The sequence below is a fragment of the Prionailurus bengalensis genome, chromosome C2 (assembly GCF_016509475.1).
Source record: "Prionailurus bengalensis isolate Pbe53 chromosome C2, Fcat_Pben_1.1_paternal_pri, whole genome shotgun sequence".
Lineage (NCBI taxonomy): Eukaryota > Metazoa > Chordata > Mammalia > Carnivora > Felidae > Prionailurus > Prionailurus bengalensis.
Window position 1 is genome coordinate 95,001,606 of NC_057350.1, and position 60,948 is coordinate 95,062,553.

Here is a 60,948-nt window from a genome sequence, read left to right on the forward strand (position 1 = left end):
TTTGGAGTAGAAACTTCTGCTGACTCTCTTCTGACATAAAAGTGCCTTAGCCTTAGTTTTGTTTTGAAACAGACAAAAGATGTGCCAGGAAGCTGTTCTCTCGTCATAGCTGCAGTCATTGCTCGGCAGATGCCATTAACTCCTGAGAGGATCCCAAAGCAGGGTGACAAGCAGGAGAAAAATGACAGAAGCTTCTAAGTCTGGAGTCCTCATTCTGTTGTTTATGGGGGCAGACCTGAGGTCTCCAGAAGAGGCATGGTAAGGTAAATCAAGGGAATCAACGCTTAGTCCCAGGCAGCACTCACCAGGCACCCAGCCACTAGAGCTCACACAGAGGCAGAAATCCAGGAACCGAGTTACGAGGCCACAGATGGACAAACAAGGACAGTTTGATGTGGAGTCCCAGTATTGGTGCCAGCCCTTAGATTCTTCTTGCCTTGATTCGGGTCTCTAAATTGGTGTTAAGGGCCCGGGCAGTTCTGTCTGAGTATGGAGTTGAGAGCAGCGTCCACCATATTGAGGGCCATTAATGCCATTACAGTACAACAATTTGAACATAAAAGTACCTAGCCAGGGCGAAGCCTTGCTCAGAGCCTCTACTCACCAAGCCATGTGCCCCACACAGCCTGTGGGGGCTCACGAGCAGCACTTGTTTATAAGTCCCCCCAAAAGGCTCTCTACATGCTGGGGTGATTCTGGCAGGAGACTCACTGGCCTAGCATTCATAATCAGGCAGGTCCTAAAATGTGCACTTCTGGATATGCCCCTGAAAGATGTTACACCTACAGGTATAGAGACACCGGGGACTGAAAGCAGAAGAATGACTCGTCATTCAACTTAAACCTGTGTCTGTTACAAAACATCCTATTGTGAGTGAGGAGACATTTGTGTAAATCAGGAAAAGATCTCGTACCGCTCCAGCAAGCATGGGTTGATGATCAGAGAGTGAGTCAACTTTAATCCCTGCTCTTCCCTTTGGCCAGCATGTACCCTTGTGGCTCTGCCTATATGTCACTTAAAAAAAATTTTTTTTTAATTTTTAATTTGAGAGAGAGAGAGAGAGAGAGAGAGACAGAGGGACAGAGGGAGAGAGAGAGAGAAAAAGAGAGAGAATCTCAAGCAGGTGCCACGCTCAGTGCAGAGCCTGATGTGGGCTTCAATTCCATGACCCTGAGATCATGACCTGACTGAGATCAGAAGTCAGACGCTCAACTACCTGAGCCACCCAGGTGCCCCTATGTCACCTTTAATAATAGATCTAGAAACTGTTTTGTAAATGGCAAAAGTATATATATTTTGTTTAAAAGTGTCAATTGTTTTAACAATTAATATATTCCACAAGTTGTGTAGCTAAATTCTAACACACCTTCATTTTAAATATATCAGGATTTTCACAAAATGGAAGTGGCTTGGGTCTGTCTCTCTTTCTCTCTGGCCTCTGAGAAGCCCCAGACAAGGGACAGGAGGGAGGGAGGCAGGAGCTGGAGTGAGGGAGGCCCGACACCTTCCACTGCAGGGAACTGAGGCTGCCTGTCAACTCTAATCATTTTCCTGCAGGAAATGTCATTGCATCATTGCATTGCAAGAAAGTGATGTCATAGTATGGGGCCCTGATCTACTTCCTGACTTTTAACCTGAGTCTTGTAACCTTTTTCAGCTGTACAGCACCCAGAGAAAATGAAACACATTGAAATGTAAAGGCCAGCGTGTCTCATAAAGGCCTGTGAGGCCCCAAGATGGGATTCACTTCTGGACATATATTAATGATCAAAAAACAGTTTTGTTTGGTTACCACATCCTGGACATGACATGGTCCTAGTACCTAGGAAAGTCAACGGAAAAGAAATAGTCTTCAGGATGTGTCTGAAATTTCTGGACAGGAACCCTTCCGTTTCCTCATATTGGGTTTAATTAGTGGGGACAATGCTAAATTTAATTAGGATGCATGGCTTAGTTTTTGTTGTGGCGGTGTTTTGTTGTTAAACTCTCTGTGAAAATGAATAATGGTCCCTGAACCGATATTTTAAATCTTACATATGGCATTTGTGTCTCCATGTCTTAGGATTGGTTACAACCCCAGCCTAAATGACATTATTAAGCTATTTCCTGGAATGTCAAGGGCTGAAATTGCCCTGTCAAGAACGACTCTGTTCTTTCAGGGATTGCAGAAAGCAAGGGCTCAGATTGCATTCTTGCTCTGTTATTATAAGTTTTTGCCTGGCAGGAAACCACTGGGTCTCAGATAATTTGCATATATCCAATGAGAGTGATCCACTGTTCTATGGAGGTTTTCAAGATTGCATGACAACACTGTGGAAGAATCTCATATGGGGAAAGGGGATTTTTTCCCCCCTTTCCCTAAGCCCCATTTTAAATAGTTTCCTTCCCACAAGCTGATGTGTCCACATTCAAAGAGTTATAAGTAACCCAGCCTATTTTCTTGCCTTGGCCTCTGTCACTAGTCCAGTAATATTATCAGCCACACAAAACTGGAAACAGGCTGTTTTAAAGTAAAGGTGCCTTATTCCTTCCGGAAGGCCTGTAAAGCAGCCTTTTTTTGGCATGTGATGGTGAGCATGAACCAAAAATTTAGTTCTCCCAGGCAAGGGCATAGTAAAATGTCTGCTCATTTCTTTGTGAAAGCAAGGGCAAGAAATAACCCCCACATATTTCTTGAGAACTGAATATAATTTTTAACACATTCTACATGGGATTCCAGTCAGCCTAAAGCACTTGGTATTAGACTCTTTCACTTGTGTATCAGTTTGGGATCTTTAGAACTGTGTTTGGGATCTTTGGTGCTGAGCACCAAAGTTCCAGGAAGCAATCACTGGACCTCACTGGCCCCACGGTTGGTGCCATAGCAGCTGAAACTTTAATTCTTGATAAAATGACCAAAAGTCACCTTAAACCCTTTCAAAACAGAGACGGATGCAAATAAGAAAGTAGAATGGAAGTAAATAAATAAATAGCCAGGGCACTCAGTCCTGGCTCAAAATGTTCAAATAATATTAAAATTAATTCAGGCTCTATACGGATAAGTCCCAGGCCCAGAGCTAGACGTCTTATAGGTTCTTAGGTGACAGAGGAACATGTGTTGATTGCAGAGCTGAGGTCTGAGTGGTACCCAGAGGATTTCCAGACACCAGCAATTCAGTTGTGTCTTCTGGAACACGTTGTTTAGCTTCTCTAAATATCATATTTTTCCATGATATGTCTAAAATGTTATGTCTATTCAGGTAAGGTCATGATCTTGTGGTCGGCGGGTTCGAGCCCCACATCAGACTCTGTGCTGACAGCTCAGAGCCTGGAGCCTGCTTCGGATTCTGTGTCTCCCTCTCTTTCCGCCCTTCTCCCACTCACGCTCTGGCTCTCTCTCAAAAATAAATAAACATTAAAAAATTTTTTAATGTTACGTCTAAAATTTTCACTCTGTACTTGTGCATTCTCAAATTAATGGACTCCGTAGACACTGATATTCAAAGGCATCTAATAAATGTGTTGAATGAATCAACAACACTAGACACTGTTTTTGTTCTTGTGTTTGATTTTCTGCTATGTGGTTTACCTAGATAGTGTCACTGAATTCTCTCAACAAGCCTAGGAATCAGCTCTCCTCATCAGTTCCATTTGACCAGGGAGGAACCGAGCCCATTACCTACCTAAACTGACCAGAGGGCTAGGATCTGAATCCTGGTGTTTTTCATTCTGAAGTCCTGCCTGCTTTCCATTACGCTCCACGGGTGCTTCTCAAACTTCAGCATGCATCAGAATCACCTGGAGGAGGGTTTCCCAACGCAGACCGTTGGGACCCAGCTCCCAAATTTTCAGTTCATACAAGTTCCCAGTGATGATGCTGTTGCTGGCATAGGAATCACATTTGAGAACCACTGTGCTATATTATTAAGACCTGTGGGCATAGAGACATAGAGACATGTAAGAATATATGACATAGAGAATATAAGAAGCAAATCTTTGGCCAGATTAGAAGAGACCTTTTACATTTTTTAAAAATGATTTTATTGTTGACTAATCTCTATACCCAATGTGGGGCTCGAACTCACAACCCCAGGATCCAGAGTTGCATGCTCTACTGACTGAGTCAGCCAGGTGCCCCAAGACCTCTTACAGCCACCCAAATAAGCTGTGCCTTCTCAATTGAGAGCCACTCAACTGCTGAATGGGGTTGCCTCTTGGGAATGGTTGAGCTGTCAGGGGCATTTAGACCTTGGGACATTTGTGAAAAGTTGGCCAAAAGGACAGCTATGGTCCCTTCTTATTTTATTTTATTTTTTTTAATTAATTTATTTTGAGAGACAGAGAGTACAAGTGGGGGAGTGCCAGAGAGAGAGGGAGAGAGAGAAAATCCCAAACAGGCTCCACACTGTCAGCACAGAGCCCGATGAGGGGCTTGAACTCATGAGCCGTGAGATCATGACCTGACCCAAAATCAAGAGTTGATGCTTAATAGATTGAGCCACCAAGGCGCCCCAGCTATGGTCCCTTCTGACTATTAAACTGTCACGAGTGCCATAGACAACTTATAGAGAAGCGAGGAGGGAGGCTCATTCTCCCCTTGCAGGAGACCCTTCTCATTATGGCTACTATTCTATGTTTTAATTGTGTTTGAAGATCTACAGTTGCTTTGGTAATGGCAATGAAGAAATGCTGAGCAAAATGGTTGCTTAATTTAGGTAAGATAGAATTATAGTTTAATGAAACACTAAACAGGGACAAAAGGAATTTAAAGAAAACATTCATTCACTGGAAATTTGTATTTCAGATTTAAAAATTTTTATGACAATGATGATAAAATTTCCATTTTAAAAATCATAATATGTAATCAGAAAAAAACAAGGTTGATAATCTAAAGGGCATAAATGTACAATTATCTCAACTTTTATTTTATAAGAACACAGAAAAAACTGTTTGAAGATGAAAATTATTTTGTATTTCAAAATAATGGCCACAAATATAACAAATTTAAGAGGAACACTGCTTCAAATTTATTGTCCATTCTTTTGACCCTAGAAGAAAAAAAATAAAGTAGTGTTTATTTCTACAATTTATCAAAGAAAATAGAGTGTCACTTCTGACATTTAATTTAGCCTTTTTTATGTCACAGGAACCCAATGAAGGATGACTCAAGTAACAGCACCATGGTACCACTTAAGGATTTAAAAGGAATCACCAGAGAGAACAATATTGGTGATATTGGTGAAGGGGGATGGCAGAAAGATATAAAAAAGAAATATATGTGTAATAAAATATCTGGCATAAGCATAAAACAGTTCAGAAGAACCATTACTTTTGTGGGCAGGGACTGTCTAAGGAAGTGAGGAATCTCTCTGTTGAATATCTTTTTTGGTCATTTGTTATTTGTTTTGTCTGGTTTGGATTGGCTTGGGGCATTTTGAAAATTAACAGAAGGTTAAAGGGTTCTTTCTAAAATCTTTGAATGAGAGCCAAGAATTTAAATTTGATTAGAAGTAAGAGGAAGAAAGCAAACATTTCTTGAGCAACTATCAAGGGCCAAGTCTGTGTAAGGGTCTTTGTAGTAATTTATACCATTTCACTTTGCAACATGTGGGGTAGGTGTTATCTCTAGGGCTCAAAGAGGTTCAATATTGATTTGCTCAAGGCTACTCAGATGGTAGGTGACAGAGGAAACAATTATACCTCAAACTGTCTGACTTCAAAAGTACCATGACTTCTCAGGATCTCCACATACCATAAATAATGCTGAAAGCAATTCTTCAATAAGGCACTTTTCCTTGGTATGGAAGTTCATATCTACTTTTCCTCTGTATTCCTTCCTGGAGCTCTGTTTTGGAGTCCATGACCACAGTAAATTCCTGCATGTTGTGTGAATTGCTTTTAAATTTGAAATATTCCTGACATAGAGTGAGGTAAGATTTTAGCTCTGGCTAGGAATACGTAAACGTGGCATCTAGTATTGCAACCTGCTACTCTCCTGTCTTCTGAGTCTCATCCTCCCAGTCCCACCATTTAGCTCACTTTAGTCAGTCTCCGTTCTCAAGGAACACATATTCTTGGAAAGAAGCTACACACACATGAATGTCACATAGAGGAGCGTGGCTGTATCTTGAGTGTGAAGGGGAGTCACGGAAGGATGTAAAGCGGGAAAGTAACAAGAGCACATTGGAACTTCAGAAGGTTCAGTCTAGAGCCTGTGTGGAGGATACTTCTCAAGAAAGACAAGATTGGAAGCAAAGATGTCTGAGTGAGAGAAGATGGAGGGCTGGACCAGGGCCATTTGATCAGTACAGAGAAAGGGGGACACAGTGAATAAGGGGTGTAGCTGCCAGGAGATGGTGATCAGCTCAGGTGGGAGGAATCAAGGATGATTCCAAGTCTCAGGCTTGTCCTGAGTGTCACCAGGACTGCTGGCAACTGAGCTGGATTTACAGGAAGAAGAGCAGGTGTTGGGGACAAGGAGATGATCAGCGCCATTATAAACATCTTGAGTTTGATGTGTCTGTGAGACCCCCAGGAGAGTGTCCAGAAAATAGTCAGATGTGGAACTCATTAGAGGAGGAGAAGGAACTGGGCTATAGACATGGATGTGTAAGGTATCAGCCCAAAGGTGATAACTGAAGTCACCAGCCTTTAAGGATTCAGCAGAGCAATGGAGCCATCAGATAGATTGAAAAGGAAAAACCAAGGAGAAAGGAAGAAAACCAAAGCAAATGGTCCATGGAAGTCAGAGGGGAGAGGATTTCATGGAGAAAGTGGTCAATAGTTTCAAAGGTTGTGAAGAGGTCAAGGGAAACGTGGATTGAAAAGACTCCATTGGGCTTGGCTATGTACAGGTTGCTCATTGGCAGCCTTTGCCATAAGAGTGTCAGTAGAAGAAATGAAGAGATAAGTTGTTAAATATGGCCTAGATTGAAACTGTTCTTATAGCCCGTGTTCTTCAGCACTAGGTTTATTATGAACTCAAAGCAAGGCATCATTTGGATCTGGTATGTAACCAACTAAAGCCATGGAGTGTCCAGTGGCAAGCTTCAGTACCTCATTGAGTTGAACCCCAGGAAGAAGTCCTTTTGATGCCTTCTATTAGGTTCTTAAAATGGCTTTTTATTAATGACGGGCTATGAAACCCTAAGTGATAAAAGTAGGACTCACCCATTAAATCTAAGGACTGTCTTGTCTCTCATGGTCAAGAAATCCCATGGGGTGCCTGGGTGGCTCAGATACTCAGTCTAAGTATCCGACTTTGGTTCAGGTCATGATCTCATGGTGTGTGAGTTTGAGCCCCTCATTGGGCTCTATGCTCACAGCTCAGAGCCTGGAGCCTGCTTCAGATTCTGTGTCTCCCTCTCTCTCCACTTCTCCCCTGCTCACGCTTTCTCTCTCTCTCTCTTTCAAAAAGAAAAATAAACATTAAAGAAAAATTAAAAAAAAAAAAAAGAAACCCCTTGGCATCTTCCTGAGCTCTTCCCTTATTCCTCATGCTAACTGATAATAAGTTCTGTTGATCCTACCTTCTAAATATCTTTCAAATATTTCACCTCTTCTCCATATCCACTAACACTACCTAATTCAAATCTCATTATTCCTCATGTGGGCTCCCGGTCCTTCTGGTGCAGGTGACATTTCCCCTCAGTCCCTGTAAGTCAATGGGGGACCAGAATATGTCTTGCTTATCCTTCTGTCTCTACCCTTCAGCTTTTAGCATGGTATATGGCAAATAATATACGTTCACTAAATGTTGAGGGGCAAGTATAAATAATGAGTGTTGTATTTAGGGCTTTGGAATCAGATTCCTCAACACGTAATAGGAGGGAAGTCATATACTAGTGAACACAAGATACTCCTCTTGTCAGATAGGTACTAATTACCATCCAGCGCTTAGCAATTCTATTGCTTTAACTAGCAGCTTTCTTTCTTATCCATGACACTAGGTTAGTTATATGAAATAAGAGAAGAAAAACATTTGGAACAACCTTTTTGCACATCAACTGGAGTTTAAAACTCCTTACTTATTTGGTAAAACAATGGTTAAGTTCTGCAACTACACAGATTGATCTAGAGGGTATAATGCCAAGTGAAATAGGTCAATCAGAGAAAGTCGCATACCATACAATTTCACTCCTATGTTGGGTTTAAGAAACAAAACGAACAAACAAATTTAAAAAAGGGACAAATGGAAAAACAGACTTTTAAACACAAGAACAAACTGGTGGCTGCCTGGTGGCTTGCCAGGGGGAAGGTGGGTAGGGGAATGGGTGAAATAAATACAGGGGATCAAGTGCACAAAGAGTACACTTATCCTGATGAGCACTGAGAAAATACGTAGTATTGCTGAAACATTATATCATACACCTAAAATTAATGTAACACGATATATTACTTTTACCTGAATCATAAAAAAAGACAACCAACAAGATAATTCTGGTTGGTTTGATATGACAGACCGAATACTGAGCAGAGAAAGTTGTTTTCCCAAAGTGGTTAAAGCGGTCTATAAATCTGTGACAACTCTCATATCCATCTTGATTGGATAATATTGCTAGTGCATATTCCTTCTTTTTTTAAAAAAAATTTAATGTTTATTTTATTCTTGAGAGAGAGAGAGAGAGACAGCAGGGTAGGGGCAGAAAGAGAGGGAGACACAGAGTCTGAGGCAGGCTCCAGGCTCCAAGCTGTCAGCACAGAGCCCGATGCGGGGCTCGAACCCACGAACTGTGAGATCATGACCTGAGTTGAGGTTAGACACTTAACTGACTGAGCCACCCAGGTGTCCCTGGTGTATATTCCTTCTGGAGCTAGCAGGGTAAAGGCTATGTGGGGTACCCCAGCGACACATCAACATGGCTTAGGACAGGTGAAGAGCCACCCCTGCAGTCCTCCCTTCTGAGTGTTAATCTTCCCAAATGGAATAAAGTTTTATTTGAAAATCACAGACCGAGACCGATCTGGAAAGGTCTTTGGACGTGGCTGGCCAAGCCCTGTGGTGTTAGAGATGAGGAAGCTCAAGTCCACAACGACTGATGTGTGCAGGGGTGAACTGCTGCCTTACCCACTGTCCCTGCTGGCTGGTAGGGCCTGTTTGGGAGGGAAGTGACGTTGTGTCATTCCTCAATCCTCATAGCCTTGATTGTGTGTCACCCTATTACTTTGCTCGTGGGTCTCTCTCTTCTTTCCTGGGGGAATGAACTCAGGTGCCCAGTAACAGCCACTGCATATTCTCTTCGTTAATTAATACAATGCAAAGTGTCCAGCCAACATTGTTACCTCCCTAAATGGCTTTGTGCTCACATATTGGCACCATATGATTATAGAGAATGGAAGTTTCTGACTTCTGCTCAAGTTTCTGCTCTTTTAGAAAGCAAAACTTTCTTCTGTGGTTTAAATATATATCTTATTTGTTTTAAATACAGCATTTAAAGTTTGTTGAAAAATATATTCATAATAATAACATTAAAATTTTTTTTTAATGTTTATGTATCTTTGAGAGAGTGAGAGAGAGGGAGAGAGAGAGAGAGAGGAGACAGAGCATGATCAGGGGAGGGGCAGAGAGAGTGGGAGACACAGTATCTGAAGCAGGCTCCAGGCTCTGAGCTGTCAGCACAGAGCCTGACGCGGGGCTTGAACCCACGAATTGTGAGATCTTGACTGGAGCAGAAGTCAGGTACTTAACTACTGAGCCACCCCAGTGTCCCCATAATAATATTTTAGATTAAAAGTAAGGAGCAAGGAAAAAAAAAACCCTAGTAGGATATTTTATATTAAAAGATTAAACTGACTGTCAAAAGGAAAATATGTGGATACAATGATTATAAAATAAAAACTGACAAAAGGCAGTTTTCAGGTTACTGCCTCATCTATTTCTTCTGCTTTGACAAAATATCAAGCTTATTTTAATACATCACAATAGACACTTCCCTCTCATTTCCTCTCTTAGCAAGTTGCTATCACCCTTGGCATCGTCTTGCTGATTAAATGAAATGAAAATATCCTGGAAAAAATAGCTTATGTGAGTTAATTTTTGTCTGTGAGAAACCTAAGAAAGACTGTCCACAAAATGCATGCCTATGCAAAGCCACTCGGAGTCTGTAAAACTGAATACGCTCTCCAAAAGGTGTGGCTCAGCAGGGTGGAGCCTGGCCTCCAGACCCTTTGAGACCAGGAGCGAATCCTGACTCCACATGGCAGGCTCAATGTCCTCATCTGTGAAAGGGGGAGAATGAGTTTTGCAGTGTTGTGAGGAAGAAAGGAGGTAAAGCACCTGACAAGTAGTCACTGCCCAGTAAATACACTTACAATCACTCTGCTACTACTCACCAGCATTATTATTCCAGAGAACATAATGAGATCAAGGGAATGCTAATGCCCTGGATTGCAATTATTTTTCTAGATTCTGATTTTTCTATTGACCAAGTTGAGGAGACCACATAAAGGAACTCATGAGGAAGAAATACAGTGCATTCTGACCGCTGTGTGGTCCTACTTGAGGTTTTACTTGGATCTCCCCAAGGGGATTTAGTTCCCAGAAGCACCAGAAAGACCTTGGTGTAGCCCAACATGAGGTCTCGGACCTTTAGGATGAGAGTCATGGATGAATTTATGGCAAAACACATTGCTACTGCTGATGATGCAGGGTACATCCGCTAGAAGATTTGAAGCCAATATATTTCTGCAGATTTGTCTTGTGTTTGGAGGAAGACGGTCCTCCACTAATAAATATTCTGTCCTCATATGTTTTTTCACTGTTTCAAGGGTTTACCTACATCTTTTATGGGAAGCAAATATTTCTCAATTCATTGAGAAAAAAAAATAAAACCATTGTATCACATGTTAAGGGGGAAAATATTTTCTTTCCCCTTTCATTAAAAAAAAACAAAAAAACAAAACCCCAAACATAACAATGAATAATGAAAGGAAAACAGAGGGAGCCATTCCATTCCGTGGGGGAGGGGCGGAGTAGCTGCAGGGGACAGCTGCAGCACGTCTGGCGTCCCAATTCTTTCCTTTCCCATCACTTTATTACTTACTGGACCAAGAATGTAGACAATTTCGGCTATGGTTGTTTTGCGTTTTAGTGTCTCAACTTAATCTTATGCGGTGCTCCTTTGCCCCCTGCACTGAGTCCTAAGCCCACAGGGTCACTTCATGGTGTTTCATGTAGCCACAGAAGCGGGGACTCTTACTCCTTTTCCAGCTCCAGCTCCTCCCATGAGGCCCTGGAAAATTTGGAAGGGCTTGTGGTCTTAGCTTGGGCCGCTGTAACAGACTACCATAGGCTGGGTGGCTTAAACAACAAACATTTCTCACCGTTCTAGAGGCTGGAAGACCAAGATCAAGGTGTCAGCAGATTCAGCATCTGGTGAGAACCCTCTTCCTATTTGGCAGATGGCCACCTTCTTGCTGTATCCTTATGTGGCGGAGAGAGAGAGAGGAGTCTGGCCTCTTCACCTTCTTATAAGGGCATCATGAAGTTAATCCCATCATGGGAGCTCTACCTTCCTGATCTTACTAAACTTAATTATCTCCCAAAGGCCCCGCCTCCTAAAACCAGCACAGTGCAGGGGGTGAGGGGGGCAGGGAGGGGGGAGGGGGGTTAGGGCTTCAACATGAATTTTTCAGAGACACAAACATTCAGTCTGTAGCACTCATATAATGCTTTTATCAAAATCATCATAAAGCAAAACCCTTTATGCCTCTTTCAAGCATTTCTCACTGTGGTTTTAGTTGGGGACCAACTGACTGCATACGCACACACACCAACACTGTGTGACCCTCAACCAGATGCTGTCTACTGTTAGCGTCTTCCTCCCAAATCACTATGTTAAAGCCCTACTCCCCACTGCGATGGTATATAGACGTGAGTCATTCGGGAGAAAATTAAATTTAAATGAGGTCATGAGGATGGGACCCCCATGAAGGGATTAGTGTCCTCATAAGAAGAGGACAGAGTTCTCTGTCCAGGAGCAGGGCCCAAGAAGGACAGTGAGGTGACGTCCGCAAGCCAGGAAGAGAGGCCTCAGTGAAGATCGACCTTACTGGAAACTTGACCTTGGGCTTCCAGTCTCCCACACCATGAGAAATAAATGTGTGTTGGTTAAGCCACCAAGTCTATGGTATCTTGTTATAATAGTTTGAGTTGCCTGGGATGCAAGGTGACTTCAATTCTCCTAAAGTGAAAAGGCGCAGGGAAGAGAGAAATGATGACTATGGTGATTCCTAAGGGACTGTTTGATAAATTTCTGAAAACATGTTTTCAGACTTACGGAAAAACTCTTAGAAGTGAATATTTTCTATCGTGAGATTGACTATTACATACATGAAAAAAAATGATTTTACTCTCTAACACAATACAATTTCCCCCAAATCTTCCCTTAAACTATCACTTTCTTCTTTTTTACAAATTTTCACAGCTTTTGATTTTCCTGATATTTACATACATTTACATGCATAAATATTCCTGTATTTACATATGCATATTTACATTGATACATATATGAAAGAAGAGTAAATCAGCAGCATATTTTACAGTATTTATATAGCTTTTAATACATTTATAATTTTTAATAAAATTTTAAAAATATGATTTGTCTCTTCCAGCACATAGGGAACCTAACATCAAAACTCTTGGAGGCTCATTAAATGCAGAATCACCATGTAGAATTCTATATCCTGACCAGTGATCTGCCATTTCTTCTAAGAAGGTTATATGTTTTCTAGAATTTTGACAAACAATACATTATTTCACTGCTGGAAACTCTGCATAGTATCACTGAGATCTCTACATGGTAACATGGTAACAAAGGTTTACTCAAGCTGCACATGCCCCTTGTGGGCTCGGGGAGGCGGTGGTGTATTTATTAATACAGAACCTCATATCCCATTGTGTCAGCCACTCATCCTTGCTAATGAAACATGATATGCCACCACCATGGATTAAGTGGTGTCAAATCATCCAAAAACGCTCACCAAAGATTTGCTGCTTGTTAAATTTATCGAGAGCTTTCACCCAAACTCGTGCTGCATTTTATGCACATGGGAAAACTGAGATTCTGTCCAGAAGTGACAGTAAGAGAATCCTGTGCTAGGAAGAGAATTTTTAGCAGAATCTCTTGGGGGCATGTGCTAAAAATGCATATTCCCTGCCTCCAACCCCTGAGTTTCCGCCATAAGAGTGGGCCGGGATGAAAGCCAGAAATCTGATTTAATAAGAACCCTGGGTGATTTTGATGTTATTGATCCACATTGAGCAACATGTTGTAGTTGTGTTGGATCTTGCATCCAATTTAGAAATTACACACTTAATTTAGAAATCACTTGTTTTGAGCAAGATGGGCAAAGGCAAAATTCTAAACTTAGAGAACTTTGCTTTGTTTTCAATGAATTTTTTCTCTTTCCAGGAACTTCAGGTGGCTTCACTATTGGGTTTCCATGAGGCTGGCTTACCAAGCTCTGGACATAATTTTTCATAGTTTTCTCGCTGACCTCCATCCATTGTTAAACTTTAGGTGTCATGCCCAAAGATGGCAGCCAGATGTCTGATGCCAAGGAGTTATGGGTGGCTAACACTTTAATGTGTGGTTCTCCTGGGTTTATGTTCCTTTTAACAAAAGGGCTCTAGGAAGTTGGGATAGTCCCCACAAGGGAGAAATTTCAAATACTAAACTTCTAGATGCACTGGCAGTACAGCAGGGGAGGTCATTTTAGTCTACTAGCCTCAACTCTCAGTGGGCCTCCTTGCAAAATCAACTCTGTTCCTAAGAATGTACAGGATTTCCTTTGCAGACTTATGTAAAAGTTGAAAGGACAAGACTGACCACAAAAGGTATTGAGAGTGCCAAGTTCTTGTCTTCCAGCTTTGCTGATCTGTGCTGATATGATCAAACCGGGAAAAAAATTGGCTAACATAACTCAAGTTCACCTGACCTTAATATAAAACTAACTTGAATCATCAAGCCAGTATAAGAGTTTGCAGTGGGAAATATCTCTTTCCAGGAGGAGGCTGTTCAACCCACAATGGAGTGACCCATATCAGATGTAGGAATTTGGAATCAGAAATCACTTGTACTGTTCTCCCAGTTGATCCTGCTCTAACCCTCCTGGAGGCCAGAATTATGCATCTTGATGTCTAGCGAAGGAGAGAGGATACAATGTGGGTGACAAGAAGCCCAGGATAAATCTGAACTGTTAAGAAGAATAGCTCTGGGGGGCGCCTGGGTGGCTCAGTCGGTTAAGCGTCCGACTTCAGCTGAGGTCACGATCTCACGGTCCGTGAGTTCGAGCCCCGCATCGGGCTCTGGGCTGATGATGGCCCAGAGCTTGGAGCCTGCTTCTGATTCTGTGTCTCCCTCTCTCTCTGACCCTCCCCCGTTCATGCTCTGCCTCTCTCTGTCTCAAAAATAAATAAACGTTAAAAAAAAAAAATTAAAAAAAAAAAAAAAAGAAAAATAGCTCTGGGTTCTGAATCTGGTCCTCCTGCTCAGTGGCTGTGTGATGTTGGGCAAATTACATAATTCTCTTTATTTCTTTAATATTTGTTTATTTTTGAGATACAGGAATAAATCATGAGCAGGGGAGGGGCAGAAAGAGAGGGAGACACAGAATCTGAAGCAGGCTCTAAGCTGTCAGCGTAGAGCTTGACGTGGGGCTCATACAGACAAGCCGTGAGATCATGACCTGAGCCGAAGTTGGGAGTATAACCGACTGAGCCACTCAGGAGCCCTCAAATTACATCATTTTTTAGCTATAGTCTACTATGTGTGAAATGGGAAGTACACTGATACATAGTAAACATTCAGTTCATACTTCTATTACTATCATATTATTAATATTCTTCAAAAATTTTTTTAATGTTTATTTTTGAGAGAGACAGAGGGAGAGAGAGAGAGAGAGAGAGAGAGAGAGAGAGAGAGAGACAATGTGAGCTGGCGATAGGCAGAGAGAGAGGGAAACACAGAATCTGAAGCAGGCTCCAGGCTCTGAGCTGTCAGCACAAAGCCCAACACGGGGCTTGAGCCCACAAACCGTGACACCATGACCTGAGCCGAAGCCGGACGCCCAACCGACTGAACCACCCAGATGCCCCAAATATTATTAACATTCTTATTAGCCATCTTAGAAAAAGTTAGAAAGGTAAATTTGATGTTGGTGTATATCAGCCTCTTTGCTGGAGTAGAAGTAGAAATAGTGGGAAAAGTCTGATTATAAAAGATACAGTGATAAGTAAGAGAGACAGATCAGGTACTAATATGGCAGACTTTCCATTTTAGCATTCAGGATGGAAAAAACTGGTTCCCCCTTTCTGAAAACTTACATGTTTGTGTCTATTCCAGATAAGTCCTGAAGAAAGCTTGATGCACACTGTCAGGGACACACAGAACATGGCGAAGCTCAGGCACAGGTCGAAGGCTTGAAGCGTCAGGTGGTACGCTTCATAGTGTGGTGGGTCCACGCAAGCTGATGGGAATTTTGCATATGGAAAAGGGAAGGCAACTGCATAACCGAGGTAACCGGTCCCCGCAATCCCTGAAAACGAGTAGAAGCAATATGGACCAAGGAGAGCAGATTCCAAGGCTATCGCAAAATGAAGTGGACATCCCATAATGCTTAGAATCACAAAGGTGAAACTAGCTTCCCACTGAAAATAAAACAAAAATAAATTGTTACTTTGGAAACTAGATTCTTCAAAAGCTTCTCAGCAATGTGGAGAAAGAAAGCGTTGTTGGATATTAATCTCTTTTACTGGGAAGTGAAGGAGAAATGGGTTACAATTTTCTCTTTAGGCCCTTTTATTCTCTTCTTGAATCTACACTCTGGGAGAATAACATATCAGCCAACTGAGCCAAAAACTAATTGAATTCCATTCAACAAACATGTGTTTATTTATCTTCTATCATGTGTTAAGAGCCAGCTTACGGTGGGAAAAAGATGAATACCAGAATCCCTGCCTTATCTAGTCAGGGCATGGTCCATGGTCCAGTAGCACTGACATCCCTGGAAGTTTGTTAGAAATGTAGAATCTCATACCTCCCCCAGATCTACTGTATCAGAATTTACATTTTAGCCAGATTCCCAGGTGACTCACACTTATTTGAGCCACGGGAAGATCTATGATCAGAACAAAGTAGTCTTTCTATATCCTGGGATTACTTGGCTCCCTACTATTGAAATGCAATATATCATAGACTTCCCATCCTTTTTTGGGGGGGAGAAGTAACAGAGACAGCGGAAGGACATCCCAAGCTGAGGAGTTGAGACTTAAACATACATTATTAAAAACAGAGGAGCCTATAGATCCATTTATTCAGAATGAAATTTGGGAGCATAACATTGGTTCTGTCCTCTCCAAATTGGAATACTTAAATATTTACAATAATCGCAGGAACTTGTAGAAAGTGTTTGGAGAAGAAATCAGATATAAATTATTCATTTAATGGGCACTTGGGTGGCAGTTGGTTGAGCGTCCGACTCTTGATTTCAGTTCAGGTCACGATCCCAGGGTTGTGGGATCAAACCCTGCATCAGGCTCTGTCCAAGCTGAGAGTAGAGCCTGTTTGAGACTCTCTCTCTCTCTCTCTCTCTCTCTCTCTCTCTCTTCCTCTCTCTCCCTCCCTCTCTCCCACTCATGCTCTCTCTCTCTCTAAAATAAAAATAAAAAATATTCATTTAAAGCCAGTTTATTACTGAAATCCGTCATAGTAAGGCATCAATCAGAAGGAACTCAATTATAATTGGAAATCACATTCTCTATGTTCCATCCTGAACTGGTAGAGGTTTGACCTTCAAACCTATTCAACCATCCTACTCAAGGTCTTCTATATATTTACCAGGTATCTCTTGGTCCACTCTTTGTGAGCCACCAGCAGAAGTATACCGGTCATGATGGCCTGTGAAAGGAAAATGGAAAAATAATATCCATGATAGAATGTACCTCTGGAAAGAGTTCAATCTGTCTCATGGTTTGACAACTTTATTATGAACTAGAAAGAACAGCAAATGGCTAAATGGATTTATGGCTCTGATCTCTTCCTCATCTGGGATGACAATGAAGAAAAAAGCCATCAGTGTCATAAAGACATGATTCATACAAGCTTATTTTTTTTTTTTATTTTCTGTGTTGCCTTTGCCATTGCAATTATAACCTCCCCTACTGTAAGGTGTCACTGCAATAAAAGCTTGGCTTTATAACCCTTGCCATATGTTTTATTTTGATTAATTGTCTATCATTCATCTTTCCCACAAATTGCTAAAATTACAAATGGGAGGAACCGGAAAGGAAATGTGTCACAGAACCCTGAAAACTTGCCCAGCAACAGCATTATCTTTTACTCTTTGCTTTTCTTTTGAGATTCAGGAGCCTCAGCCTACTGGTAGGATGCAAATATGTGATCTCCGTGTCTCAAGTAACAAAGATTATAATTAGAGTGAATGCATGGCGGGACATTAATTGTTCTGGGTGCACTGGTGTTCAGCTTTTCAAAAGTTTTGTTTTGTTTTGTTTTTTAATAGCCTCCATTGAGGGAAAAAGATCCAAAGTGCAGAATGAAAATAGTTCAACAAAGGAGGGAATGGTGTCAGGGCAATATATAATGAAAAAGAAAAAAGAATTCTGGGCTCATCTTTGATTCAGCTCCAGGTCTGGTGAAGGAGACCTTTTGTGGTCACTGAGCCTGGAAACTGCTTATTCCTGACCCATAAATCATTTGTTCCTGGTCAGGGAATGTTTTGAGGTTGAGAGAGACAACCAGGAAGAGACGTGCCTGAAACCAGATATAGAATGAGGGCAGGAGTAAAAGCAGTTACGAATTAGGTTTTTGACAGAGAAATAAACATGACTGTATATATAGTATCAACAAATTTAAGGGGGTGGAAATCAGAGCTTCTACCAATATGGTTTTGTGATATGCTGCTTTTGTAGCTTCTGTGTCCAGCCTGTTTTTTTTTTTTTTTTTTTTTTTAGATCCAGCTTTTCATTTTCCTGGCATATTTTATTTTGAACGCCCGACTTGGAGAATTCGAGAGAGGTGGGGGAGAAGTGTGCACATGTACGTTCACACAACACTTCTCGTGTGGCTCCGGCTGAAATTCCAGACGTGGCATTGCCACACCATAAAACTCCCGTGGATAAAAACAGAACCATCTGTAGTCGAAAGAGGTTGGCTTGATTCTCAAGAGGAAAGTTTCCAAGGGACCCTGTGGAGGTTGAGCCAGCATAAATAGCACAACAAAACAGAATTATGAAGAGCAATTGAACATTGATGCTGAGCCGGGGGCCAGTCTACGCTTTCAGAGGCAAAGGCATCCAATGGGCACGTTACTCCTCTACGGGCGAGAAACACGGGGGCAAACAAGAGAAAAGCGAAGGGGACACTCCTCTCCTGGTGTAACTCCAAGGAGAGAGCTGACATTATTAGACGCTTAGATTCCAGGCTGCCTTAACCACTTTGGCATGAACCGTTTCTTTCCTTTCAAAAGTTGAAAAATGCAGCCGAATTGCAGTCGCCTGATATTTTGGTTGTAGCTGCCAGCTTGAATTTTGCTTTGTTTACACAAAACTTTGAAAAGATCTTTCATGGAGTAGGCTGGTGTATGAATGCCATTCAGTAACTTGGGAAACCCACCCTGTGGACAGAGGTGGCCCAGGGGCGAGCACACCCATCTTCCCTGGTGCCCCTGTCCAGCATGCCTGCGAGACAGAGGGCGGGTGTCCCCTGAGTCATAGCCTCCTGTTTTCTTGCTTTCTTTTCTTTTTTAAACTCTTGTATTTAGACAGGGAAGAGGGAAGAAAGAGAAAGGAAGAGTTTTGAGGGTAGGGGAGAGAAGTCAAATGGGAAAAGCAAATGTGAGAGGCCGTGTCTGAGAGGCAAGAGCTGGGCACAACAGGGCAGTCGGGTTTCAGAAAGGACCCAGAGGAGGTGCCTGGAGAGAAGGCCCAGTCCTGCACTCTGCTCTCTCTCTACTCTTCTTGGCAGGCTAGCTTTCTGCTCCACAGGCAGTTCCAGAGAGATTGCTTGGGGTTTGCAACGGTAGCAACTAACACTCTGGTCGGATGATAATTGTGCGCCCTCCCACAGGATCTTTAAATTGCCCCCTGTAAAGGACATAAAGGACTAAAGGTTCCCAGAAGCAGACGAATTGAAGGGAGCGGGGAGGCATCACAACAGTAATAGAAACTTTTAGAGGGATCACTTTATTTATTTTGAGAGAGAGAGGGAGGGAGAGAGAGCCTGACAGCACAGAGCCTGACATGGAGCTCGAACTCATGAACCACAAGACCAGGACCTGAGCTGGAATCAAGAGTCAGATGCTTAACCGACTGAGCCATCCAGGTGCCCCTAGAGGAATCATTTTAATATGGGCTAATTTATTCACTTATAAACATCTGTTGTGAGTCTACTGCCAACAAGGGATGTGATAGGCACTCTGCAGATGGCATAATAGCATAAATTAACATTTACTGAGCCCTTACTGTATGTATGCCAGGCACTACACTAAACATTTTACATGTGATAACTCATTTAATCCTTATAATGATGGAGATCTTCTCCGACTTTAAAAAGTTTATTTATTTATTTATTTATTTATTATTTTAAAGAGAGAGGGAGTGTGCATGAGCGGGAGAGAGGGGCAGAAGGAGAGAGAGAGAATCCGAAGCAGGTTCCACACTCAGCATGGAGACTGACATGGGGCTTGATCTCACTACCACTAGGAGACCACGGCCTGAGCTCAAACCAAGAGCTGGAAGCTTAACCGACTGAGCCACCCAGGTGCCCTGATCTTCTCCTACTTTTTAGAAGATGGAACAGAGAGGATAAATAGGACAAGCAAGCTCACCAAGTAATAATCATACACACAGTGGCTCCAACTTTCATTGGAATTTGCAGTCCAGATGTGAAAGTAATGTGCATATAAGAATGTCCACAAAATGAGGCAGGAAGAGTGAGTACACTCCGTGTGAGAAGGGCCCAGTGACAAGATACCGCTTCCAGGGGGAACGATCGTGGAAGAAAGCAGCATGGGGGAAACGGGACCCGAAGCAGGTTTGAGGGATGGGTGTGATTTCAGCAGGAGATGGCAGAGGGAAGGGCAGTCTGGGCAGTGGGAGAAATGCGTGTAAAGGTGGGAAGGTGGCAGCCAGGCTTGGGAAACAGTGAGACAGGGGCACACCCATCTTCCCTCCCTTCCTTCCCATCCAGAGGGGCAGGAGCTCTGGTTCCTGGTAGAAAAGAGTAGGAAATCAGGCTTGAAAGCCACATGAGTCTAGGTTGAGAAGGGCCTCAAAATTCAGGCTAACATATCTCGGCTTCGTTTGGACAATGAAGCAACACTGAAGGTTTTTGAAGGAGGAGCTTGACTGACACAGCAGAGGTCTAGAAAGACAAGCCTGTGCTCAAGTGTGTGCTGGGTAGGAATGAGGTGAGGCCTAGGCATCTCTGTCGGAATTGGGTCTTCAAAAAAAAATTTTTTTAACATTTATTCATTTTTGAGAGTAAGAGAGATAGAGCATGAGCGGGGTAGGGGCAGAGAGAGAGGGAGACACAGAATCGGAAGCAGGCTCCAGGCTCTGAGCTGTCAGCACAGAGCCCGACACAGGGCTCGAACTCACAGACTGCGAGATCATGACCTGAGCCGAAGTTGGACGCTTAACCGACCCCCCTGAGCCCCATTTCTGTTCTATTCTATTCTATTCTATTCTATTCTATTCTATTCTATTCTACTTTTATAAATGCTGCTAGCTATGCAATAGATGGATTTTATGATTCATTAATGAATGGGTTCCCACAATTTGGCTATCAAAGTCGTGTAGGCATGAAACCTGGGTGGGGGTGGGAAGTGGTAAGGAGTTGAGGGGGAGGTGGTGCCCAGTGAGCATGAAGAGGAAAGAATGGATAAGGATATGCCTTACGGGAAAAATAAAAGTTAGCTAGCAACTGACTGGATGCGGTGGGGTAGGAGTGAGGCTGAGGGTGGGTTGGTTTAGGACACTGTTGTCAGAGTGGTCTTAGGACCAGCAGCATCGGGATCACTTGGAAACTTGTGAGACAGGCAGAGTCTCAGGCCTCACCCAGATTTTGTAAATAAAATTTTAAAAAATGTTTATTTATTTATTTTGAGAGAGAGAGAGACAGAGAGAGAGAGAGAGAGAGAGAGAGACAGAGAGAGAGAGAGAGGGAGGGAGCATGAGCAGGGGAGGGGCAGAGAGGGAGAGAGAGAGAATTCCAAGCACAGCGCAGAACCCAAAATGGGGCTCGAACCCTCTAACTATGAGATCATGACCTGAGCCGACTGAGCCACCCAGGCGCCCGGCCTCACCCCAGATTTTAACAAGATCCCCAGGTGATTCATATGCACATTTCAGTTTAAGAAGCACTAGTTTGGAAGGAAGCGTTGAAATCAAAAGTCACTCTAGGGTTTGAAATCGAGTTCAAAGCCAGGAAAGTCAGGAGAAGAAATCACTGCTTTTGGTGGTGAGATGGTTTTGGGGGAACAAGCCGGGCTTACAGAAGTTTAGGATATCTAAGCGGAAATTGGCCATCAGGTGTTTGGAAATCTCAGGACCACTGAAGCTATAAGTGGCTTGAGTGATGATGGTACAATCAAGTCCCTTCTCTGACAGAGGAGGAAACTGGGACCTGCACGGGACGTCTTGCCCACCTTTCCCCAAGTTCCTGTCTCCAGGTAGGCTTCTGGATACAGCACTGTTGCTTGCCATTAACTAAGTCACTGGAGGGTGCCAAGCCACGTTTTCTGGGATTCAAGTAGAGCCCAGTCCATCAGGCACTGTGATCTTGCTGCATACTTTCTGGCAGCTGATGGCCTTTAAATAACCTAGTTCAGAAATCCTAGGAAAACTGCTTATCTTGTGGCTATCAGAGTAGAGTGAGGAGAGTTCTGAGGACCGATACTTTGAAGAATTCAGAAAGTCTCAAATGAAGGCACTGAACAAATGCAAAGTTCTGTTCCGCTTGTAAAAATCTGTCTTTTCTAAGTCTCCGAAGGGATATAGAGTCATTTGCAAAAGGAAATGTCAATAGGATTGAAATGCACACATTGTCTTTCCACCAAAGGAAGATTCACTCTTCAGGCACATTGAGAAGTGGGAAGGAAGGAAAGTTGTGGCACGAGTCAGAGACCTTTTGTAGTTGACCCCGATCAGACAGAGCTGTGCTTCACTAGGAAACTCACTAGAAAAAGAAAAAAAAAAATCACATGTTCCAAACTTAGACATTACTGAAAGAGTGAGCACTCTTATTGCTTTCCTTTTCACGACGATTTTGTCCTGCTTTAGTGTGAATACTGGCTTGACTTTTAGTCCTTGCAACCTAATGAGAGTTCAGTGATATGATGCATTTTGTACCACCTGAGCACGGACTCATTCCCTTATTCAACCATATTTATCAAACAGTATTTATGGAACACCTAGTATGTGACTCATTCTGTTCCAAGTGCTGGAGGCACAGCAGTAAACAAAATAGAAAAAAAAAATCCCCACCATTGTACAATATACATTTTGTTGGGAGGGGTATTAACAAACAATAAATAAGTACATTATGTAGTATATTAGATGGTGATAAGGACCATCGGGAAAAGAATAGAGTGGGGAATGAGAGACTGGGGATGCCAGTTGTGGGAGAGACTTACAATTTTATTTTATTTATTTATTTATTTTTAAAGTTTTATTTATTTATTTTGAGGGAGATAGAGTGAACAAGCAAGCAGGGGAGGGGCAGAGAGAGAGAGAGAGGGAGAGAAAGAATCCCAAGCAGGTTCTGCGATGTCAGGGTAGGGCCCAATGCCGGTCTAGATCTCAAGAACCATAAGATCATGACCTGAGCCAAAATCAAGGGTCTGATGCTTAACTGACTGAGCTGCCCAGGCACCCTGAGATTTACAATTTTAAATAGGGAAATGAGGGTAATGAAGGAAGGCATCAATGAGAAAGTGATATTTCTTCAAAGAATTAAAAGGAAGTTAGAGAATAAGCCTTGTGTGGGAGGAAGCTCCAGGCAGAGAACAGATAGTGCAAAGGCCCTGAGGCAAAAACACACCTTGGAATATTTGAAAACAACAAGGAGCCAGTGTGATGACTAAGGGAATGGAATGAGCTAAGGGAAGAGTGGTAGGAGATGAGGTCCCAAAGCTAACAGGATGGGGAATTCAGCCACTCGGCAGGGAATGGAATGGGCAAGTGAGCAGGCAGCAAGAGGTGAGGATCAAAGCGTTTGGACAGATATTGGGCATGGATGGGATTCAGGGCAGGCAGCCCCCAAATACGCCACTTTGGTGTATTGATTACTTTGAATTAAAGTTACTTAAGCAACTGGTGCCAGAACATTCCTCTGTGCCCCTGAAATCAGGAAATGAATTCCCCATGTGAAGGGTACCCTGGAGGGTAGAAATTTTCCTCGCTCACAGCACAGACGAAAGGCATGGTATTAACTAGCATGTGTGTAGAGCTTCAAAACTGGGGAAGCTCTTTATTACACCATCTTTGTTCAAATTTGGTCATTCTCACTGAGCATCTTAGGGTTAGACAGCTCTGCATGGACTCTCTTTACCTACAAAATTCCTCATGTTATAGGTAAGGCAGTGTATAACTGGCTGAGTGAGGGTCCTGCTCTTGACCATATACCAAGAATGTCAGAATCAGGACTTGAACATAGGCTCCGTCTCTCCAAATCCTACCTTTCGGATTCCAATTCCCTATGCCATTGGTCTCAAAATCAAATAGCCACCAACTAGCTGTATGCTGGAGACAGACCTTGTCATTTCTCTGGGAGTAACTGATAAAACAGATGTTGGCATAGAGCAAATCTATATTCAATAATTTGTGATCCTAATCAACTCTCAGTGTCTGCTGAATGTTCTATGATAGGCTGCAGGGATAGGCAAAGAATTACAAGAAAGGAATACAGAGTTGGACTATAATTATGGTTTTATTAAACACTGGGTCAGTTCTGTGGTCAGAATTAAAAAAAATTAATAGAATAGAAAATATCAATTCATTTTACACAGAAGGTAAAATATTGTTTTTTTGAAGCTGTTTGTTCTATGTTCTATATATGTATCAAAATCTAACTACTTATCTAGAGAGAACTATATACATGCAACTATGTACATTCTAGGTCCTGGATATAAAATGTTTTTCTTACTCTGGGTCATCAACAAAAAGTGTGGAAGCTGCTTGAATAAACCTCACTGTCATTTTTGCATTCTGGTAAATGTTTAATAACTGTTTCTTTGTTTTTTTTTTTTAATTTTTTTTAACGTTTATTTATTTTTGAGATAGAGAGAGAGACAGAGCATGAATGGGGGAGGGTCAGAGAGAGGGAGACACAGAATCCGAAACAGGCTCCAGGCTCTGAGCTGTCAGCACAGAGCCTGACGCGGGGCTCGAACTCACAAACCGCAAGATCATGACCTGGGCCGAAGTCGGCCGCCCAACCAACCGACTGAGCCACCCAGGCGCCCCAATAACTGTTTCTTTGAATGAACGTATGGTTTCAGGTAGGAGATGAGGAAAAGAGCAGACCGGCAAGACTGGGAGGTAGATGTAAAAGAATGTATTAAAAAAGAAAAGAGGGGATGTCTGGGTGTCTCAGTCGGTTAAGCGTCTGACTCTTGGTTTTGGCTCAGGTCATGATCTCACTGTTTGTGGGCTTGAGCCCTGCAATCAGGCTCTGTGCTAAGGGTGCAAAGCCTGCTTGGGATTCTCTCTCACCCTCCCTCTCTGCCCCTCCCCCCACTTGCTCTCTCTTTCTCAAAATAAATAAATGAACATTTAAAAAATTAATAAGAGGGGTGCCTGGGTGGCTTGGTCGGTTGGGCGTCCGACTTCGGCTCAGGTCATGATCTTACGGTCCGTGAGTTCAAGCCCCGCGTCGGGCTCTGGGCTGACAGCGCAGAGCCTGGAGCCTGTTTCGGATTCTGTGTCTCGCTCTCTCTCTGCTCCTCCCCTATTCGTGCTCTGTCTCTCTCTGTCTCAAAAATAAACGTTAAAAAAAGTTTAAAAAAAATAAAATAAAAAAATAAAAAATTAATAAGAGAAAAGAAAAAAGGAAAACATCATCAAAGTGTTTCCTTGTTCAGTCCCACACTCGTACCATTTGGCTTTCTCCCATCTACTCACCATCCTTAAGTCCCACTAGATGGAGTTTTTAAAAATTGAGACCTTGTTTTTTTTTTTTTTTCTCCCCCATTGTTAACTCAAGCATGTAGTAGGTTATCAATACATATTTACTTAATAAATAGATTAAAATGATAGTTTATAACGTCTTGCTTTTAGGTGATATCTTAGTTACAGTTAGATTTTTTAAGATTTAAAGTGTTGCCTCTCCCAAGACTGGCCACATTTTAATAGAAAACTCCTTCAGATCAAAAGGTTTTAAAGTCTAATTGTCTAGTCTTCAATGGTGAATGTCATGCATCACAGGAAACAATGAGAGAAGGATTTGTTGCAAGCCTCTGTAACTCCTCTTAAATCATACCGCCATGGAAGACACCTACTCACAAGGCTAGGTGTGTTCATTTCTCTGACGCAGAGGGCTGGGGTACTGGTCTAATCCTTCCTTTGTACAGTCATTCAGTAAATAGACACGGAGCAGCTACTTGGTGCCTACTTATGTTTGGCACATGCACACTTGCTAATGAACTGTGAAGTTAGTGAAGTACATCACCCAAATTCTTGAATTATTTGCAGTTCAAACAGTTGCGTGCAAAGAAAAATGTGGGAGAACTAAGGTTTGGGGCTTGCAAATCCTTGGATCATGTCAACACACCTGAGTATTTCTAGTGAAAGCATTCATCTGAAGATTATTTTACTCGGTTCTCCATTTTTTTTTACATTATTTTTTATGGTTTACATATTTCTTTTTCTAAAATTTAAATTTTAGTGGCACCTGGTTGGCTCAGTCATGAGAGCATGTGACTCTTGATCTCAGGGACGTGAGTTTGAGACCCACGTTGAGGGTAGGGATTATTAAAACAAAACAAAACAAAACTTAAAACAATAAAATTCAAATTTCAAAAGATAGATTCCAATTTCTCAGAAAACCAAGGTGAGAAGATTAAAACAACTTTTTAAGAATTTCTTGAACAGCATTTCATTATATATAGTACACGTGATAGTGTATATGATAAAATGATATTAAGAAAGATTGTACATTTAAGAGACAACTAATAGAAATATATGTTCTACAGTCATCTAATTTTCTGTAGAATTTTGACTTCTTTGTATTGTTGCAAAACTTAAACAGGACATGTCATTCTTTTTTTTTGAAATGAATGAATGAATTAATTATTTTAATGTCTATTTTTTTTAAATTTTTTTTAACGTTTATTTATTTTTGAGACAGAGAGAGACAGAGCATGAACAGGGGAGGGGCAGAGAGAGAGGGAGACACAGAATCCGAAACAGGCTCCAGGCCCTGAGCCGTCAGCACAGAGCCCGACGCAGGGCTCAAACTCATGGACCGTGAGATCATGACCTGAGCTGAAGTCGGACGCTTAACCGACCAAGCCACCCAGGTGCCCCTTTAATGTCTATTTTTTGAGAGAGAAAGACAGAGCATGAGTGGGGGAGGGGCAGAGAGAGAGGGAGACACAGAATCTGAAGCAGGTTCCAGGCTCCAAGCTGTCAGGACAGAACCCCGTGTGGGGCTCTTGAACTAGTGAACCATGACATCATGACCTGAGCCGGAGTCGGACACTCAACTAACTGACTGAGCCACCCAGGAGCACCCCCAAAAAGACATGTCATTCTTTTTCTTCTTTCCCTCCCTTCTTTCTATACTCTCTCAATATATGTAATAAAATATTTTCCTACCAAAGCTCCATTCCAGATGGGGCAAGCAATCCAGACATTCCATCCTGTGAACCAAAGCTTGTAAGAAAAGACAGGGAAGAAAGCGATAACTCCAGAGAATACACTGAGAGTCCCCAGAGAAATGAGAATTCGGCCAGCAGCCTGGGATAGGCTCTGCATCTTCCTCTGTGACTTGGGTCCTGGATCTCAAAGATATTTTGTTACCAAAACATGAGGGTATGTCAGGCCTCAGTAAACAGAAGTTTCTTGGAGACAGTAGCCATGACGCATGTGGACTGTTGATCTACTTGGAAACAAGCTTGCATTTGTTTCACCAAAGATAGTGAATTGTAATGAAGTAATCCTTGACATAAATTTGATACAATTAATTCTAATACTAGTTTCCTGAGAGAAAGAGAAAGAGAGAGAGAGAGAGAGAGAGGGAGGGAGAGGGAGAAATCATTCCTTGTTTTGGATTTCGGCCTCCATTCCCTTCATTCTGCCCTGTCGTGGGGAGTGCCCACTTCCTGGCTTAATCAGATTCAAAGGCTTGCTGACTGAGCTAATTGTTTCTCAACTCAACCTGCCTGGTGGTTCCAGCATAAAGCCAACATCCTTTGTGCACAATAGATCCACATTCCCAGCACAATTTCCCACAAAACAAAGTAAAAATAAGCACTCTGATCACTTTTCATTACATTTAATTTCAATGATTTCAAGCAAACGCAAGACCTCTCCCCATTGTTCAAAGTTCAGTTCTATTACCATACTTTTGAAGTTTTGATAAAGATTTTTGACACGGTTTCATTCCCAAAGGGGCATACGCTTCAGCATGGAGTTCTGTCTTGTTTTCTCGAAACCAGTTTCATTTTAGTTGTTTTATTATTAATTCAATTATCAAGTAGAGGACGAAGGTGGAAGTGTATGTGGTTGTAAAATGCACTTTGAGCAGTAACTTATTAGTCGGATGAAATACCAATCTCCGATCATTCTTTTTTCTTAATTTTTTTTTTTTATCGCGAGTCCACCCGCTGCTGCCACCAGCCCCCGCCCTCCCCCCTCGGGCCACCCCCCCTCGGGCTACCCCCCCCCCCCCAGGCTGTCCCCCCTCGGCCTGCCTCACCTCACAACCACCACCATGACCTCAGCCGCCACGGCCCCTACTCTCCAATCATTCTTGAATCATAATTCAATTCAATAATTAGACGTTGGGCTTATGTACGTTGAAGTGATTGTAAAAGGCTTATCTCTTAATTTCTCATGTATTTGAGAAAGTGGTACATATTTGCTTTCGACTAATAGGACACGTTTGTTTCTTCTAAGATAATAATCTGAAAACACAGACCGTTTTCTGAAAGCTGAATAATTTTCCTGTTCTATATTAATACTCTTTCCTTTAAATGAGATGATGAAAAATAATTTTATGAATGGAAATGCAGTGGTTTAGAACACGGATTTTGGTATGAGACAGAGCTAGGATCCATTATCTGCCAGGTATGTGTCCTTGGGCAAGGGCTAATTTACTTAACTTTCTGGGTCTTTCTTCATATGGGAATAAAATTAGTGTATATCTCGCCGAGTGGTGATTAAAAAAAGTAAATGAGCCAATACATGTAAAATTCTCAGCACCGAGCTCTGTATAGCAAAGAAGCTTAGTTATCTCCCTATTATTACATTGGGCGGTCCATCTTTGGGGTTCTTTCAGCATGGGACAGAGGCACAGTCATTACTGTTGCTTTTATGCATCAACTTACAGACATTGGGTTTGACTCTTCCTGATCAATACGGTAAAACTCCTAAAGGATCCTTCCATGAATGGTGAGGAGGGAAGCTTCTCTCTGATTCTCTGCCTTTTTCTTTCCGTGTTTTGGCCTTCTATAGCAATTCCACAGTGCGACCCAGATTTTGAAGCAGTGGCTTTCTTGGATATACAGGATCCAGGAAATCAGCTCAGGCTTTCTGCAATAGCCGTTATTTCCCATCTTCTGTCAACATTGTGGGAGGATATTCTCTCTCTCTTTTGTTCCTAATGCCACCAGGTTAGTTCCACAAGGGCAGAGGCCTTCCAAGTCTTTTACAAGCCCTAGATGTGTAAGATGTTCCCAACACCTAGAATTGTGTCTGGCCCAGAATAGATACTTAATACGCATTTGTTGAACAAATGAACTAATACTTTGGACCTTGTAGCTGTGCACTTGGGCCCTGAGCGTCTGCCCCAGCATAGAGGTAAGTGTGTCCACTGTGCCACACATAGTGCTAACCACAGAGTGCTAGCCTCTCTGTGCTAATCCTAGTGTTGCCCTTGCTATAGAGGGAAGGGGTCTGGACTGAGGAAAGACTTGTTTGTGTTAGTATCTGGTTTGGGCTGTTTTGACTTTTTCCTTTACTTTTTATCTCAAGGTTATAGCTACATGGTATGTCAATATACTGTGGGTCAGATCACTCTCCCCTGTTTGCGTGTTTGGAAAATAAAGACTGTTGAAATACTCATGTTAAACAGTACAAAGATGGCAAACAAAGAGAATATTTTTTGTTTTAATCTGGGGGGGCTTTTTTAGGGTTTGTAACACTGTCGGGCTAACCCTGATACTGCCAGTGTGACTTATAAACCTGAATTTATTCGTGATTAGAAGAATTGTTGCCCCTTAATGTGAAGAAGAAAAGGGACAGAGGTAGAACCAGGGATTTCTCGCTATGTATTTTCCCAGCCACACGTTTCCGCAGGAATCTACCCGCACCAGCTTCCTTAAAGCAAAGAGACTTGCAGAGAAGGCAGCTAATTGGAAAGGAGAGAGTGTAATTCTGCTTGTGACCAGGGCTTCCTCTCAGATGGGCCATGTCTTCCGTGTTCCCGGTGTCCGCACGCAGCAAGGCTCACAGGGCCCCCACCACCTCCTGTCCCCCTCCAGCGCCCCCTGCCTCCCATTTGGCACCACAGGAAGGGGGTGTGCAATCAATCCTCCTTGGAGGCTGCTTTGCAGACCCTACCTTCCCCCTTACCTAGGGGGATCCAGCGGTCTTTGCTCAGGAAAGAATGGCAGAGGTTGTGCCAAACTCCTCTTCAATCCAGCTTTGCCACTGAAAAAAAAAAAAAAAAAGAAAGAAAGAAATGTAACCTAAATCCCCCCCAAAGGGTGGGATAATGTCAGCAATGCTGAAGGAGAGAAGCTGATTTGGACACTCTCTACCTCTTTACATGTGAACCCTAGAAATAGCTCTGCATGCATCTTGTTCTGTTTTTTTTTTTTTTTTTTAAGTGGGTCTCAAAGTTACAGAAAGGGGACTGTTTTTGTCAAGGTAAAAGAAAACAGACCTCTAAACAAGAGATGAAATTAAAATGCTTTATTGTCCCAGCAGCTTCAGATGATTAGCTTCATTTGTTTACATATTGGAGAGGTAGCTCCTGTAGCAGAAAGAGCATGGACTTTGACATCAGAAAGACCCGGGTTTGATACTAAGGATTCCATCTGATATATATACAAAAGGAATGGCAAAATTAGAAATTAACACTCTGCTACCCCCCTTGTGCTTGGGATTCAAGCACAATGGAAAAGGATACTTTTACAGCGGAAAATATGGTGGTCACCACCTTAACCAAGTGATCAAACTTTGTATCACCAATACCAGGAGAAATTGACATCAGTGCCTCCTGATATGATGCAACGGAAGTCTACATTGTCACCTGAATAGTGTTTTGGGCAAAAATGTTTGGCCTGGATCTAATCACAAAGAAACAATCAGACAAATTCGGGTTACGGGCACATTTACGAAGCAGTAGCCTGGACTCTTCAAAAATGTCCATGTCATGAAAGGTAATAAAATATTTCTGAGACAATTGGAAAAATTTAAATATGCATTTAATATTGGATAGCAGTGTATCCATGCTGAGTATCTTGGGAGTATGAATGGCATGATACTTATATAAAAGAATGTCCCATTGGTGAAACTAGTTTAGTGTTTCTTATGCTTTTTTCAGCTTTTCTATAGGTACAAAAATTTTAAATTGAACGGTGAGGAAAAAAAAAAGCAAATTTATTAACTGCATAAAATGAAAGGTCTAACTTTTATTCAGACATATGGCTACAACTGGCTCAATAATCCTTGACAGTATTGATGAAAGCAGGTCACAGTATAAGGACTGTAAGGAAAAATCCACTGCCTGCCTTCAACACCAACATGGAGCCCGTCTTCTTAGCACAGGGACAATGGAACAGGTATGTTAGCTTACACTGTGAAGATATATCGCTCATGCGGACCCAGTGATGAGTATCTTCTATATACTCTTTTGTCTTTCCAGCTATTCAAGTGTCTTAACAGCATAAAAACCTTCCTAATGATCATTCATTTGCTTCTGCTTTTTACTAACCATTTGACTTCAACTTTGAGTGAACCCTCTCTTCTCATAATGGCTTGGGGTTTTAAGGAGAGCAAAGTTCAGTTTTTATCATCCCTAACTGGGAATTGTCAAATTTAAAGCCTTCCAATCTGCAAGATGTTTGGACCCAAATGGAGATTTGTGCATCAACTTGTACTTACCTAATTTAGATTTTATCTGCCTTTTGTATATCTGACCCCCGAATGTGTTTTGAAATCATCTGGAATTTATCAGAATTTTCCCATGTTTTTGCAGAGCAAAACAACTTAAGTGTGTCGCGGCAAACTTGTGCAGCTCGCTGTCAGTTTGCTCTCCCGAGCCTTGCAGCTGCAAGGAAATGCTCTTATTGGCAGGCTTGACCTCGCCAGGCAGCCTCCCACAGGCTACTGTGGAGATGGTCTGTCCTTGGAAAGGCTGCTCCTATCTTGTTTAATCATGGAGACAGAGGAGCCACAGATAGAACTGAGATTGTGGCAACGGCTGTGATTGATTGGTGCTTTGGCCACCAAGGAGCAGGGAAGAAACTAAGAAAACAGGAAGAGAGAAACAGTGGGGGTGTCTGGGGAAGAGAGGTGGAGAGAAGATGGAGAGGAAAGAAGGACAAGAGGGGAGTCAGAACATAGAAGAAAACATTCCCGAAGCCAAAAACAGCTTCTTGCGTCACTCACAGATCCAAAGCCTGGGTCTGGACAGAGTTGATTCCAGGACAGAGGACCGATGGAAACCACGGACCATTCATGTACATTTTACAAAAGATATTTGTAGGGTGGACAAAAGGGAAATAAATAGAGAGAAAGGGCAAAGGAGCAGAATGAGAGAGAAGGAACTCTATGCAACCTGAAATGTTCTCAGATTATGCTTGTTTTCAAGTTGATTTCAGGGACAGACCTTGAAATCCTCTTAGACAGGAAATGTATACTCATTTAGTTCCTTCTCTTGGCATTTTTGAAAAAGGAAAGAACCAAATTGCTCTGTGAGAAACTAAACCCACGTTTGGATCCAATTATATCCATGCAATAAGCAAAAGAGAGGGAGGAACGGTGAGGATGGCTTCACTACCGTTGTCGTTGTTTTTTCCATTTTACAGATGACAAAGCTGAGGTTCTGAGGTGTTAAGTAACAAAGGTGACACAACCAATCAGCATTGAATCCTGGCTTTGAATCTGGGGATGCTCGACTCCGAAGCTGGTAATTTTTGTTCTTCACTACCAGGTCAGTTTACAGATGTACTACATCTTGTAAAACATACATGCAGATGTGAAAATTGAACCATGAAGTATACCAAAGCTGTATACCAGGGCTGTACTCAAACCAAGAACATAATAGGAAGGGAGATGATGCTGCGTATACACAGAGGAGACAGTTTTAGAACTGCTGATTCTACTCCCAGTTAGAGAGAGAGAGAGGGAGGGAGCGAGAGATTCCTCGTTATTTCATTTTATAAAATTAGAACAAAGGGGAAAACTGAAACCAAAGTTTCATTTCTATGTACTGAAGTAGAAATCCGAATTTCTATCTAGAGCATTGCTGTGCCTTGTTTTCCATCTTTCAGTGCTTCACGTGGGGGCTCTTGCCCTTAGTGTGGAGATGATGGCTGTTGCACGCATTGTTCCCGAATGGCTGGCCAAGGGTGGAGGCTAAAACAAATGAATAAGACGGGGGGAGCAGCATAATGCAGTAGGGAAAGACCACGGCTGTGTGACCTTGAGTAAATCAAAACCTCTCACCATCTTGATGTCCTTCTTGGCAACATGTGGAGGTTAGACTAGATAATTTTTAAGATTCCTTCCATATCTAAGATGCCGTGACTTGAAAGAAATCCCAAGGGAGCTAAACTGCCTGCGTGGCCCAAATGCCTGTCTCTAAGAAGCCTTTATCAGTAAAAATGCTATCTCCTTGAGGGCTGGGAACCACCAGCTAGATCCACTTCTGTCTGGTATAAGCGAAGGGAACAAACCAAGCACTGCACACTGTCTATTGGCCAATTGGATTTTTGCTGGAGAGATTTCACCTAGAGTTCCTCTCCGGAGGCCTCACTTTGCCCTCCTGGCACACCAATAGACAACCCTGAGCCAGCATCCGCCAGCTGGATAATTAACAGCCTTTCAGTAACAAATTGGTGATCTCAGCCCAGCCCTGGTGACTGTGTCATAAAATAATTAAAACTTGTCAACCAACACAGCAAAGGCCAAGAAGGGAAAGGATTGAAGGAACGTAAAGCCAAATCGCTCTTCTTTTCCAGCTCCTTGAAAAGGGATGAAAAGCCGGGAGGCAACTGGTACCCTTAGGAGCCATGGAGTACCTCGTGTAGATAAATAGACTGATGAGAATTAAGTGAGGCTCTGGACATGCAGAGAACTCAAAGATAAATCCCCACCCACTAGCTGAGAGCGTCTAGGTAGGGTTAACCTTTCTAAACCAGCTTCTGATTGGCCAGGAAACAGAGTCCTTACTCTACTCTCCAAGCAATGGTTAAAATATCAGGAACCTCAGTTTTCTGTATGCTCATAATACAAGAAAGCAAGGTGAGCTAAGGATGGTACAAACACTTGATTCATTCCCACAATTCATCCAGGTCTCTGCTCAAAAAGCCCCTCATCACAGACCTTTCTCATCAATCTCTTCCCCCATCCCTCTATTGAGCTTAATTTTTATCATCTGACTTTATTCTTCATAGCTCTTGCCTTATTTGTTAGCTGTGTGTCTTCTCGACTAAAATGAAAGCTCCATGAAGGCAAAGACTTTGTTTTGTTCCCTGTTACATTCCAGAGCCAAGAATAATACCTGGCCCATAGTAGATGCTTAGGAAGTACTGATGAATGAATGAATGAATGAATGAATGAAACTGCTTTTATCTAGACCATTTTGCTGAGAAAGCTGGCTCCTCAGGGCTTCACTTGGAAACATTTAATATCTTGGTACCTTAAATCTCTCCATTCCCTCTCCATGAAAATCCACATAGAAACACGAAGAAAATCTTCCAGGTTGACTCTCTGAGCTGTGAGACCGCACTGCAGATACATGTGCATTGTATGTGAATATATAGGAGAGGTGTGCCCATCCTGGGATTATTTTAACCTTGCTCTACCAGCATGTGACAAACATCCACATGACTCTGTGTTAAATAGAGGAAGAAACAAGGCCACAGACGAACCGCGTGAGTCTAGCAAGAACTTCCGCCTCTGGGAGAAAGCTCGAATGTGCCTCTTAATCCACGGTGATGCCAACTTTTAAAGCGGCTCATATTCACAGGGATCTATCTAATTGAATGATCTTTATGCATCTCTGTCTATTCAAGGGTTTCATCGACTTCTTTATCTGGCTACTTTTCATAGATAACAAGTGTCTTCTCCTACTCTATAGAAAAATGAAATAGTGAAGATATGAAAATTTGTACTCATGAGAAGTGGATTATACAAACTTATGCTTGTAGCATATTTCCATTCAGATGATATTGTGATCTTTTCTGAGATAGGACAACTGGTAAACTAAGTGCATCCTTTTGACATAAGGAGTTGGGTAGCATAGTATAAACACCTACTTTTATCAGATGATGCTATCATTTGTGTACACAAAGGCCCACACTTTCCTTTCTCTTTTCAACAACGCAGATACCCTGCCCTGGTTTTTATTTATTTATATATTTATTTTAAAGAGGAGAAAAAGGCATTTCTAGATACTTCCCCATCTCATTGTCCCAGTACATAAGCCTTTCTATTTCTTCCTCATGATCCACACAAAGCTAATTGACATTAAAGATAAAAGCTCGGCCTAAGCAAGCCTCCTTTACCCAACTGACAAGTTCGCTAAAAAACATGTGGGGCAATAAGAATGAAAAGTACATAGTAATGACCCAACTAGAGAATTGCAGAATGGAATGGGACCTGAGAGATCAGCCAGTCCATGCCTGTCATTTCACAGATTAATTCCATGGTCAAAATACCAATACAGAAAGCTGTCTAACTGCAACCTTAACGTAATTTAATAAGCCAGTTGTGACCACTGATCTTTCTGCTATATCTACATTTAGCACTAGGTGTTGCTCTACCGCTATTTAAAGTCAGATTTCTTTGATACGCAGCAGGAGCTGAGCCTCCTAATTTGAGTTCTGTTCTGCAAATGCTGAGTTTTTAAGACGATACCCTGCTAGTATTTGCTGTGTTTCATTGAACCAGCTTCATTTAAATGGTGCAGCTCTTGCATACTGAATCTACCGAAACAGCCACTCTGCAAAGGAGTGATCGATACATGCCAGGGAAAGGCTACTCCAAAGTCAAATTTTTCAAATTGTCCTAATTCAAATATTTACTTAAACTCTGTTTTTATATTATGTGCAATGCAAGGGGAATGACATTGTTGCTGTGTGTTTCCTGGAACTGACTGTCTGCTACAAGGCCACAGATAAAGTTTGTTTATAGAAAAACAAAATATGAAAAAAAAAGTTTAGCACTCTTCTATTTGGGGTTTAATACTCCCACACATACCAAGGGGGAGGAAGGACAACTCTCTAGAACCTTTCTTTCCCCAGGGCAACAGAGGACAGAAATGCTTTAACCCCCTCTAGTGACAGATGCATCATTACTTATATTAGTTCAGTTCTTCAATTTGAATGGCAATACCGTAGGGAGAAACAGCTCCTGCTTTAAGAATCTCATAGTTTTTGGGGAGCCTGGGTAGCTCAGTCAGTTGAGTGTCCGACTTCAGCTCAGGTCATGATCTCATGGTCCATGAGTTTGAGCCCCGTGTTGGGCTCTGTACTGACAGCTCGGAGCCTGGAGCCTGCTTCCGATTCTGTGTCTTCCTCTGTCTCTGGCCCTCCCCCACTCACACTCTGTCTATCTTTGTCTCAAAATAAACATTAAAAAAAAAAAAAGAATTTCATAGTTTTTCCTAAATTTTCAATTCACCTTTAAGTTTTAAAGGGAATACAATTCAACTATTAAGTATGAATCTTTGACATCATTACTCAGTTGTTTCAACTTGGATAAATTTGATATAAGCTCAGCATAAATGTTCAAGTTCTACAGGTCACACGTTATAATTATCTGATACTGAGTTTAAAATCGTCTGGATATATGGAACAGAACAATGTCTCATATATTGTTGCTAAACTTTTTTTTTTCAGTTTTGGTTATTTGCCAATAATTATTTGTGTCGCCAATAATCAGGCAATGATGCTAATAATAGTCCTAGATTTTTATTTTTATTTTTTTAATTTTTATTTATTTTTTTAAAATATAATTTACTGTCACATTGGTTTCCATACAACACCCAGTGCTCATCCCAACAAGTGCCGTCCTCCATGCCCAACAGTCCTAGATTTTCCTAGCAGAGAGGAAGGTGGAAGAAGGAAGCCAGAGTAGAAGCATCCTAATCCCATTACCAGGCTTAGCATAGCGGGAGAGAAGTAGTTAACACAAAGTTAGCTGCTAGGATCCATAATATAAACTCTTAGGTCTAGTCCTAAAGAGAGAGTTCCTTCCAATTTTTATAGTTCAGGCCTCAGGCTGAAAAAACTAAGGGCTTGGCTGAAGTTTGACTTTCTTATAAAATGTTCTTTTCAGCTTTCTCCCCAGCACAAATCAGCCTTTCTTTTCTGAAGATTCTATTTCCTTTACATCCTTTGAGGATAAAACTATGCTTTGTGGTTTTTAGACCATATTCACTTAGGATATTTAAAAACAGAGCAAATTCTACTGTTTCTTCCAATTCTCTCTTCACAGAGGTTCTCCTTTCCTCGCTCCTTATAGCATCAATGATCGCCTAGAGTGGTATCCATTACTATTTTTGCACTTCATCTGTTACGCTCCATATGAAAGATGGGCAGCTTTTCAAAAGAGATAGGTCAGACTCCTGATCCACGTTCTTGTAAACTTGGGGTAAGAGGTGTTTATGTGTTAGGAAAATTGTCTATTTCCTATAAAAGGGAGGGACGGAAGAATTTTTGAAAGCGTCCATTTTGTAAATCATGTTTAGTGAGTGGCAGGAAGGAGACGCACGATGTGGTAGACTCTGAGGAAGTTTCTGCCATCTTTAGTCAGACCCACTTCTGTATGGACCTTATATAGGTAAGTCCTCTGGTGTGTGTGTATGAGATAAGAAACAGTAAGACCTACGGAAATAGACTTATCATTTACACACACAGACACGCATACACAAATCACAAAACGCTTACCCTTTGTTTTTCTTTTCTTTTTTTAAGTTTTAAAATTTTATTTATTTTTGGGGGGAGCAGAGAGAGAGGGATAGAGAGAATCCCAAGCAGGCTGTGCTGTTGGCCAGAGCCCGAAGTGGGGTTTGAACTCACGAATCACGAGATCAAGACCTGAGCTGAAATCAAGATTTGCATGCTTAACCAACTGAGCCACCCAGGTGTCCTTGTTTTTCTTTCTTTTTTTTTTTTTTTTCAACGTTTATTTATTTTTGGGACAGAGAGAGACAGAGCATGAACGGGGGAGGGGCAGAGAGAGAGGGAGACACAGAATCGGAAACAGGCTCCAGGCTCCGAGTCATCAGCCCAGAGCCCGACGCGGGGCTCAAACTCACGGACCGCGAGATCGTGACCTGGCTGAAGTCGGACGCTTAACCGACTGCGCCACCCAGGCGCCCCGATGTTTATTTATTTTTGAGACAGAAAGAGACAAAGCACAAGCTGGGGAGGAGCAGAGAGAGAGGGAGACACAGAATCTGAAGCAGGATCAGAGCCTGACGTGGGGCTCGAACTCATGGGCTGGGAGATCATGACCTGAGCCAAAGTCAGATGCTTAACCTACAGAGCCACCCAGACGCCCCTTCTATCCTTCTTATTCTCTAGACAGGTTACATCTGTACAATTCCAAAAAGGTGAATATAACTCCTGCTTTTGCTTAAAAAAATTGTTTCCAGCCTCACTTAACAGCCTTTATTTTAAGTTCGTTCCAAGAGTGAGACAAAAATCTCTCTACCAAAAGGAAAATAAAAGCCAAATTCCTATGCTTTTGCCTCATTTCATGTTTTATTATTCTATGTTCCCTAATAATACATTCTGTAAATATTGAAATGGGCACGTGTTCTGTGGACGGGAAGCAAGGCTATGCAGTTAACACAAGTCGTCATCTCCAGACGACGTCCATTTTAGGCCACGTGCAATTTATATATTTTTTTCTCCTCTCTTGATATAGAAAAAAAAAGAGAAAAAAAAACCCCGAAAAACATTATAGAACCCAACTATATGCATTTTGAGGTCAATGAGTCTGATGCTCCCAGCGACGTCAGAGCTGGCCCGAACTGAAGCCTGGAGATGTGCTTGCTGAGGTCCACAAATGAGAAAATGTAGCGATGAGGGGAGACCATATTACTGCAAGGTGCTATACTTAAAAGCTTATGAAAGTATAGAAGTATTATTGATGTCTAGAAATGTTTGTGTACAACCAGCTAAGCCCACACACACTGTGAAGAAGTCATTGTATGTGTTTATAATAATAGCAATAAAAAAATCTCCCCAAATCTGCTTACCTTTTCCTTGTTAATTCTGAGTTAAAGACAGTCATTATAAGAAAGACGTTTCAAAGTGCATTTATACTTTTGTCGAGTGGAAGAAGTATTTACAACATAGGTTTAATTGTGTTTTCAAAAGTATAATAATTCCAGTCAGGCAAAATTTGTGTTCTATTTCCTTAGAGGAGATTTGCAACTTTTTTTGGGTGCACTTTCAACAAAAATTTTTTTAATGTTTATTTGTTTTTGAGAGACAGAGAGAGACAGAGCATGAGCAGGGAGGGGCAGAGAGAGAGGAGACACAGAATCCAAAGCAGGCTCCAGGCTCTGAGCTGTCAGCACAGAGCCCCACGCCAGGCTCGAACTCATGGACCATGAGATCATGACCTGAACCGAAGTCGGACACTTAACCAACTGAGCCACCCAGGTGCCCCTGGGGTGCACCTTTAAGGGAGCAAAAATTTTCCTTTTAAATACTGGCGTTAGAGTAACTTTGGAATGAGCAATCCGTAGATTCTCCCTAACCTAAAGGAGGTGTTTGTAAACAGACGACCTACCTCTATAGCACAAGTGAGTTATCTTTTATCAGCATTTTTCTCATCATGAATGATAAGGGAATATGCTCTTTGATGTACATCAGTTTTCCCTTTAGATTTTTTTCCAAAATATTTCAAAACACTCTGATTCCCTAGGCCATACCATTTTCCTCTGACCTTACTCCCTCCTGCAGAATTCAGCCGGAGAATGGTCTCCTGTCTCCCTCTGGGAGTCTGCTAGTCCTGCCACACAGGATCCCACACTCATTTCCTCCAGTTGCCTCTAGGCGGCCCTGGGCCCTGGGCCTTCACCCAGCAGCTGATGTGATGCTCTGCTGCATGTCCTTGGCAGATAGTGGGAGTATGGTCTAGTACATTATCTTTGGACGAGGACTCTGGCCTTGACTCTCCTTCCTCGGGAGTTTTCTTCCTCAGGGGACTCCTCAGTCTCACACAAATACAGCTGGCCCTGGAACCTCCCTAGGCTTGTCTGAATTTGCAACAGTTTAGGCCGGTCTGGGGGCCCTCTGTTACATAAAGATTGGGCTCTCGCTCCCAGTCATCAACTGTTTTGTGTTTAGTACTCTCTGACTCTATAGAAAGATAGGCAGGAAGGAGAGTGGGAAGAAAGGAAGAAGAAAAGAAGGCAAAGAAGAAAGAAAGGAAAGAAGAAAGAAACAGAAAGAAAGACAAGAGAAAGAAAAGCAAAAAAGAAAGACAAGAAAGAAAGACAAAACAAAGAAAGACAAAAGAAAGACAAAGAAAAGTAAGGAAGAAAAGAACAGAAAGAAAAGAAAGAAATTTAAAAGGATGAAAGAAGAGGACTAGAAATAAAAATCCTAAGAGGTACACATTTCCTTCCTGTAAAAAAGGTTATTACCTACTTGGTTATAAGTATTCATAGCTAAATACACTGCAGATTTTATAATAAGATGACTAAATTAGAGCGCATATCTAAATGCCAACTTAAAGACTTTTGGGAAACTGTCAATCAATACCAGTGAGGTTAACCAGAATCTCCTCTTATGGGAGATGTCATCATAAAGAACACTTTCTCTACCTAGGACCAAATCCAGATTCATGGTTTTAGCAAATGAGAGTAGAAAACATCTTTTACCCATCAATCTCAAAATGAACCGTGAGCTGGACTTTAGAAACAAGCTTAGCTTTAACAATTTTTGAAAGCCCTTGTGCAATATTTTGCACAAATACACTCAATGGGGAGGAAGTTACAAGTTCGGGAAATTGCAGAAAGGTATCTGTTCTTTAGCTGATCTAAGTATTGGGTCCAAACAAGTGCGTGGACTCCAAGAATACCAGCAGCCGTAGGTAGTATTGGTCCACTGGCACTGGAAAATAGCTCCCAAATTCTCTGGGATGAGGGCCATCTCTCCTTTCCCCACTCCCCCACTCAATGCAATTGGGCCAGTAGGGCACAGATATGCAAGTGATGAAGGTTGCCATCTAATCAGAGAATGGAGGAACAGTCCTCACCTTGTTCCAGGTGTGGCGTCTTCATTAAGGATGCCTAACGTCATGGTAGCTTTGGGCTAGGGAACCGGTGTTTGCAGATCTTCCCGAGCCTGCAGGCAGCTCAGGTTGTTGGTCTTGTACCTACTCTATCTCCGGTCGCCTCCCATCCCAGGCATGGAGAGCTGGTTTGCTGAACTGGACACATATCACTGCTTGGTATCTCAGTTAATATAACCCACGCTGCTGTTCCTTTGAAGTTATTGTGAATCGTGCTTCTGATATCTTTCCCTCAGTTTCCAGCTGCAAATTTAATAAACACAAATTTGTTTTTTTCATGTAAGTTATTAGATGAAGCTATGTGGGGCTTTGTGGCAATTCGCTAAAGGCATTACTCTAGGTTGAGAGTCACACATTATGATAAACACTTTTTGGAGATTATTTAATCAATTTTGGTTCCACATAATAAAATAATCAGAAATACCATGTATATGTATTCTCCTGATTTATCCACTTAGTAGCTCTATCTAAATATTATATCAGGTTTATTTATGATAACTAATTCCTGGGGAACTCCTGCTGACTCATTGTGATTCTTCTTTATCTGAGAAAAATAATAATATTCATGAGTAGTTTTCTGTTTATAAAAGTAATAAGTGGCTCTTTGTAAACAGGTTTTTAACATAAATGCATTAAAGAGAAAACAAAAGCCACTCAAAATCTCACTACTTAGCACTGTAAACAATTTGGTTAACTGCCTCTCTATCTCCACTCCCATCTCTTGTCCTCTCCCATGCACGCATTTTATTCAGTCCCTTCCACCATTCACTCTGTTATCTTCCCTTCCCCCCAGCTCAAAGAATTGGACAATAGTCACCTGGCACCTTGAGGGGATATGGGTATGACAAAACCAGAAAAAAAGGGTAAGAGAATTTTGATCCTTAATGTCAAAAGCTGCAGGACTAGCTGCAAAATAGAAATGTTCACATGCATACTTGCAGATTGAATATATATATATAATATATATACATAAATATATATATAAATATATATAAATGTATATATTATATATAATATATATTATATATATATAATATATATATATTTTTTTTTTTGAGAGAGAGAAAGAGATAGAGAAAGCATGCATGTGAGTGGGGAGGGGCAGAGAGAGAGGGAGAGAGAATCTGGAGAAGGTTCCATGCCCAGCATGGGGCCCAACACGAGGCTGGACCTCATGACAGTGAGATCATGACCTGAGCCAAAATCGGGAGTTGGACACTTAAGCGACTGAGCTACCCAGGCTCTCCTAAGAGTGAGTATTAGTGAACAGGTCAGAGGAATTCAAGGAAGGCTGAGGTGTAGACTTGGAGATATCACAGTCATGAAAGCCCTAGATCAAGAGAACACAGCCTCAGCCTGTCATCTGCACAAGGGAGCCACATGGGTGTCAAGTCAGTGCCCAGGTGTTCCTGCTGATGTCCAGTGGAAACCACCAGTCAGTAGTGACCAGCCAACTGTCTTGACACAGTGCCCTCTTCAATGGCTCTAAATAATATCGGAGGAACAGATAACTTGATTAGCTTAAAGCCCTACCTGTATTAAATGACGCCCAAGTAAAACCATTGTCATCTGCCCTCCAACATATATGTCCAATCTGACATATGAACCAGAAGCCCAGCTTAAGATGGCTGTTGCCAGAACATCCCCCACTCTGAAGATAGCCTTTCTTCTTTCACACATCAGAAGAAACTTCCATGCCCTTCTCTCCCTGCTTTTTCCTCATTCTTCTTCCCTAGCATATCCATTCATCAGCTGGTGAAGGTCATTCTCTTTATCTGCACCTAAGCCCTGTCTACCTCTCCAGGTAGCGTAAGGTTGTCCCTCTCTACCCTTTCACTGTACCTATTTTCTGGTCTCTGTTGTAACACTAATCTCTACTGTAGTACAGTAACTTTTTTTTAAGTTTATTTATTTATCTTGAGAGAGAGGCAGAAAGTGTAAGCAGGGGAGGGACAGAGAGAGAGACAGGGAGAGAGAGAATCCCAAACCTGCTCTGGACTGTCAGCACGGAGCCCGACACAGGGCTGGATCTCAAGAACTGTGAGATCATGACCTGAGCCGAAACCAAGAGTCAGACGTTTAACTGCCTGAGCCACCCAGGTGCCCCAGCACTGTATCTTTTCATGATGGCCCTCCACTAGAATGTAAGCTATAGGTTAGGGATTCTATTTTCTTATTGTCTCCCCAAACTATGCTTGGTGTTTAGCATAGGTTAGGTGTTCAACAAATTATGGCTGAACAATTAGTTCATTTTATCTAGAGTCACATCTTTTTGTTGTTGAACACTGGAAACCAGTTTTCGTTTTTTCAGTCTCCTGGTGATTCTCATATTCTTCCTGACTCTTCATTACCAAGCACAGACTATGTGATTGCAACTACAATGTTTTTAGTGGCTGGAATGTCAAACACCTAGGTTTAGAAACTGGAACTTAGATGAGCTAAGAGTTCTCTAGGAAGAGAAATATTCTTTAAGAAATAGTCTTTTAAATTTTTTTTAATGTTTATTTTTGAAAGAGAGAGAGAGACAGAGACAGAGTGCAAGCCGGGGAGGGGCAGAGAGAGAGGGAGACAGAATCTGAAGCAAGCTCCAGGCTCTGAGCTGTCAGCACAGGGCCTGATGCAGGTCTCCAACCCACAAACTGTGAGATCATGTGAGTTGAAGTTGGACACTTAACTGACTGAGCCATCCAGACGCCCCGGAAATAGTCTTTTAAATTTGAACTTAGTATTTATCATGAGTCCCCTTATTCAGGGCTTCACACTTAAGAAAAAATTAATATTTATTTTTGAGAGAGAGAGAGAGGAGAGGAGAGGCAGAGAGAGAGGGAGACACAGAATCTGAAGCAGGCTCCAGCACAGAGCCCAATGGGGGGCTCAAACACAGAGACTGTGAGATCATGACCTGAGCCAAAGTTGAACGCTTAACCTACTAAGCCACCCAGGCACCCCAGGGCTTGATATTTTCTAATAAAATTCTTACTCTTTTGAATTTTGGGTCCCTCTTTCCATCTATTCTATCTATACTTTGGAGGGCCAAGAAACTTCAAGAACATTCCTTGAATAGTCTCTTGCTATGTAATCACGTCAAAAATTTCTTTAGATGTTTTTTGAAATCTGCTTTTCTAATGTTTAGAGTTTGTGTGTGAGCATACTCAGGGTTCCCAATTTTTGGCGTGTTGTAAATGCTATGAAAAAAAATAGACACTTTCTGATCTTAAATCGACAACCCAACTTTACAACTTAGGGAACTAGAAAAAGAAGAACAAACTAAACCCGAAGCTAGCAGAAGGAAGGAAATACTAAATTTTAGAGCGGAGATAAGTGAAATACAGACTAAAAAAAAAGGAGAAACTCAATGAAAACAAGTTTGGTTCTTTGAAAAGATCAACAAAATTGACAGCCTTTAGCTAGATGGACTAAGGGGAAAAAAAGCAAAAATCACAATTACTAATATCAGAGATGAAAGTGGGGACATTACAATTGATTCTGCAGAAATAGAATTATAAGAGAGTACTATGAACAATGTACATCAAAAAATTGGATAACCTAGATAAAATGAACAAATTACTAGAAACACAAAACCTACCAAAATGCAAAATGTGATATAATATAATACATATTACATACGGTGGAATACTAGTCAGTCTTAAAAAGGAAGGAAGTTCTTGCTACAATATGCATGAAACTTTAGGACATTACCTTACGTAAAATAAGCCAGACCCCAAAAGCCAGTGCTCTACTAATTTTGGGTTTTGTTCTTTTTCTAATTAATTTGGGTGCAAGACTAGATTGTTTATTTGAGATTTTTCCTGTTTCTTGAAGTAGGCCAGGATCCCTGTAAACTTCCCTCTTAGAACTGCTTTTTTTGTGTGTCCCAAAGATTTTGGAATGTTGTGCTTCCATTTTAATTTGTCTCAGGGTACTTTTAAAATTTTATCTTTGATTTCTTCATTGGCCCATTGGCTGTTTAGTAGCATGTTGTTTAGACTCTATGTGTTTATTTTTCTCCAGTTTTTTTTTCTTTTAATTGATTTCTAGTTTCATACCATTGTGGTTGGAAAAGATACTTAATATAACTTCACTCTTCTTATATTTATTGAGACTCTTTTGTAGCCTAACATGTTCTGGAGAACATTCCAGGTGTACTTGAAAAGAATGTATATTCTGCTGTTCTGGGATGGAATGTTCTTTATATACCTGTTAAATTCATCTGATCTAATGTATTGTTCAAAGCTACTGTTTCCTTATTAATTTTCCATCTGGATGATCTCTCCATTGATGTAAGTGGAGTGTTAAAGGCCCTTACTATTATTATATTACTGTCAGCTTCTCCTTTTATGTCTATTAATAATTGCTTTATGTATTTAGATTTTCCTAATGTTGGGTGCATAGATATTTATAATCATTATATCCTCTTGCTGGATTGATCCCTTTATCATTATGCAATGCCCTTCTTTGTCTCTTGCTAGTTTGTTTGATTTTATTTTAAAACAAAACTTAAAATTTTTTTAGATGTCACCATGAGCCTAACATGGGGCTCAAACCTACAAAATGCAAGATCATGACCTGAGCTGAAATCAAGAGTCGGTTGCTTAACCAACTGAGCCACCTGGGCATTCCTGCTAGTTTGTTTGGAGGTTTAATTTGTCTGATATAAATATTGCTACCCCAGCTTCTTTGTTAGTTTGTTTCTATTGTGTGAAATCTTTTTCCATCTGTTCACTTCCAGTCTGTGTGTGTCTTTAGGTATGAAGATAGTCTCTTGTAGGCAGCATACAGATGGGTCTTGTTTTTCTATCCATTCAGTCACCTTATATCTTTCATATAGAGCCTATGACGGGGAGCATTTAGTCCATTTACATCTGAAGTAATTATTGATATGTATGCGCTTGTTACCATTTTGTTAATTGTTCCCGGTTATTTTTGTACTTTTCCCCCACTTCTTCTCTTGCTTGCTTCACTTGTGATTTGATGACTTTCTTTGATGATATTCCCTGATTCCTTTCTATTTTTTGTTTATCTACTAATAGGTTTTTAGTTTGTGGTTACCATGAGGTTCATATATAACACCCTATAGATAGCAGTCTATTTTAGGTTTTAAGTCACTTGAGTTCAAACACATTTTAAAAGCACTACATTTTTACTCCCTCACTGCAATTTATGAACTTGATGTCATATTTTACATCTTTTTATTTTATGTATTCGTTAACTAATTTTATAGAGATATATCTATTTTATCACTTTTGTCTTTTAACTTTCATGTAAGCTTTGGTTGTAAGTGATGAACTACTAACTTAATTATATGTTTGCTTTTACCAATGAAATTTTTTCTTTCATAAGTTTCTTATTTCTACTTATGGCTTTTTCTTTTCCACTTAAAGAAGTCTCCTTAATATTTTGTGTAAGGCTGGTTTAGTGGTGATAAATTCCTCTAACTTTTCTGTGTCTGGGAAGCTCTCTCTCCTCCAATTCTGAATAATAACATTGCCAGTAAGAGTATTCTTGATGGTAAGTTTTTTCCTTTCAGCCCTTTGAATATGTCATACCTCTCCCTTCTAGCCTGCAGAGTTTCTGCTGAAAAATTAGCTGACAGCCTTATGGGTGTTCCCTTGTACGTAACTAGTTGCTTCATTTTTTTAAATTTCTTTGAACAGATTTCAAGTTATTCATTGTTGTCTTCAATATTTATATGCAAAATTTTGGTGATACATATGTAATTTGTGTAAAATTTAAAATTTACATTGCTTACTATCCATATGCTGTATTTGGTGTATGGCTAGCTGAATTATATAAAAACAAAACTCTAAGAAAAAACAGAAATTAGTATATTTCTCATTTTTAACTATTGAATCTAAGTTGCATTTTAACATTTATTGCAAAAATTAATCTCTGTTAAGTGCTAGCCTAACAGACTTCTTAAAGTTCTGTAAACAAAATTATGAGAAGAGATTTCTTGGTGTGTATATATTCTATATTAATCAACCTATTTTCATAAGGTTGAAGCCTATAGAAATTACTTTATAGTGATTAACTGAAAAAATAGGATTAATATAAGGAATACTCTGCTTATAATTTATTTATTACCTATAAATCAGAATTTCTGAGAGCAAACATTAAACTATACAACCCAAGAAAAATAACTGGACTTACAATTTTCTGAAGAGTAGGAAGAAAATATTATTTATTTATTTATTTATTTATTTATTTATTTATTTATTTATAAATAAAGTTGTTTTTTAAAAAATTTAAATGTTTTATTATTTATTTTTGAGAGAGAGAGAGAGAGAGAGAGAGAGAGAGAGAGAGGAGAGAGAGAGAGAGAGAGCCAGCCGGGGAGGGGCAGAGAGAGAGAGGGAGACACAGAATCTGAAGCAGGCTGCAGGCTCTGATCTGTCATCACAGAGCCCGATATGGGGCTGGAACTCACGAATCATGAGATCATGACCTGAGCTGAAGTTGGACACTTTATCGACTGAGCCACCCAGGCGCCCAAGAAGAAAACTGTTCTAATAAAATATTTTGGTAAATGCAGGTATCCTCCCTCCAGTTTCTATTGAAGTAAAAATAATTAAAATAATGTGAAGAAAACAATATGGCAACCAAGCATCAGCAAATAATTATGGAAGATGCATAAATCAAGTTGTGGGAGAATGTAAGGAACAAGTGTTACAACAAATTACACATTGTTGGAGGCTTGCTATACAGTTGGAGGAAAGAATGAATGTTTCTATAATGTCTGGGTTTCTGTTGGATTCTGTTTTAATTAAATGCAAACAGTAATGTTTGAGTTTCACTTAAGCAGTGGTAATCAGCAGAAGTCATACTGCCTGTCTCACCAGAATATTTTGGAAATGGGGTGGGTACATTTTTGATCAACAATGATTAGGGGCCATTTACTGGCATGTGATGGGCACAGGCCAGGGATGCTAGAGGTCCGCTGTGTGTGCAATGATTTTATACAATGAAGAGTCGTTCTTTGTCCCACACAACTTCCAAAGGTTTTATTGGACATTCATGTAGGTGAAAAATCTGCTAATTATTTGAGCCTAGAACCTAAACTCTGTTTAAAAAAAATTTTTTTTAAACATTTTTATTTGTTTTTGAGAGACAGAGAGAGACAGAGCACAAGTGGGAGAAGGGCAGAGAGAGAGGGAGACACAGAATCTGAAGCAGACTCCAGGTTCTGAGCTGTCAGCACAGAGCCTGATGCAGGGGGCTCAAACCCACCAACTGTGAGGTCATGACCTGAGCCGAAGTCAGACACTTAACTTACTGAGTCACCCAGGCACCCCTAACCTAAACTCTGTTTTATGTATACATTCAAAATATTGCTTTCACACTTTTCATATACACTGCATTTTTTGGAGAATGTAACCAGTGTCCAAACTGAGGAAAAATTGTTTGGAACTTTGCTAAGAGTTGTTTACCAACAACTCTTGTTCATTCAACAGTCATGAACTGATTGTTTATAACTCACTTGGCAGCAAAATCTGACCTGAATTTATTTGAGGCTATTTGGAAAATTATGTTACCCATGGCAACACCTTTATCAGTCAACAGTTGTAACTGTCACACTTAAATGTCAATATAAAGAAATTGTGTTGACCCTCCCTATTCAAAGTGTCCAGCTTTAAGGGGATCAGTAGCACTATAATCATTTATGAACTTACTAGAAATGCCCAGTCCTAGACCTCTGAAATCAGAATCCACATTTTAACAAGAGCCGCAGGTGATGTGTATACACATCAAAATTTGAGAAGCAATTTTGTAGCAGTAATTGAATGGAAATTTGTCTTAAACAAAAATGTATTCACCAAAGGCAATACCAGCCCCTGATCCTTTTATTTATGTCTTCTAGTGTGGTTTGTCTGAGAATTTTACATATTGAGAGATAGTCTATTTTATTATAATTTACTTTCTCTTACTTCTCCCTTATTGTCAATACATTATACGTAGTTTTTGAAACTACGAATTAATTCCATTTTAAGATAATAGAGGGGATGCTGTCATAATAAAAAGGGCGTGTTGCTCTGATAGGGCTGGGAGCTACTGAATAATGGAAAGATGTACTGATGGAGAAAAATATATTCCCAACATATATGAATTCCATAACATGAACAATGTTTTATGGAAAACTGTGTCAAAATAACCACTGGTGGAAGAGCTGCTTTGTCTAGAATAAAATTTGGATTCTGGGATAAAGATACAGAGATAGCTTCAAAAATAAATGCATTCGCTGCATCATTCAGAGGCAAGAAGCTCTTGCTGTAAAGAAAGTGAAGCTAAAGTGTACAAATTGCTACAAGATGTTGCTGATAGAGGTAATAGTATAAAAGCCAGATCTTTAAACTATTGTAAGCCATTTACTGTTCTTGGTAGAGATGATGAGTGATGGTGAAAACATTTTGTATCATGGACAAGGTCTCCAATTTTATCATAGCTGACTACCTTTCAGAATTGTCCAATTTAAAGGAACTACATGTTCTTTTTTTTTTTTTAACGTTTATTTATTTTTGAGACAGAGAGAGATAGAGCATGACCAGGGAAGGGTCAGAGAGAGAGGGAGACACAGAATCTGAAACAGGCTCAGCCTCTGAGATGTCAGCACAGAGCCCAACACGGGGCTCGAACCCACGAACTGCGAGATCGTGACCTGAGCTGAAGTCGGACGCTTAGCCGACTGAGCCACCCAGGTGCCCCTACATGTTCTTATTTTTAAAAACACTAGTGTTCCACATTCTGTCTTTTCTGTGATAACAAGTGCCTAGCAATTCTAGGATCGTACAGCAGAATTTTAAAATACACTATGCCTGCAAAATAAAAGTGCCACTTTAATAGCAAGTGGGAGTTCCTGCTTTTGAACAAAACTTGGGCTGTGGTGTGATCATGATAGAAGACTTTGCAAAATGCTTCCTTCCTGATTGATTTTAGAAAACTTGTCACCTACAAAAATGGTCACATCTGCCCACTTTTAAAAACTTGGAAGTAGACATTACTAATTTATGTTAAAAACCTTCCCCCAAATGACTATCAAATGGGGTCTTAGCTCACTTGTTAAATACACTTGCTAAAACTATAAAAATGCAACATCTCTGATTCGTTGGCAAAAACAAACAAAAACTGTCCCCCAAGATATTGAATGAATTGGTAGACTAGGAAAAGGCTGTTGACTGCACAGTCTATTCATTTCTGTTTTAATTCAGGTCCCTGGTGCCTTACCCACAATTCTAAAACTCAAAAAACTTTGAACACCCAAAGTTTTGTTCGTAATTCATTTGACAGCAAAACTTGATCTGCATTGACGTAAGGCTTTTTACAGTCTTTATTTTTCCATGCAGTAGCTTACTCACATCTTTTGCTGCAGAAATACAAGGTGTTCAGTATGGGGTGCAATCCCAGGCCTTGCTGGGGGTGCAACATAATATGTGCTCTACGAATTTTCTAAAAATTTATAAAATTCTGAGTATCTTAATTTTTTCTGTTCCTAAGGGTTTTGGAGCTTGTGGGCCTGTGCAGATTCCCAGAAGTGAATATGAGATGAGTAAAGGACTGGAAAGTAATTCTGACGATATGCAGGGGTCTTTTGCATTGTATTTTAAAGGCAAGGATCTATAACCCTGAAATTTGTTCCCTGAATTTTTATTGTTATAAGGATAGTGACGTTATATCTCTGGGCAGAGGGCCTGTAAGCCTAAGTTAGCATGTAAGCCAAATAATTTGCCCTAATAAAGAAATACTCCATTCATTAATCCATTCCACTTTGTTCTTACAGGAAAGTTCTGATTCTGGGGGACATCTAAGCTCAGCTGAAGCTGTGAGCTAAGAGATTTTTGAGATCTGCTTTTGCCAGTCTGAGGTGTGAGGGTAGGGGGTGTCTTGACAGGTGTCATAAAACTAGCCTAAGACATTAGTTTGAAAGTGCACTTTAAAAAAATTAAAAAAAAATTTTTAAATGTTTATTTATTTTTGAGAGAGAGAGAGACAGAGTGCGAGCCAGGGAGGGGCAGAGAGAGAGGGAGACACAGAATCTGAAGCAGGCTCCAGGCTCTGAGCTGTCAGCACAGGGCCTGATGCGGGGCTCGAACTCACAAACCGTGAGATCATGACCTGAGCTGAAGTCGGACGCTTAACCAACTGAGCCACCCAGGCACCCCGAAAGTGCACTTTTCATTCAACATATTGTACAAGTGTGAGAACCTATACCAGCAACAGTTTAGAGTGAATGCCCCTAGGATTGCATTTCTACTGGAAAATGAAAAATGATGCAGGGAGATGAAAATGTTTCCAAACTCCTTAGCTGTTAGCAAATGTTTGCCAAGAAAACACTTCCCTAATTCTCTGGAGGTTCTAAACGATTAGAAGGCACATGGGCAGGGGACCAAGTGGCTCTCACCCTGGGAAGTTTTGCCTTTCTTACTATCACTAAAGAAACCTTTTGTAATAAGTCCTTCTATTTCTATTCTAAGTAAAAACATTTGCTGGTATAGCAAACATACCTTTTAAATCTAAACAGAACTAGGAAAAAATAAAGCCAAACCCATATTTACAGAAATATTTTTCTTAAAAAATGCAAAGAAGGCCAATTATAATGGAATAGAACGGTGTCTGAAACTAGATGATTTTGAGACTGAAGGTGTCCTATCTGATTTCAACCAGCACTGCAGTTAGGAACTAAAATGCTGAATTGGTTGTACGTTTATTTGGGTGAAGCCTGAGTCAAAAACGTGATGGGAGAGAAATCTGTCTGTAATTTTGAAACGGGAGCATGTATGGTACAGCAACTGGTCTAAGGGCGGTAGAATGGAGTCTTACAGGCAAAATTGCAAAAGCTCAAATTTACGTTTCACAAACACATAGAACGTTCGTCTAGCTGAAGATAAAATGCAACAGTGATATAACGAATTGGCTCCACTGATGCCTTTCCTAATTCATCTCCCTGTGAACTGATACCCCTGCCAAATAAGGCTCATCCTGAATACTGTTTTTCCTGACTATTGGCTTCTTTGCTATCTGTACCAAGATGCAGAATCTGACCACTTCCAACACCTCCATGCCTCTCACTCAAGTCTACCCTTGCTTGGACGGTTACTTTGTCTTCAAGCTTCTACCCTCCCCCCCATGCAGTCTATTCTCCATATAGTCGTCAGTATGGTCCTTCTAAAACAAGTTAGATTATGTCGTTCTTTGGCTTGAAGCTTTCCACATCAATTAACATTAAATTCAAACTTCTTCCTTTTAGAAACTTGTTCCCTGTCGCCCGATTCCAGTTTTATTACTTTTCTCTTTGTTCACACCACTCTATTCACCTTCGCCTCCTTGCCCTTTCATGGAAACACCAAACACATTTCTAGCTCACCATCTCTGTACCTCCTAGTCCCTCTGCCTAGATGCTCTTTGCCCAGACATCTGACAGGCTTTCTCCTTTTGTTCTGCTCCAAGGTTATCTTATCAGAGAGGCCTTCACTGCCAATTTCCCCAACCCAACCCTGGAAGCTTTTTCCTTTACCCTGGTTTATGGTTTTTCATCGTACCCATCATCTCCTCTATATTGCATTCAGGTCTGTCTTCCTACAGAAAAGCAGAGGCTTCTTCTGTTCATGCAATATCCTTAGCTACTATAACGGTACCTGCAGCATAGTGGTTTTTCAGGATGTATGAATGGATCGATATTTAAATTTGATGTTGAGTGTGAAAGTCAAAAATACAGGAGTATGTTTGGATAAAATAGCTTTGAAAAAAAAGTTGGTTTTTTTTTTTAATTATACGTTCCTAGAGCCATTACTTTTTTGAGATCATTTTTTACTGTGCAATTTATGGAGTTTTTTTGGAAACCAAGTACAGATGCTTTTATAGTTATTTATTTTTAAACGTTTATTTATTTTGAGAGAGAGCGTGAGAGAGAGAGAGCGAGCTGGGGAAGGTCAGAAGGAGAGGGAGAGGGCAAGAGAGAATCTCAAGCAGGCTCTGAGATGTCAGCACAGAGCCTGAGGGGAGACTCAATTCTATGCACAGTGAGATCATGACTTGAGCCAAAATTATGAGCGGGATGCTTAATCCACTGAACCACTCAGGTGCTCCCAAAGTTACTTTAGCACAATTGTAGCAATCAATTAACATACACTTGTTCTAAACAAATATTCACTCTTCCAAATTATTTCATATGTTTTCTTATTTAATAATCATCCTATCTCGTATGTATGCACAAATCCATGAAAATGAGTATCATTTCAAACAAGTAAACACTGAAAATACAGAGATATTTTAAACAAGTTATTAGACTTACTGAATGACTGTTGGATCAGAAAACCCTTCAAAGGGACTGGCTAAGGGTAACTGAGAAGATTCATCCCTGGTTGGGGCTGTAGGCGTCAAATGTGGCCCCTTTTTAAAGAGTCATGTACTAGATAGCTTACAAGCTGAACGTTATTGGGAGAAATTATAAAACATGAATGGTCCACAGAAAGCTAAAATGAAGATATAGAGACACAAAGCTTTAATATACTTTGGCAATATGCACTCTGTTCCTCATTCTCTCTTGAGATTTTTGGCCATAGACATGGTCATGTATTTTTTAATTAAATTAAATTAATTAATTAGGTCATGTGTTTTTAAAAACTTTAAATCTTGATAAGTACACTGTTCTCTCATCTTTCTGTCACTGTTATGATGCCTGACTTGATTTATGTCAGCAGGTGATCAATGATAAAATATCTTCCTCCGTACTCTGTGTTTTCAGAGTAGCTGTGTGCTGTGGTTAATTAGCATTAAGAATCAAATGTTTACAAATTAACAAACAAAGTAAATGGTTGCTAACCAGGGGACTGGAAGGTGGACCGAAAGACACAGAAGTCCTGCAGGTTATGTCAGTGAGGATTACTGGGGGCAAACAATGGATGCAGACCCTTGGCTGTCTGAAAGAGAAGAGTACCGGGGCTTCATAGACTTAAGGCAAGGCTGGGAGCAGCAGATACTGAGGAAGTGCAGAAGGTTAAAAGCAAAAAAAAATCAGGAAGTAGGAAACTGTCTCTCACTGGGTCACCGGGGTCAGGGCCAAGTTGATGCTGGGGCTACAACTGCCTTTGCTCAGTGGGTCCCATCTCAAACATCACCTGCTTCCTCGTATGGTCCACCTGGCCTTTGAGGTAAATAAAGTGGTGGTGGGAATAGGGAGGAAGGATCTGCCCTTTGCTTTGGAGACTGCGGCACAAAATTGCTCTCTTGCTGAGACTATACACATTTGGGGAGGGCTAATTCTCTATAAGAAAATGGAACTATCAGAAAAGATGATAGGTGATGGGCATCTCAAAATGACCTAGATGATTTGGACAGCAGTATACATATAAAAACACCATGAGGGAAAATCTAGGGGAACACAACTGTATGCAAATTTCAAAGAACAATCTGTAAATAATATGTGTATTAGCATTCATTATATTTTATAGGGTATTCTCTAAGTAATATGTATATGTATATACACATAACATGTTTCTATTAAAAGCATTAATGAAAACTAACAAAAGAAATAATATGATAAAAAACAGGAAATGGACATGAATATATCATTGTCAGTAAATAGCACAAATAATAAACACAAAAAAAATAGTGTTCATCATTATTGATTGTTGAATGAGTCCTGGTTAAAACAAGATGTGATTTTGATCCATCACATTTTCAAATATAAGCAACTAATACTTAATAGTGGAAGGTGTTTTTACAGCATCTCACAGATCTTTGAAAATGTTTATAAATGTTGATTCAGTAGTTCCACTTTTAGGACTCAAGAATTTAGAATCTCAAGAATTTAGGGATTTCAACAAAGATTGGTATTTACAATGTTCATTCCAGAATGTTTGTAAACTGTCCCAAAGCCTGGGAACATCCTAAAAGCCATCAGTAGGTGAAGAGATTTAAAAAAAATGATTGGAATATTCTTCAACCATTAAAAATCATATTTACAAAATGAGTGACAGTAAAAAAATACTCAGTGAGACAAGGAGGATTCTGAATTGTACAGCATGATGATAATTTGGTAATGAATATTTGTTTAGGTATATAAAATGAACAAAAAAGAAATGCAGCAAACAATAACAGAAAAGAAATGTACCAACACACAATGGGTGTGTTGGGGGGGGGGTTACAGATAATTTCAATAAAAAAAATTTGTTTTCTGTTATCTCCAAAACTTTGTATTTTTGTAAAATATACATGTGGAAATTATTAAAAATGGGCATATGTCACTTTTATACTGAGAAGAAAAGATGAAAATTAGAGAGAATTTAGAATATCATTTGATAAAAATGTCAAATGTGTATCCAGATGGATATATAATAGGATCTTGTAGTCACTTTTTTCTTGACAACTCTGAAGACAGGCAAGATTTGGAAAAATAATAGCAACAACCAACAATCAGCAAGCCTCTCGGGAAAACAGAAATAATTACATACAGAATCACAGTACACCTAAAACTTCTCTTTGGCAGTCCACAGCGTATGTTTGTCTATCAACAACATATGGCCTTTTACTATTTGATTCCTCCAGCACAGAGAAGCAGAAATTCAATTATTGTGAGGGCACTTAAATAATTTTATTTCTCGTTATAGTTAATAGGAAGACCTATTGTTGTAGGTCAGTGCCAAATGTTTTAATGATGACACTTAGGAATTTGGGATGCAATTTTATAGCCTGCTGCTTCTCAATCAAAAGCATTACAATTTCTAAAGACAAGCTTGTAAGAGTGCAGTTAATTGTGTGTAGAACACTTACCAAATCATCTGTGACTAATAAAACTTGAGAAAGAAGAGGAGGAAAGGATATTCAGCCTTTCAGTAACATGCTTGTCTTACACTTGCCAAACTCTTCTTAGGCAATACTCTGTTTGCTCAGAGAGCCATGTGTTTAATTGTAAAAAGCTGTCAGCATCCTAGGATTTAAAAGACATCAATCATTTCTGTCAACAAGGAAAGAGTGACGGCTTCGTGACTCTTCTATCATTAGGAAAAGATGTGCTCAAGAGAAAAAAATGTGGTCTAGGGAGGGATGAGCAACTATAGGCTACAGGAAAAAAGAGTTCCAGACTGCAATTTCACTCCCCCCTCCCCTTCCCCTGGACTGGAATACGACATTTTTCATTTCATGTAATTCCATGTTTGCAGTAAGAAATTATGTAACTCATCCAGCCTCAGCTTTGCAATATCCACTAAGTGCTTTAAAGTGGCCATCCTTATTAACAGTTTGGTGTATGCTGGGCCGATTGCTTCCCTCCGCCTTGGCAGAATGCAATATTGTGTAATGAGGTTGGAGCTGGCCTATATTCAAAACTACATTCCAAAAGTCCTGTTGGTCAAGCCACAAGATAACTGGTTCTCTTTCTCTTAAGATTTTTATTCTAGGTGGACTAAAAACATAAAAATTGCCCTATTTGCACAGTTCCATGGGTAGATTGGGAGTTTTCCATTTTATTCCCAACTTACTATTTTATGCTAAGATTTCTGAATTATACTCAGCTTCAGTTTTAGAGACATCAAGACACAAATTCCAGAATTCTGTGTTCTAAGTTGGGTGGCATCAGGCTGGATACTTCACTTTCCTGAGGCTCGGTTTCCTTACCTATCATTAGCAATAACACCAGTTGTTGGAAGTTGGAAGAAGGCTTTATAGGTGATGTCAACAAGGCTCCTACTTCTTAACTATGTCACCTCAAACAAATTATTTCCTCTTTCCGACCCGCGTTTCCCTACCTGCAAAAGGGCCAATCGTGGCTACCGGCTCCAGCAGGCGAGGGTATGATAACACAGGCAAAGCTCCTGGAACGGGTGCCTGGGCACTTGGTGGCTTAAGAGCACCTGAGAATAATAGCAATAATGCTAGTGAACATTCCATAGGTTGATGAGGTTGAGTCACGAGACTCTGGGAGAAGAGAGAAGAAACGGGGAGGAGGACAGAGGCCCGGCCTCTGGAGCCCTTCGGCCCAGCCGTGGCGGCCAGCCTGAGCGGCAACGCACCCGGACCCGGCACCGCCTCGCCCCACCCCTGCCAGGCCAGGGCGAATCCGGGCGGCGAGTTCCGGGCGGCGGCGCAGCGCGGTGCCCCCTCAGGCCCTTCCTCCTCCCCTCCTCCCGCGCCTCCAGCTGTGCCAGCTGCGCCCGAGGCCCGAGAATCCGCCGTCACCGCGCAGGTGCCCGCGGCCGCCCTAGCCCTACAGGTAGGAGCCGCGCCGCGGCCGGGCGCGCCAGGCTCCCGCGGGCGTCTGGTTTCCGATACTCTCGCGCTCCGTCCCTCCTCCCGCCGGCCCCGGGCAGCTGACCGCTCCCCGCCCAACTTGGACGGGACCTTGGCAGAGGCGTCGGCGGCGGGCGCCAGAGCCCGGCGGCCCCGCGGGACCGGCCTCCCAGGAGGCCCCGGGGCCTCCTGTGCGCGCCTTCGGGCCCAGTTCTTGCAGAGTAGAGGCGGACAAACTTCGGGCCGTGCTTTTGCCAGGGCGGGCGCTGCCTGGAGCGCAGAGCCTCGCGGGCGCCAGGGGAGGCTGGGGGCGTGCGCTCAGGGTGCACCAAGGGCCTCGCCGGGGCAGTGGGGGCTGGTGCCCCCGTGTCCTCTCGCGCCCGGGGGTTCTCGTGCGCCGTGGGATGGCGGGGATGGCGGCGCGAGGGGACCAGCATCCCGGACCAACCAGGAAGTGCTGCGCTCCGAGGCTTGGAGCCCAGCCTGCCAGATGTACGGTGCCGGGCGTGTGGCCACACAGCTGCTTGCTGTTTGCCCACGAGGTGATGACGCTGGGGTGGGGCAAGGGCAAGGGCCCAGGAGCCCGTTGTGTGGTAAAGGGCTTGTTTTTCTGTGTCCAGCTCAAGGTGTTTGGGACCCAGGTCTCTGATCCAGGAGAGGGGTGCTCCAAGCGTTGGGTAGGATTTTGTGAGGCCCTTCAGGACTGCCCTTGTACAATCAGTCCAGAGCCACCGCCACGCCTATATTTGCTTCTTCTCCAAGTCTCAGGTTATTGCCTTCCTTCCTTCCTCTGTGAAGTACTACATTCAAGCAGATGCTTAAGGACCACAGGACTTCAGTGTTTGATCATCCCTAGGTCTTTCTCCAGAATGGAGAGTTCCATTAACTTTGTCTACCAGGTCTGCCAATTTCAGTTTAGATAACCCCTTGTGGGCCTTCTGAGGGCTTTTGGGAGACTGGGTACCTAGAGACCTCTGTGATTTAAAAGGGCTAATTTAGGGTGGTGTAATGAAAGCGTAAAGAATGAAAAGAATCTACAGCTTGAACTGTTAACAGACACCACATTTACACACTGCATTACATTTGAGTAAGGATTTCTTTCAGTATTAAATGTTTTGTTAACTTACATACAAGTGAACTTGTACACAGGCTTTTAGCTTGAATTTGTATACAGCCTTTAAATGTTGCTTGGGGACCTTTCAACTAACTCCCAGTCTAACCTTTCAACTAACTCCCAGTGTTAACTCCCAGTCTGTCTTTCCAAGATCCAGTATAACTCACAATCCATATAAGAAGCATGAGTAGTTAAGGATTTGTGGAAGATGTGTCTTTACCTTGTTTGTCCCCAATGTCAGAGTACTTACGAATTACAGTGGTAAGGGCTGTAAAACTCTCATAAAGGTTTTTTGATCTGCTTAAAACTAGGTAGTGGGAGACCCTTCTCCTTGTCTGATTAATTAACAAGTGTATGTTTCTTTCTTTCTTTCTTTCTTTTTTTAAAAAATCTTTTAATGTTTATTTATTTTGAGAGAGAGACAGAGCATGAGTGAGGGAGGGGCAGAGAGAGAGGGAGACACAGAATCTGAAGCAGGCTCCAGGCTCTGAACGGTCAGTGCAGAGCTCGATGTGGGGCTGGAACTCATGAGCTGTGAGATCATGACCTGAGCCGAAGTCAGATGCTCAACCGATTGAGCCACCCAGGCCCCCCAACGAGTGTATGTTTCGTAGTTAAAACTAATTACGAAAATTCATTTACCTTTAACCCTTAAACAGAGTTTTTCTAAATTTTATTTTTATTGTGGTGAATACCTGACATAAAATTTGCCATCTTAGCCATTTGTAAGCGTACAGTTAATAGCATTAAGTACTTTCTTGTTGTTGTCCTACCATCACCACCATCCATCCACAGAACACCTTTTGTCCTTCCCATAGGGTTTTCAAAACATTTTGATGACAGCGATTGTGCTGCAGGCTTTAGTTTTCTCATGATTCGAGGTTTGAGTTCCTTCCCATGGCTTTATAGAAATGCACTTTTTTTTTTGAATTTATTTTGTTAACCTGTCATTTTTTTAAATATAATTTATTCTCAAGTTAGCTATACATACGGTGTATACAATGCGCTCTTGGCTTTGGAAGTAGATTCCCATGATTCATCGCTTATATACAACACCCAGTGCTCATCCCAACAAGTGCCCTCCTCAATGACCGTCACCCATTTTCCCCTCTCCCCCACTCGCCCCTGCCCCACTCCCCATCAAAATGCACTTTTAAAGAGGAAAGGTGAAAAGCCACAGCCAGTTTGTGTTTAGTAAATCTTACCTCCATCAGGACAGATCTGACACATTACTGTTTAAGAATAAGCTGGTAAAAAAAAAAAAAAAAAGAATAAGCTGGTGAGCTATTTAAATTTGCATATAAAGGTATTGTGAAGTCTAGCTATCCAGAGAGAGGAATCCGGGAGGTAGTTAGTTGTTATTGATAGTTTCCTCCCCTTCATATCTCACCTTAAATTGAAATACTTTTGTCTCCTTTAGCAGTGCAGTAGCCTGTATCAAAGGCATGCTTGAGCTCAGACGGTGGCACCTTTTTAGTGACTAGAAGCAGTTTTGACCAAGCTAACTGTTGGGTGTGGCGATTTCTTCTGCTCTCCAGGTGTCTACTAAACAATGATGCTCGAGGACTTAGCACATAAGACATGGCTCTTTAAACTCACAGTTGCTCTGAGTCATTGTATTCAGGAGACAGCTGTCACTGTGCCAGGCCTGGTTTCATGTTTACAATCCTTTCAATGTTAGCACCACACAATAAAATGTATTCTCCAGCTGGGGTGTGGATAAATGCTGTTGCAGAGTGAAAATGAGAAACTTGTAACCTAAATTTCCGGGAAGCCTGCGACTTTCCTGATTAGAAAAGGAATTGTACACATCATATCTTTTGCTGCAGTGGGAATGCATTCCAGTGTATTGGTTTCCCTAACTTCACAATGCAGTGTAAAATCTGGATCCCAGATGTTTTAGTGCTGGGTTATTAAACAACAGTATATGTTATGTAAGTGTTTCATAGTGTCACAGGTTTTTTTTTTTTTTTTTCCTTTCTGTTGTGAAATTTTCTTAATTTTTGAATTTGTTAAACAAACATTGCAGGTTAATTTTTGAATTTATTAAACAAACATTGCAGGGACAGAATAAAATGATTTATTTAATCAGTAGTTATGTAGCACCTACTATGTGCCTGGCACTATTCTATGCATTTTACAAACATGAACACCTTTAATCCTCAAGATAACCATGTGAAATAGGTATCAATACCATCTCCCTTTTATAGATGAGGTAATTTGAAGCACAGAGAGATCATATAGCTAGCATATGGCAGAGCTGGGGTTCCATCTCTGGCAGCCTGAACCCAGAATTTGGGGCACTGCTGTCTCACCAGTAAAATATAACCTGAGATTCCACCCTCCTAACCAATAAACTTTTTTCAAGTTGTCATATTCCTATCTTGTATTTGTCCTTAGGGAGAAATAATTTGACATAACTGCAATCAAAGTGTAACTCAGAAAGTTGGTTCAACTCCCTTATTTTTCAGAAGAGGAAGTTAAGGTGGAGTTTGGTTAAGTTCAGGGCTGGGAGCCTTGGAGCAGAGTCCTGGAAACCTATTGGGCTAAGCCTTACTTCCTGATTGTGAGGAGGTTGGGATAGGGATCCTGGGAAAGTCTGGAGAGGCCAGGGTTTGTTTTGGGGAGGGCTGTATTTGCCAACCATGGGGGAAATGACCATTTTGGAGCTAACCTGCTCACTTAACTCCTAGGTTATGTCAGGGGTGCACAGAGCAGAAGCTTGTGGCCAACTGTGGGCCGTGGGAAGTCTTGCTGCTTAGGGCTCCAGATCCCAGATTCCTTCTCCAGTTGCTGGTGATGCTCGTGGCCCTGGGCTCCCCTCTGCATGAAGGGAGTAGTTTATTCTGTACTCAATCATGTTTTGAACTTTTTGGATCTCGAGTTGGGAACCTTTGGAAAGCCT

At 41.3% G+C, this 60,948-nt stretch overlaps 2 protein-coding genes across 2 annotated transcripts; both read right to left on the reverse strand.

Annotated features, from left to right (window-relative positions):
• Window positions 1-4,883: 4,883 nt before the first annotated feature.
• Window positions 4,884-27,826, reverse strand: TMEM212 (transmembrane protein 212). Its single transcript, XM_043594905.1, has 4 exons — window positions 26,816-27,826; window positions 16,818-16,877; window positions 15,305-15,628; window positions 4,884-5,027 (listed from the first exon to the last, which is right to left on the reverse strand). Exons 1-4 carry the CDS (start codon window positions 26,972-26,974, stop codon window positions 5,007-5,009), a joined length of 564 nt encoding a protein of 187 aa, XP_043450840.1. The 5' UTR covers window positions 26,975-27,826; the 3' UTR covers window positions 4,884-5,006.
• Window positions 27,827-29,789: 1,963 nt separating this feature from the next.
• On the reverse strand, window positions 29,790-59,273 carry LOC122491004 (translation initiation factor IF-2-like). The gene is made up of 5 exons (XM_043593303.1): window positions 59,249-59,273; window positions 56,449-57,246; window positions 55,475-55,631; window positions 40,676-40,954; window positions 29,790-29,872 (listed from the first exon to the last, which is right to left on the reverse strand). The coding sequence occupies exons 1-3, from the start codon at window positions 59,271-59,273 to the stop codon at window positions 55,624-55,626; spliced, it is 831 nt and encodes a 276-aa protein (XP_043449238.1). The 3' UTR covers window positions 29,790-29,872; window positions 40,676-40,954; window positions 55,475-55,623.
• Window positions 59,274-60,948: the final 1,675 nt, after the last annotated feature.

Coding starts and splice junctions, on each gene's coding strand:
- LOC122491004 (XM_043593303.1), bottom strand. CDS start 59,273: ATGTGTCAGATCTGTCCTGATGGAG. Junction 57,247..59,248: donor TCAGATCTGTCCTGATGGAG/GTAAGATTTACT, acceptor GTGCACCCTGAG/CGCACGCCCCCAGCCTCCCC.
- TMEM212 (XM_043594905.1), bottom strand. CDS start 26,974: ATGCAGAGCCTATCCCAGGCTGCTGGCCGAATTCTCATTTCTCTGGGG. Junction 16,878..26,815: donor CCATCTGGAATGGAGCTTTG/GTAGGAAAATAT, acceptor TTCCTTTCACAG/GCCATCATGACCGGTATACT. Junction 5,028..15,304: donor TCTGGAATAGACACAAACAT/GTAAGTTTTCAG, acceptor TTTTTCTTCTAG/GGTCAAAAGAATGGACAATA.